A 72,089-nucleotide genomic window follows, 5' to 3' on the forward strand; every position below is an offset into this window, starting at 1 on the left:
CATGGAATACTATGCAGCCATAATAAATGATGAGTTCATGTCATTTGTAGGAACATGGATGAAGCTGGAAATCATCATTCTCAGCAAACTATCTCAAGGACGAAAAACCAAACACCGCATGTTCTCATTCATAGGCGGGAATTGAACAATGAGAACACATGGACACAGGAAGGGGAACATCACACACTGGGGCCTGTTGTGGGGTGGGGAGAGGGGGGAGGGATAGAATTAGGAGATATACCTAATGCTAAATGACGAGTTAATGGGTGCAGCACACCCACATGGCACATGTATACATATGTAACTAACCTGCACATTGTGCACATGTATCCTAAAACTTAAAGTATAATAAAAATAAATAAAGTAATAGAGACACACACACACGAAAAATAAAAATAAATAAATGGCTTGATGCTATTCATCTCCCCAGCGAATTCCCACAGTCAGTCTGAAAATGAGATTTATACTTCCACAAAATCTATTATACAGTTGCTCTAAACTTTTTCATTGTCCCTTGACCTAACGTTCTCACTTCCCTCCATACTCAGTTTCAAGTGTTTGAGCAATTGTTACACTGTCTCTTCTGTTTATGTATATCTCAGATATCTTGTCCCCCTTCTTCTCTCTATCTATCTCGGTTTGATAAATTGCTCTAGCTAAAGTCAAGTTCCAGTTAAGTCAGCAACCTACATCAAACCTGCATCCCTCTAGCTGAACATAGCTGCAAAAAGTCACAACCATGCTGAACGTCCCCATTTTAAATTCATGATCACAAAATGAAGAGGGTCTTTAAAATTGTCTGGCAATAGTACCACATGTTCCTAGTCCAGTTGTTTCCCCACACATGGATGAGTATTAGAATGATATTCAGATCTTTTAGCAATACAAATGCCCTGGATCTACCTCCAATTGATCTATGTAGGTGCCCACATATCCCAAATTGTTAACAACTTTCTAGATGACTCTAATATGAAGGTGGAGTTATGATCCAACTCTCAAGTCAATTCATTTTCCCACACTTTAGGATGATTGTTTCCTACCTTTTTCTTTCTCACATTTCCATCATCTTCTCTCTCATCCTTTTTCACAGCTAATAACGTTGTTATTTATGTCATTAATCACATGGAAACAATTAGGGGAGAACTTCCATAAGCTTTTACTGTAACTACTTGCCACTTCGTCTACTGAATCTGTGTCAGTAATACTTTGAATTTCCTTTTGATTTTGAATTAACTCTTAAGGCCCCTATTTGGAAACATTTCAGTTCATACATGCACTAGATCTAATTCACAACTAACAATTATCCAAGGAAATTTCTCCGGAAATTTTCCCTTGTTTCTCTTACATTATCAATTTTCCTTCTTTTTTCTCTATTACTCTCATTACTAAACAGACACGCTGTAATTTCTCCCACTTTCCCCTCTAGCTACAACATCACTTTCTCTCCTCCTCTTTATGGCCAATATATCTCAAAGACTTGTCTATATTCACAGTTTCCACATCCCCAAATCCAAATCCCTGTGGCTTCTGAAACAGTAGCATCAGCATCACCTGGGAACTTGTTAGAAATTTGAATTTGATGCTTTCATCACAAAGCCTCTGGATCGGAAACTCTAAAACACAGAAATTTAAGTTTTAACATAACCCCCTAAGTGTTATTAATGTATGCAAAATTAGATAATCTTTTATTATATCTCTAATTCTCGGTTGATATCTGAAACAAGACAATTATCTACTGGTTTTCGACTGTGAAATCTGAAAATTTAGTGCCTTTATACTTCTTATATTTAGCCATATTCCACCCTCTCTTTAAATATTTTTGGTTGTTATCCTCTCAGACCAGGGTACATCTGCCATTTTGGTATAATTATTTCTACAACAGCTCCTTCTCTCCTCAATTCCAGTCACATCATATTACTGAATGCTTAACTTTCCTAATATTATTAATATTGCAGGGATAAATATCTGTGTTTTAATATTGACCAAGATCATAGCCTTCATGTGTAGGTTAAATTTGCCTGGCTAGTGTATATGGTTTACTCTTCTTAGCATTTCAGCCAGCTCACCTGGTTGAATTCCATGTTTGTGACACTATGGACTAATCAAAAGTAGTGATTGTGGGCCTGTGATTATGTTTGTGGAAGAATCTGGTCTTGCTTTCTAAAGGAATTCTCTGTTTCTTTCAGCCTCTTTACTGGGATTCTCTTATCTGGTAGTCTTCTCTAAATATAGAGTTTACCCAAATACTAAGCTTAGAAATTTACATGCATGCAGAAAAGCATACCTGATCTAACTTTACCGACAGTTTTGGATGCTGTGATTTTGATTCTCAGGAGGGGAGCTCATGACATTGTGTAAGTTTCTATGAGTATACACATTTCGACAATTAGAACATTGGGGAAAGCATTATAATGAACATATTCATCAGCTAGAACCTATAAGCTCTTTTCCCAAATAAAATCACTGCAAATATATTAATGCAGTTCATTCGCTAAACACACACACACATATACACACACATTGTTCCTCCAGTTTATGTATACCTCAGATGTCTATATATATATATATATATATCTCAAATCTTCTGTATCCAATCTGCCATTAATGAACACATAAGTTGTGTCCCTGACTATGTATGCTATTGTAAATAGTACAGAGATAAACATATGAATGCATGTGTCTTTTTTAATATAATGATTGCGTTTCCATTGTGTGGACAGCCAGCAGTGGAATTTCTGGGTCAAATAGTAGTTCTATTTTTTGACTTTTGAGATACCACCATACTGTTTTTCATTGAGCTAATTGGCATTCCCATCGACAGTTGTTTTTTGTCTTTTTAATAGTAGCCAATCTGACTCTTGTAAGGTTATATCTCATTGTGATTTTAACTTGCAAATATTTTCTTCTATAGGTTTTGTGTTTGTTCTGTTGATTATTTCTCCTGCTGTGATGAAGATTTTTCATTTAATTAAGGCCCGTTTCTCTATTTCTGTTATTGTTGCATTTGATTTTGTGCTCTTTGTAATACTTTTTTTGCTTAGCTCAATGTCCAGAAGAGTTCTTAGATATTATTCCAGAACTTTTCTACTTTCAGGTCTTGTGTTTAGGATTTTATCTTGAGTTAATTTTTGTATAAGGTGAGAGATGAGAAACCAGGTTCATTCTTGCACATTTGGCTAGTCAGTTTTCCTAGCATCATTTATTGAATAGGGCGTTTTGTTGTTGTTGTTGCTGTGGTTTTGTATGAACTTTGGGATATTTTTTCAAATTCTATGAAAAATAATTGTGGTAATTTGATAGAAATTGCATTGAATTGTAGACCACTTTGGGCAATATGGTCATTTTGATGATATTGATTCTTTCACTCTGTGAGCATGGGATGTTTTTCCATTTGTTTGTGTCATCAGTGTTTTGTAGTTTCCTCACAAAATTTTTTCACCTCATTGGTTAAATGTATTCCTATGTATTTTATTTTTTTGTATGTGCCTCTTATTAATAGGATTGAGTTGATAATTTGGTTCTCAGTTTGAAATTTCATTGTATTGGAAAACCCCTAACTTTCATACGTTGATTTTGTATTTTGAAACTTTACTGAAATTGCTTATCAAGTTTGGAACTCTTCTAGGGGAGTTTTTAGGGTGTTCTAGGTATATAATCATGTGGTTAGTGAATAGAGATAATTTTTCTTCCTCTTTTCTAATTTGTTTGCCTTTTATTTTTTACTCTTGCCCAATTTCTCTGGTCTGAACTGTCAGTATGAATTTGAATAGGAGTGATGACAGTGGGCATCTTTGGAATTACTAGAAAAAATACATTGAACTTTTTTCCATTCAGTGTGATGTTGGCTGTAGAAATGTCATATATGGCTTTTCTTATTTAGAGGTATATTCTGTCTTTGCCTAGTTTGTTCAGGATTTTTTTCATGAAAAGGTGTTAGATTTTATCAAATGCTTTTTATGGATCTGTGGAGATTATTATATGGTTTATATACTTTATTCTGTTTATGTGATAAATCACATTTATAGGTTTGCATATGTTGAACCATCCTTGGTTCACTATCATCCCTGGAAAAAAACCCAACTTGATTATAATAAATTATACTTTAATGTGCTATTGGATTTTGTTTGCTAATATTTTGTTGAGAAATTTTGCATTTATGTTTATCGTGGATATTGGCCTATATTTCCTTGTTTTGTACTTGCCTGATTTTGGTATCGAGGTGATACTGTATTTATAAAATGAGTTAGTGAGAGATCACTCCTCCTCAATTTCTGGGGATAGTTTTAGTAAGATTAGTATAAGCTCATCTTCATACATCTGGTAAACTTTTAGCTGTACATCTGTCTGGCCCTAAGCTTATTTTTTGGAAGATTTTAAAATATTGATTCACTTTCATTACTTTTATTGGTCTTTTCAGTGTCACTAATTCTTTCTGGTTCAATTTTGGGAGATAAGCTGGGTGTCGTGGCTCACACCTGTAATCTTGGCAGTTCGAGAGGACTAAGCAAGAGGATTGTTGGAAGCCAGGAGTTCAAGACAAGTCTGGTCAATGTAGCCAAACTCTGTCTCTGAAATAAAGTAAAATAAAATAAAATAAAATAAAATAAAATAAAATAAAATAATTTTGGAAGTTGTGTGTTTCAAGGAATTTACCCTTTTTTCTCTGTTTTCTAGTGTGTGTGTGTAGAAGTGTTCACAGTATTCTCTTAGGTCCTTTTGTATTTCTCTGTTACCCAGTGTAATATCATCTTTATTATTCCTGATTGTGCTTATTTAAATATTATCTCTTTTTTCTTTGTTAGCCTAGCTAGTGCTCTGTCAATTTTGTTTATACTTTTAAATAATAAATTTCTATTTCATGGATTCTTCGTAATTTTCCTTTTTTTGGTCTCAAGCTAACATAGTTCTGCTATGACCATTGTTATTTCTTCTGTTAGCTTTGGATTTGACTTGTTCTTGTTTTTCCAGTTTTTTGAGGGGTGATATTATGTTGCTTATTTGAAATCTATCTCTTTGATGTAAAAATGTAACGCTATAAATTGCCCTCTTACTACTGCTTTTGTTTTCCAGAGTTATTGGTGTGTTGTGTCTCTATTTTTATTTGCTTCCAAAGATATTTAAATTTTGACCTTATTTTCATTGTTTACTTAAGAGTTGTTCCATGAGCAGTGGTTTGTAGCTCTCCTTGAAGAGGTCCTTCACATCCCTTGTAAGTTGGATTCCTAGGTATTTCATTCTCTTCGAAGCAGTTGTGAATGGGAGTTCACTCATAATTTGGCTCTCAGTCTGTTATTGGTGTATAAGATTGCTTGTGATTTTTGTACATTGATTTTGTATCCTGAGACTTTGCTGAAGTTGCTTATCAGCTTAAGGAGATTTGCGGCTCAGACCATGGGGTTTTCTAGATATACAATCATGTCCTCTGCAAACAGAGACAATTTGACTTCCTCTTTTCCTAATTGAATACCCTTTATTTATTTCTCCTGCCTGATTGCCCTGGCCAGAACTTCCAACACTATGCTGAATAGGAGTGGTGAAAGAGGGCATCCCTGTCTTGTGCCGGTTTTCAAAGAGAATGCTTCCAGTTTTTGCCCATTCAGTATGATATTGGCTGTGGGTTTGTCATAGATAGCACTTATTATTTTTACAAATGTCCCATCAATACCTAATTTATTGAGAGTTTTTAGCATGAAGGGCTGTTGAATTTTTTCAAAGGCCTTTTCTGCATCTATTGAGATAATCATGTGGTTTTTGTCTTTGGTTCTGTTTATATGCAGGATTACGTTTATTGATTTGCATATGTTGAACCAACCTTGCATCCCAGGGATGAAGCCCACTTGATCATGGTGTATAAGCTTTTTGATGTGCTGCTGGATTCGGTTTGCCAGTATTTTACTGAGGATTTTTGCATCAATCTTCATCAGGGATATTGGTCTAAAATTCTCTTTTTTTGTTGTTGTGTCTCTGCCAGGCTTTGGTATCAGGATGATGCTGGCCTCATAAAATGAGTTAGGGAGGATTCCCTCTTTTTCTATTGATTGGAATAGTTGCAGAAGGAATGGTACCAGTTTCTGCTTGTACCTCTGGTAGGATTCGGCTGTGAATCCATCTGGTCCTGGACTTTTTTTGGTTGGTAAGTTATTAATTATTGCCTCAATTTCAGAGCCTGTTATTGGTCTGTTCAGAGATTCAAATTCTTCCTGGTTTAGTCTTGGGAGGGTGTACGTGTTGAGCAATTTATCCATTTCTTCTAGGTTTTCTAGTTTATTTTTGTAGAGGTGTACATAGTATTATCTGATGGTAGTTTATATTTCTGTGGGATTGGTGGTGATAGCCCCTTTATCATTTTTTATTGCATCTATTTGATTCTTCTCTCTTTTCTTCTTTATTAGTCTTGCTAGCGGTCTATCAGTTATGTTGATCTTTTCAAAAAACCAGCTCCTGGATTCATTGATTTTTTGAAGGGTTTTTTTGTGCCTCTACTTCCTTCAGTTCTGTTCTGATCTCAGTTATTTCTTGCCTTCTGCTAGCTTTTGAATGTGTTTGCTCTTGGTTCTCTAGTTCTTTTAATTGTGATGTTAGGGTGTTGATTTTAAATCTTTCCTGCTTTCTCTTGTGGGCATTTAGTGCTATAAATTTCCCTCTACACACTGCTTTGAATGTGTCCCAGAGATTCTGGCATGTCGTGTTTTTTTTCTCATTGGTTTCAAAGAACATCTTTATTTCTGCCTTCATTTCCTTATGTACCCAGTAGTCATTCAGGAGCAGGTTGTTCAGTTTCCATGTAGTTGAGCGGTTTTGAGTGAGTTTCTTCAACCTGAGTTCTAGTTTGATTGCACTGTGGTCTGAGAGACAGTTTGTTATAATTTCTGTTCTTTTACATTTGCTGAGGAGTGCTTTACTTCCAACTATGTGGGAGTCTAAGTCTCTTACTAGGTCTCTAAGGACTTGCTTTATGAATCTGGCTGCTCCTGTATTGGGTCCATATATATTTAGGATAGTTAGCTCTTCTTGTTCAATTGATCCCTTTACCATTATTAATGGCCTTCTTTGTCTGTTTTGATCTTCGTTGGTTTAAAGTCTGTTTTATCAGAGACTAGGATTGCAATCCCTGCCTTTTTTGTTTTCCATTTGCTTGGTAGATCTTCCTTCTTCCCTTTATTTTGAGGCTATGTGTGTCTCTGCATGTGAGATGGGTTTCCTGAATACAGCACACTGATGGGTCTTGACTCTTTATCCAATTTGCCAGTCTGTGACTTTTAATTGGAGCCTTAAGCCCATTCACATTTAAGGTTAATATTGTTATGTGTGAATTTGATCCTGTCATTATGATGTTAGCTGGTTATTTTGCTCGTTAGTTGATGCAGTTTCTTCCTAGCCTCGATGGTCTTTATAATTTGGCATGTTTTTGCAGTGACTGATACCTGTTTTTCCTTTCCATGTTTAGTGTTTCCTTCAGGGTCTCTTTTGGGGCAGGCCTGGTGGTGACAAAATCTCTCAGCATTTGCTTGTCTGTGAAGGATTTTATTTTCCTTCACTTATGAAGCTTTGTTTGGCTGGATATGAAATTCTGGTTTGAAAATTCTTTTCTTTAAGAATGTTGAATATTGGCCCCCACTCTCTTCTGGCTTCTAGAGTTTCTGCCGAGAGATCAGCTGATAGTCTAATGGGCTTCCCTTTGTGGGTAACCTGACCTTTCTCTCTGGTTGCCTTTAACATTTTTTCCTTCATTTCAACTTTGGTGAATCTGACAATTATGTGTCTTGGAGTTGCTCTTCTCGACAAGTATCTTTGTGGCATTCTCTGTATTTCCTGAATTTGAATGTTTGCCTGCCTTGTTAGGTTGGGGAAGTTCTCCTGGATAATATCCTGCAGAGTGTTTTCCAACTTGGTTCCATTCTCCCCATCACTTTCAGATATACCAGTCAGACGTAGATTTGGTCTTTTCACATAGTCCTATATTTCTTGGAGGCTTTATTCATTTCTTTTTACTCTTTTTTCTGTAAACTTCTCTTCTTGCTTCATTTCATTCATTTCGTCTTCCATCCCTGAAACCCTTTCTTCCAGTTGATTGAATCAGCTACTGAGGCTTGTGCATTCATGCAATAGATCTTGTGCCATGGTTTTCAGCTCCATCAGGTCATTTAAGGACTTATCTGCATTGGCTATTCTAGTTAGCCATTCTTCTAATCTTTTTTCAAGGTTTTTAACTTCTTTGCCATGGTTTCGAACTTCCTACTTTAGCTTGGAGAAGTTTGATCGTCTGAAGCCTTCTTCTCTCAACTCATCAAAGCCATTCTGCATCCAGCTTTGTTCTGTTGCTGGTGATAAACTGTGTTCCTTTGGAGGAGAAGAAGTGCTGTGATTTTTAGAGTTTCCAGTTTTTCTGCTCTGTTTTTTCCCCATCTTTGTGGTTTTATCTACTTTTGGTCTTTGATGATGGTGACATACAGATGGGGTTTTGGTGTGGATGTCCTTTCTGTTTGTTAGTTTTCCTTCTAACAGTCAGGACCCTCAGCTGCAGGTCTGTTGGAGTTTGTTGGAGGTCCACTCCAGACCCTGTTTGCCTGGGTATCAGCAGCAGAGGCTGCAGAACAGCAGATATTGGTAATCCGCAATTGTTGCTGCCTGATTGTTCCTCTGGAAGTTTTGTCCCAGAGGAGTACCTGGCCGTGTGAGGTGTCAGCCTGCCCCTACTGGGGTGTGCCTCCCAGTTAGACTACTCGGGGGTCAGTGACCCACTTGAGGAGGCATTCTGTCTGTTCTCAGATCTCCAGCTGCATGCTGGAAGAACCACTACTCTCTTCCAAGCTGTCAGACAGGTACATTTAAGTCTGCAGAGGATTCTGCTGCCTTTTGTTTGGCTATGCCCTGCCCCCAGAGGTGGAGTCTACAGAAGCAGGCAGGCCTCCTTGAACTGCAGTGGGCTCCACCCAGTTCGAGCTTCCTAGCCACTTTGTTTACCTACTCAAGCCTCGGCAATGGCAGGCGCCCCTCCCCCAGCCTTGCTGCCACCTTGCAGTTTGATCTCAGACTGCTGTGCTAGCAATAAGCGAGGCTCCATGGGCATAGGACCCTCCAAGCCATATGCGGGATATAATCTCCTGGTGTGCCATTTGCTAAGAACTTTGGAAAAGCACAGTGTTAGGGTGTGAGTGACCCGATTTTCCAGGTGCCATCTGTCACCCCTTTCTTTGACTAGGAAAGGGAATTCCCTGACTCCTTGTGCTTCCCAGGTGAGGCGGTGCCTCACCCTGCTTCATCTCATGCTCAGTGCACTGCAACCACTGTCCTGCACCCACTTTCTGACACCCCCGGTGAGATGAACCTGGTACCTCAGTTGGAAGTGCAGAAATCACCTGTCTTCTGCATCACTGATGCTGGGAGCTGTAGACTGGAGGTGTTGATATTTGGCCATCTTGGTTCCACCCCACATCAAGCCATTTGTAAAGGTTCTATCCCATAGCCCAAACACTTTCCAAAACTTCCCGCTTACAACATTGCAGATCAAATTTCAAGATGAGATTTGGAGGGGACAAATATTCAGCCTACACAATAGGGTTACATCAACTGCAAAGCTTTTGTACAGGAAATGAAATAACACAGTGAAAAATACAACCTATAGAAGGGACAAAAATATTTGCAAACTATTCACCTGACAGGGAATTCATATCCAGAATATATAAGAAACTCAACACTTGACAGCAAAAAACACAAACAAACAAATAATCTAATTAAAAGTGTAAAAAAGACCTGAATAGATGTATCTTAAAAGAAGATATACAAAAAGCAAAGAAATACATGAAAAAAATGTAGAACATTACTGATCATCATGAAAAAGCAACTTGAAATTACAAATATATATATATATATATATATATATATATATATATATATATATATAATCTCTCCCCAGTTAGAATGGCTACTACTAATACCAAGAAGACAAAACGTAACAAATGCTGTTGAGGATACCAAGAAAAAAAAAATCTAACATTCTCTTGGTAGGAATGTAAACCAGGACTGCTATTATGGAGAATAGTATGGAAGGGCTTCAAAAAACTAGAAATACTAGAAATACATCTACCTTATGATTCAGAAATTCTACTATTGGGCATATATCCAAAGAAAATGATATCAGTATATCAGGGAGATACAGCTCTGTATTTATTGCAGCATTATTTACCATAGCTGAGATGCGGAATCAACTTAAATGTTTCTCAGTGGATGAATTGATAGAGAAAATATACTTAATGAGATTCTATTCATCCATAAAAAAATGAAATTCTGTCATTTGCAGCAACATGGATGAGCCTAGAGAACATTATGTGATGTGAAACAAGCCAATAACAGAAAGATTAATACTGCATATTCCTTCTAATATGTGGAGGCTAAGAAGTTGATCTCATAGAAGTAGAAAGCAGAATAGTAGTTACAAAAATGTGGGAAAAGTCGGAGAGAAAAAAAGCAGGGAGAGATTGGTTCAAGGATTCAAAATTAAAGATTGATAGGAGGAATAATTTCTAATGTTCCATAGCACTTCAGGGTGACTATAGTTAATAATTTATTATGTATTTTCAAATAGCTAAAAGAGAATGTTTCAAAGGTTTTCAACCAGAACAATAATAAACATCAGAGGTGATGAATATGCTAATTTCCCTGATTGATCATTATATATTGTGTTTATCGAAGTATCAGTATTTATTCAATTAATATTAATGTACAATTATTATGTGTCAATTAAAATAATAGTAACTGCTAGTACAAAGGACGTATGTTGCTACATCACAAACATTTTTTATTAATTTGTGTGCTGGCCATGAGACTGCAGCTCACAGACCTCCAATTACAGGATATTATTGAAAGAGAATGCCAGGTGCTGTGTTGACATTCATGCTGTGTTTGCCAGGCCATCTCACAAGAGACTCCTAGTAGCCAATGACTAAGCAATGCAAAGATACGAAGACTGCCTCATTCCTGAGAATCAGGGCACTCCTCTGACAGGCAACTTTGACTTGAGGCCTCTCAGGGGCCTTGGTAACCTTTCTTTAGGCTGCTTAGTAGTAGGAGCTTCTACTCAACCAACCTTTCCTCCTTCCTTCCTTCTTTCCTTCCTTCCTTCCTTTTTCCTATCTTGCATTAAAGTCTGACACTTTTCCCAGCCTCACCCAGCTCCTTCACCATTTGCTCCCACTGGCCAAACTCTGGCATGTTTAATTTTTTCTTGACACCTGTTTCTTGGAGAACCCAGACTTACACACTTTGGTAACTGTTTTACAATATAACTGCTTTCTTTTATAATCAAACATACTTTATTTTATTTTTGTTAAATCACTATTTTCACAAGAACATACTTATCTCCAAATGCATTAAGTTGTATGCATTAAATATTTACAGCTTTTTGTATGTCAACTGTATCTTGATAAGTGGTTTAACATTATTTATTTATTTTGTTTAATTGACAAATAAAAATTATATATGTTTGTTGTCCACAACAAGGTGTTTTAAATTATTCATACTCTGTGGAATGTCTAAATTTAGCTACTTAACGTATGCATTATATCACATAAATATTATCATTTGGGATAAAAACACAATTTACTCTCTCAGTAATTTTCAAGAATACAGTATGTTGTTATTAATTATAGTCACTGTGTTGTACAATAGAGCTTTTGATCATATTGCTCTTACCTAACTGAAATTTTGTATATTTTGGTAAACATCTTTTAAACACCCCTGCACCACACACACCTACCCACCCCTGGTAACCATCATTCTACTCGCTAGTTCTAGGATATCCACATTTTTAGATTCCACATATAAGAACATGTGGTATTTGTCTTTATGTGCCTGGCTTACTTAACTTATCATCATTATCTCTTGGTTTATCCATGTCACAAATCACAAATTTTTCTGACATGGAAAATTGCTGAGAGTCTTGAAAAGAGGTACAACCATGTTGGACTTGCCAAATTTGATTCCAATGAAAATTCTGAATTATCCCAGAATCTCAATTTTAGCCCTTCAAACCCCTTCTGGCTTTGGATTTGGAGCAGTCTTATCCAGCTAGAATACTGACTGAAGATGTACTTATTTGAGCTTTTGTTGCAAATTGGCCAAACTCCATCTACCAGTGGATTTTCAAATAGCCAATAATGTCAGTCCTGACCCCTCCTGCCTGTAGACTGAGTTCTTTCTACCTGAGGTCCCAGGTGAATGCATGTCCATCAGTGCCTATTCAGGCTGATGGGTTGACTTAAGTCACATTGTGGATCTCAAAATGGCCCTATAAATTAGTTCCAGCCCTTTTTGACTATAGTATGAAAAAGGCCTTCTTGCCCAGAAATTCACTGGGAGACAACTGTCCATGACTATAGAGAAAACTGTCCATGACTATGGAGAAGACCTGAATTTTGGTTATGGACCTGAAAAATAAATGTTGCCTGAGATCTAGCTCATTAGGGCTGCAGATGTGAATAGTTCAGCCATAACAGGGACCCATTTAGTGATCCAATGGGAGTTTTTCCAGTGACATAAAGGAAGTCACACTAGTCAGCACATCTAGTAAAAGCTTTCTGTTTGAGAATATTAAAGCAAGCCTGCCCAACCCCGTACTAGTTGCTCATGGGACTCCAACCTGGGCTATATAAACCATGGCAAACCTGGACTTAGGGTGCCCTCTAGCACTGCAATGGTTGCAGTGATCATGGGTTAGGGGGACACAACAGTTTTCTCAGAATTTCTGAACAGGCATACTGTAGAAGTGCTATCATAGACAATGACAAACTCCCAAGACTGGAATAAATACCCATGTCTTCAATGTGCAGAAATCAACATACATGCACAAAGATCACAATGATCAGGGAAATACGAGGTCTCAAAACAAACCAAATACAGTGCCAGTTACCAAACCTAAACAAATGAAGATGTATGACTGACCTAACAAAGAATAAAAATCACTCTTTTAAGGAAGCTCAATAAAATTCAATAAAATACAGAAAAATAATTCAAAAAATTGGAAGACAAATTTAAGAGTTTGAAATAATTAAACATAATCAAACAGAAATCCTAGAGTGAGAAAATACAATGAAAAAAATAAAAAGTTCAACAGACTGCATCAACAGCAGAATTAAGCTGAAGAAAAAATTAGTGAGCTCAAAGTCAGATTAGTAAAAAATATGCAGAGAATAAAAAAATTAAAAAATTAATAAATAAAAAACATTATGAAATAATATCAGAAGAGAAAATTTGTGGGTTCATAAAGTTCAAAAGAGACTAGAGAAACACAAGGTAATAGTAAATTACTTAAATAAATAATACAAGAAAACTTTCCAAGCATAAGGAATAATATAAATACCCAGATACAGGAAGCTTAAAAGCGATCACTCACAATCAATCTAAATAGGACCATATGAAGACATGTTATAATCAAACTATCCAATTTCAAAGACAGAGAGAGTATTAAAACAAAAAGAGAAAAGAAGTAAAAAACATGTAAGAGAATTTCAATATGCCTGGCAGCAGACTTCTCAGCATAAATCTTACAAATTCAGGAGGGAATGAGGTAATATATATGAGCTGCTGAAGGACAATAAAAAGGGCAAACCAAAAAATACTGGATATGACTAGCTAGATGGTTTTAGATGTGTGGTTTTATTTCTGAGTTCCCTATTCTGTTCCATTGGTCTATGTGCCTGTTTCTGTACCAGTACTATGCTGTTTTTGTTATTGTAGCTTTATAGTATAGTTTCAAGGAAGGTAGTGTGAAGCCTCCAGCTTTGTTCTTTTTGCTTAGGATTGTCCTGCCTCTACACGCTCTTTTTTGGTTCCACATAAATTTTAAAATAGTTTTTTTTTTTAATTCTGTAAAGATGTCAATGGTAGTTTATTAAAAACATCATCGAATTTATACATTTCTTTGGGCAGTATAACCATTTTTATAGAATTGATTCTTCCTATCCAAGAGCATGGAACGTTTTTGCATCTGTTAGTGTACTCTCTGACTTTTTTGAGCAGTGGTTTGTAGTTCCCCTTGAAGAGGTCCTTCATCTCCCTTTTTAGCTCTATTCCTAGGTATTTTATTCTCTTTGTGGCAATTGTGAATGGGAATTCATTAATAATTTGGCTCTCTGCTTGTCTATTGTTGGTGTGATTATTAGGAAAATGCAAGTCAAAACCTCAGTGAGATATCAACTCACACCAGTCAGAATGGTGATTATTAAAAAGTCAAAAAAAAAAAGATGTTGGCAAGGTTGCACAGGAATAGGAACACTTTTACACTTTTGGTGGGAATGTAAATTAGTTTGACCATTGTGGAAGACAGTGTGGTGATTCCTGAAATTCTTAGAACCAGAAATACCATTCAATCCACCAATTCAATTACTGGGTATACAACACCCAAATGCAAATCATTCTATTCTAAAGAACGTGTACATGTGTGTTTATTGCAGCACTATTCACAATAGTAAAGACATGGAATCAACTCAAATGACCATCAGTGATAGACTGGGTAAGGAAAATGTGGTACATATACACCATGGAATACCATGCAGCCATAAAAAAGAATGAGATCATTTCCTTTGCAGGGACATGGATGAAACTAGAAGCCATTATCCTCAGCAAACTAATGCAGCAACAGAAAATCAAACCACATTTTCTCACGTATAAGTGGGAGCTGGACAATGAGAACACATGGACACAGGGAGGGAACAACGCACACTGGGGCCTGCTGGGTTAGGACAAGAGGAGGAGAGCATTAGGAAAAACAGCTAATGCATGCCAGGCTTAATACCTACGTAGTGGGTTGATAGGTGCATAAAACCACCATAGATCACATTTACCTGTGTAACAAGCATGCACATCCTGCACACGTACCCCAGGACTTAGAAACAAAAGACTACTAGTTCAATATATATTGTTGAAATGTCAAGATATTGTTTTTATGGCTGAATAGTACTCCATCATGTCTATATATATTTTGTTAATAGATTCACCTAATGATGAACACTTAGATTGCTTCCAAATCTTGGCTTTTTGAATAGTGCTGCAACAAACATGGGGGTGCAGAGATCTCTTTGATATACTGATTTTCTTTCTTTTGGTTGTATACTTAGAAGTTGAATTGCTGGATCATATGGTAGCTCTATTTTTAATATTTTGAGAAACTTTCAAACAGTTCTCCATTTTGGAGATTTACATTCCCAAATGTAATTTGTCTGTAGGAAAACAATGTACAAAAGTTCCTTTTCTCCATATCTTCATTATTATTTGTTATTTCCTGCCTTTTGGATAAAACCATTTTAACTGGAGTGAGATGATATCTCATCATAGTTTTGATTTGCATTTCTCTGATGATTAGTTATATTGAGCACCTTTTCAGATACTTATTTACCATGTTCATGTCTTTTGAGAAATATCTGTTCAGATCGTTTGCCCATGCTTTAATTATATTATTAGATATTTTCCTAAAAATGAGTGAAATAAGTTTCTAATTTTATTATTTATTTATTTATTTTGCATGTGAATTTACAGTTTTCCCAGCAGCATTTATTGAGAGACTCTCCTTTCCCTAATGTATCTTTTTGGCACCTTTGTTGAAAATGCATTCACCATAAATATATGGATTTGTTTCTAGCTTCTCTATTCTGTTCAACTGGTTTATTGGTGACTGTTTTTATGCCAGTAGTATGCTTTTTGTTTTTTGTTCAGAATAGCTTTGGCTATTCTGAGTGCTTTGTGATTCAATATGTTTCAGTATTGTTTTTTCTATTTTTGTTGAGAATGTAATTGGTATTTTATGTAAATTCCATTGAATATGCAGATTGCTTTTAACAGTATGAACATTTTAAAAGTATTGATTCTTCTAGTCCATGAACATTGAATATATTTTCATATTTTTGTACTCAAATTTCTTTCATCAATGTTTTATAGTTATTATAAAGAATTTTCACTTCTTTGTTAATCAATTTTAATTTACTGATGTTTTCTGAAATTGTTTGCTGCTTGCATATAGAGATGCTACTGATCTTTGTCTGTTGACTTTGCATCCAGCAACTTTACTAAATTTGTTTATCAGTTCTAATAGTTTTTGGTGGAGTCTTTAGGTTTTTCCAAATGTAAGATCATATCATTTGCAGACAATAATACTTTGACTTCTTCCTTTTCAATTTCGGTACCTTTTATTTCTTTCTTTTGTCTTATTGCTGTAGCTAGGAATTCCAGTACTATGTTGAATAACAGTGGTGGAGGTGAGCATTCTTTTTATGTTCTAAATCTCAGAGAAACGGTTTTCAGTTTTCCCCATTTATTATGATATTAGCTTTATGTCTTTCATATATGGCTTTTATTATGCTGCAGTTTCACATTACAAGAAAGTACTGTTGTAAAATACTAAGAAAGGGTAAGAAATATAATCTGTAACAAACTTACAACTACTGCCTAAAAGCAAGCAAAACTTTCAAATAAAAAATCAAAATACACAGAGTGAAATGATGCACAAATTCTGCATCAAATATATGAAAAATTTAATAAGAGAGTTCACTAGTTAATAAAAGATACAAAAATGGGAGGAGTGGTTACAGAAACCAAAAAATTAAGTCAGCAAACCACCATGGCACATGTATATCTGTGTAACAAACCTGTACATTCTGCACATGTGGCCCAGAACTTAAAGTAAAATAAAAAACAATAATAATTTGAACAAAGTTGAACCACTGTTTGCCTCCTAGTCAGAGCACACAATTCATTTTGTTTTTCCGTTCATATAACACCTAACTGTATATATTTTATGTGTCATAAAAAAACTTGGTCATTTCATGAAATTCTTTAAATTCTTGATGATTGTTTTCAAGTACACATTTTTATGAATGAAAAACAGCCAACAATGGGCATCTGTTGTTTTTAACACTGATGCTTTAATGAAACTCTTTACAAGTTATCATAATCTTTTTTGATTTTTTTTCCCCCCTCAGCTTCAAATTTATCAAATCTATCACTATCTCTTCTACGTTTCCTATTGTGGATGTTAACATTTTTGCTCATTTGGGGTAATGGATCCATGCCTAAATCTTCGTGGATCTGGAGGAATACAAGGAGGCTCAATGCAAACTGCACTGGATGTGATGTTCTCTCACTACTGGTCTGTCATTGTTGCCAAGGCATCCATGTAATTCTTTTTACAAGGTTCCAGAAGTCCAGGACTACTTCTAATAATAACCACTGATTAAATGTACTTGAAAACTCTTCTCACTGCATCTGCGCAGGGATCCAAGGATTAGCTGATTGCTTTCTCTGCTAATAACTCCATAGCTCAGCTTGGAAAATTAGACCAAGTTGGAATTCCTGCTTACAGAATTCTTGAAGAATACGTATGATAATCACAGAGTACTGCAGACTATTCGTTCTAACTTGGAATCACTTAGCATGGCATAGAGCAACCAGAGCATAAAGGCATTTTTACCTGTCCAAGACATCGGGTAGGTCTTTCACCATACGTGAAGTTAGATCTCTTTTCTCCATGCTATCTTCTTGAATAATTGGAGATGATAGGAGTGACAGTGGCTTGCATTTTGGGTTCCACGCATGAATTCAAAATTATTACCACTTCAGATACAGCACATCTTATTTCATACTTCTCAATGTTTAAAACAGCAAGCTGTTTGGATAGGTTTTCTTTTTTTTATGAAGTTTATTTTATTTTATTTTATTATTATTATACTTTAAGTTTTAGGGTACATGTGCATAATGTGCAGGTTAGTTACATATGTATACATGGGCCATGCTGGTGTGCTGCACCCATTAACTCGTCATTTAGCATTAGGTATATCTCCTAAAGCTATCTCTCCCACCTCCCCCCACCCCCCAACAGTCCCCAGAGTGTGATGTCCCCCTTCCTGTGTCCATGTGTTCCCATTGTTCAATTCCCACCTATGAGTGAGAATATGTGGAGTTTGGTTTTTTGTTCTTGCGATCGTTTACTGAGAATGATGATTTCCAGTTTCATCCATGTCCCTACAAAGGACACGAACTCATCATTTTAAATGGCTCCATAGAATTCCATGGTGTATATGTGCCACATTTTCTTAATCCAGTCTATCATTGTTGGACATTTGGGTTAGTTCCAAGTCTTTGCTATTGTGAATAATGCCGCAATAAACATACGTGTGCATGTGTCTTTATAGCAGCATGATTTTTAGTCCTTCGGGTATATATCCAGTAATGGGATGGCTCGGTCAAATGGTATTTCTAGTTCTAGATCCCTGAGGAATCGCCACACTGCCTTCCACAATGGTTGAACTAGTTTACAGTCCCACCAACAGTGTAAAAGTGTTCCTATTTCTCCACATCCTCTCCAGCACCTGTTGTTTCCTGACTTTTTAATGATTGCCATTCTAACTGGTGTGAGATGGTATCTCATTGTGGTTTTGATTTGCATTTCTCTGATGGCCAGTGATGATGAGCATTTTTTCATGTGTCTTTTGGCTGCATAAATGTCTTCTTTTGAGAAGTGTCTGTTCATATCCTTTGCCCACTTTTTGATGGGGTTGTTTGTTTTTTTCTTGTAAATTTGTTTGAGTTCATTGTAGATTCTGGATATCAGCCCTTTGTCAGATGAGTAGATTGCAAAAATTTTCTCCCATTTTGTAGGTTGCCTGTTCACTCTGATGGCAGTTTCTTTTGCTGTGCAGAAGCTCTTTAGTTCAATTAGTTCCCATTTGTCAATTTTGGCTTTTGTTGCCATTGCTCTTGGTGTTTTAGACATGAAGTCGTTGCCCATGCCTATGTCCTGAATGTCAATGCCTAGGTTTTCTTCCAGGGTTTTTTATGGTTTTAGGTCTAACGTTTAAGTCTTTAATCCACCTTGAATTAATTTTTGTATAAGGTGTAAGGAAGGGATCTAGTTTCAGCTTTCTATATATGGCTAGCCAGTTTTCCCAGCACCATTTATTAAATAGGGAATCCTTTCCCCATTGCTTGTTTTTCTGAGGTTTGTCAAAGATCAGATAGTTGTAGATATGCGGCATTATTTCTGAGGGCTCTGTTCTGTTCCATTGATCTATATCTCTGTTTTGGTAACAGTACCATGCTGTTTTGGTTACTGTAGCCTTGTAGTATAGTTTGAAGTCAGGTAGCGTGATGCCTCCAACTTTGTTCTTTTTGCTTAGGATTGACTTGGTGATGTGGGCTCTTTTTTGGTTCCATATGAACTTTAAAGTAGTTTTTTCCAATTCTGTGAAGAAAGTCATTGGTAGCTTGATGGGGATGGTATTGAATCTATAAATTACCTCAGGCAGTATGGCCATTTTCACGATATTGATTCTTCCTATCCATGAGCATGGAATGTTCTTCCGTTTGTTTGTATCCTCTGAAATAACTAAAATCAGAGCAGAACTGAAGGAAATAGAGACACAAAAAACCCTTCAAAAAATTAATGAATCCAGGAGCTGTGTTTTTGAAAGGGTCAACAAAATTGATGGACGGCTAGCAAGACTAATAAAGAAGAAAAGAGAGAACAATCAAATAGACGCAATAAAAAATGATAAAGGGGATATCACCACTAATCCCACAGAAATACAAACTACCATCAGAGAATACTACAAACACGTCTATGCAAATAAACTAGACAACCTAGAAGAAATGGATAAATTCCTTGACACATACACCCACACGACTAAACCAGGAAGAAGTTGACTCTCTGAATAGACGAATAACAGGCTCTGAAATTGTCACAATAATCAATAGCTTACCAACCAAAAAGAGTCCAGGACCAGATGGATTCACAGCCGAATCCTACCAGAGGTACAAGCAGAAACTGGTACCATTCCTTCTGCAACTATTCCAATCAATAGAAAAAGAGGGAATCCTCCCTAACTCATTTTATGAGGTCAGCATCATCCTGATACCAAAGCCGGGCAGAGACACAACTAAAAAAGAGAATTTTAGACCAATATCCTTGACGAACATTGATGCAAAAATCCTCAGTAAAATACTGGCAAACCGAATCCAGCAGCACATCAAAAAGCTTATCCACCATGATCAAGTGGGCTTCATCCCTGGGATGCAAGGCTGGTTCAATATACACAAATCAATAAATGTAATCCAGCATATAAACAGAACCAAAGACAATAACCACATGATTATCTCAATAGATACAGAAAAGGCCTTTGACAAAATTCAACAACCCTTTATGCTAAAAACTCTCAATAAATTAGGTATTGATGGGACGTATCTCAAAATAATAAGAGCTATCTATGACAAACCCACAGCCAATATCATACTGAATGGGCAAAAACTGGAAGCATTCCCTTTGAAAACTGGCACAAGACAGGGATGCCCTCTCTCACCACTCCTATTCAACATAGTGTTGGAAATTCTGGCCAGGGCAATTAAGCAGGAGAAGGAAATAAAAGGTATTCAATTAGGGAAAGAGGAAGTCAAATTGTCCCTGTTTGCAGATGACATGATTGTATATCTAGAAAACCCCATCATCTCAGCCCAAAATCTCCTTAAGCTGATAAGCAACTTCAGCAAAGTCTCAGGATACAAAATCAATGTACAAAAATCACAAGCATCCCTATACACCAATAACAGACAAACAGAGAGCCAAATCATGAGTGAACTCCCATTCACAATTCCTTCAAAGAGAATGAAATACCTAGGAATCCAACTTACAAGGGACGTGAAGGACCTCTTCAAGGAGAACTACAAACCACTGCTCAGTTAAATAAAAGTGGATAGGTTTTCTGCAATATGTCTTAATAATATCTTTGAAGGTTTCCCTGAATGCAGAAAAACAATGTTGTCCTTGGAGAAGTAACTCTCTTGTCAAAACTTCCACTTGCATAACTTCTTTTAAAACTCTCTTTACCTCCCTCTTTCTTATGACCTTCTTCTTTGCTCTTGCTCTTCTCATGTTCAGAGAAAGTGCCTGAAATAAATTTTAAAGTACATTCAGTAATAGAAACAATTTTCTGAACTTCCTGTTACTTCTTTTCAACTAGATAAATCATTGCATATTTTCTCATTACATAGAAGTCATCAGATGAGTCAGGATATTGTAAGCGTGCAGGCCCCTGTAGCTGAGGAGTAATGCCTGGTCGCACTCCCAGGAGTCTGGGACCAGAGATCATGAGGATATTCTCCAACAGACATTTGGTGGTTATCATCTCAATGATGCTGTTCTTCCTCCAGAACATGCACTTTTCATAACATTGCATTACCATACTCCAGCGTTGCTCCTCTTGCCTTCATCAGTAGTCCTTCTGCATTTGCTTTTGCATTTTCTCTTATTCAAACTTTCTTTCAAAAATACTAGGCTTTACTTCTACTTGCAAATCTAAATTTTTCTTTTTTCTATTTTGAAGTATGTGTCTTCACCCTTTTAAGTGAATCTCCTTAACATTGGGATTATTAAAGCTTCACTTGCATGATTTACAGTGGAAGTGAACTACCTTTCCGTCTTCATTTTAAACCTCCTCCAGGTAATCATGACCCACTGGCTGCGCATCATTCTGGAAAGCAGCAAAATATACAGGTTTGATTTTTTTTCTCACACTGTCTCTTGATTTACTTCAGGAATCTGCACAATAGAAATAAAAAGAATACTTTTAACAGATGCAGTTCCTTCTAAGTACTGTGTTTTATTTCATGATGATTGTGGCTTATTATTACCAATGAAATTGATTTTGGGGTAGATATTTTTTGGCAGCCATATTTGTGGGCACTGCTGACACTTTAGTCTTCTATGTGCTATTAAGAGACGAATTTCCTGTAGTCACAAGACTCTTCGCTGAAGAAGTTGCAATTGATGAAGTATTCACAGTACATTTGCTTAAAGGAGAGGTAGTTGATTTTGAAGCAGACACAGCTGTTGGAAAAGTAGCTTGGCTAGTAACATTTGCTTCTGTTGCATCTGCTCCAGTACAAGACATATTGAGGAGCTTACAGTGTAGCTGATTTTGAGTCCCATGAGTAGAGTTGTTGCTTCTGCTGATATTTTGTGAGGGTTTCTTTGCAGCCTCACAAAACACCAGCAGAAGCAACAACTTGTAATTGTTTCTGTCCTTCTGACTGTGGCTTACAAGTCTGTGGTATGGCACAGGTGATGTTACAAACGTCAAGATTGTGAATCTTTGGTGGCTTGGGAGGCTGTTTTAGCTTCAGTTGTTTATTTTGTATTTTTGAATTGTGCTTCTTTAGTAAAGATAGTTCCTGTTCAAGCAGCTGTTAATTGTAGAAAGATGCAGCTGAATACACTGCTGCTTCATAAACTGAATAAAATTTACCAGGATAAATAACTGCTGTGGTACTGTAAGTAGCACTCTGAGTATAGGATGGCACAACAGCAGCTGCAGCTGCTACTGGATGTACAGTGGAGGATATAGGATAAATAAAGTTGCGACAGCTGAACTTGCTGTGACTTATTTTATAGCTGTCACTTGTCGAGTTTGCTGGGCTTGAGTATACTGAGTTGTGCCTGGGATTTAAGAGCAGTCTGATAGTAAGCTTCAGCTACAGAAGGCCAAGGTTAGTGATTGGCAGCTATACCAGCAGCAGTTTCTGTTAGTTGTTGGTGGTAGTGCTTACTATCATAAGCTATCAGGAGTTGTGGATCTCACATATGAGTATGAGTCCTGGTAGTTTTGTGTAGTAGCGGCAGGTGGGTGGTTCTTCTTGTTGCCCCTGAGTATAACCATGATCACTTGAAGTGTGTGCAGTGGGGTAGCTTTCATAAGCAGCAGTTGGTGCAGCAGCAGCAACAGCTACTGGAGCAGGCCTGGTAACTGCAACTGTGGCAAATGCTGGTGCATAGGCAATAGTAACTGAGAAGCTACTGGAGCCTGATGGACTGTGTAGCTACCAACTGTAGTTGGATGAAAATAGGCTATGCTTGAATCTGGCTGCTGCCTACACTAAGCCACAATGACTCCTGCTGCCACCCAACTGTGAGTGAATCAAAAGCAGTTGCCAGTCACCATTTTGGTATCTTGCCCTAGCCAGCTGGGCACATAGGTGAAAGAAACGACAGAGCATATGGGAATCATGTTTTCCAGGTGATGCTTCTGAATTCTGACTAATCTGCTGCCTCATTTATCTGCCCTGCTCCTTTTTTCTTTTCTTTTTTTAAACCTTGTCGGGGTACATGGTTACATTGTTTATTAGAAATCTTTCTTCATTTTTAATCTGTCCACTCATTGCCATGAACTTTCTTCTCAGAACTTCTTTTACTGTGTCCTATTGGCTTTCCATGTATGTGTAAGTTATCCAAAATTATTATTGTTGTACGTTTCTAGTTTTTTACCATTGTAAGTCTGAAATGATAGTTGATTAATCTCTATCTCCTCAATTACACTTGATTAGTCTCTGTCCTCAAATTTATCAACACCCATTTGGTGGGCTAACATATTAGCTACCCCAGAGCAGTTGAGAAGAATGTATATTCTGCACCTGTTGCATGAAACGTTCACACGTCTGTTAGGTACATTTGGTCTATTACATAGTTTATGTCTTATGTTTCTGTGTTGATTTTCTGTCTAGATGATCTATATATTGTTGAAAGTGGGGTGTTGACATATCTTGGTATTATTGTATTGCAGTCTATCACTCTGTTTAAATTCCATAATATTGTATTAATATACTTGAGTACTGTAATGTTGGGTTCATATATATTTATGGTTGCTATATCCTCTTGCTGAATTAATCACCTTATCATTATAAAATTACCTACATTGTCGCTTTTAAAAGTATTTGATATAAAGTATATTTTATCTGATATAAGAACGGTTACTCCTGATCACTTTTGGTTTCCATTCGCATAAATTTTTTTTCATCACTTCGCTTTTAGTCTGTTTGTGTTTAATGGTAAGGTGGCTCATGCTTGTAATCCCAGCACTTTGGGAGGCTGAGGCGGTGGATCACCTGAGGTCACCAGTTTGAGAACAGCCTGGTCAACATGGTGAAATCCCATCTCTACTAAAAATACAAAGATCAGCCATGTGCAGTGGTGGGTGCCTGTAATCCCAGGTACATGGGAGGCTGAGGCACAAGAATCGCTAGAACCCGTGAGGCAGAGGTTGCAGTGAGCTGAGACTGTGCCACTGCACTCCAGCCTGGATGACAGAGTAAGACTCTGTCTCAAAAAAAAAAGCAAAACTAAACAGAAAACAACAAAAACAAACAACAGAAAGCAATGAGGTGACTCCCTGTAGTCAGCAGATACTTGGGTCTTTTTTTATCTATTCACAGAATCTATACTTTTAATTAAAAAATCTAATCCAGTTACATTCAAGGTTATTATTGCTATTTATGGACTCACTCCAGCCATTTGTTTCTTTCTTCTTATTTTGTTGTTTACTTCTGTGGCTCAGTGTTTTTCTGTGATGCTAAAGTTTGTTCCCTTTCTCCTTATCTGCCATAATTACTTTCTTTGTGATTAAAATTGGGCTACCATATAAAATCTTATAAAAGACTATGTTAGGCCAGGCGTGGTGGCTCAAGCCTGTAATTCCAGCACTTTGGGAGGCTGAGGCGGGCAGATCACGAGGTCAGGAGATTGAGACAACGGTGTAACTCCGTCTCTACTAAAAATACAAAATATTAGCTGGGTGCGGTGGTGGGCGCCTGTAGTCCCAGCTACTCAGGAGGCTGAGGCAGGAGAATGGCATGAATCCGGGAGGCAGAGCTTGCAGTGAGCCAAGATTGTGCCACTGCACTCCAGCCTGGGCGACAGAGCAAGACTACGTCTCAAAAAAAAAGGACTCTGTTAAGCTGATAACAACTTAAGTTTGGTTACATATAAGGACTCTAGGATACTTTTTTCTTTCCCCTACAATGTGGGTTTTGATTGCCTTAATTTATATGTATTTTTGTGTGGTTTTCTGAAGCACACATTATAGCTGTTGATATTTTTTTTATTTTTGGCTTTAGACCTTTATGCTAGAGGATTGAAAGATTTCTGTGACACCATTACAGCACTAGGGTATTCTGAGAATGATTATGAACTTACTCATACTGGTGAGTTTTACACTTTTGCATGTTTTCATCAGAGTGAACATTATGCATTTTTTTTTCCAAATTTTGCACTTCCTTAAACATTTCTCATAAGTTTGGTATAGTTGTGTTGAATTTCTTCAGTTTTTCTCATCTGGGAAGTTCCTTATTTTGCCTTCATTTCTGAAGGTTAGCTTTGCTAAATATAGGATTCTTGACTGTAAGGTTGTTGTTTTTTTTTTTTTTTTTTTCCCCAGCACATTCAATATATCGTTTCATTCTTCTGGTCTACAAGGTTTCTGTGGAGAATTTTGCTCATAGTCTAATGGAGATTCCCTTATATGTGACTCAATGTTTTTCTCTTGAAGATTTTTAATGTTTTAATAATTTCAACTTTTATTTTAGATTCAGGAGGTACATGTGCAAATTTGTTAGATGGGAATATTGTGTGACACTGAAGTTTGAAATATGAATGATCATGTCATTAAGATAGTAAGTATAGCAATGAATAAACAGTTTCCTTCCCTTTTCTTCCTCCCTCTCTCCCCACTCTCTTGAGTGTCTACTGTTCTCAATTGTATGCCCATGTGTACCCAATGTTTATCTCCCAATTGTAAGTTCGAACAAACGTTTGGTATTTGGGGGGGTTTCCCTGCATTAATTTGCTTGGGATAATAGCCTCCAGATGCAAAACACAATATATGGTATTTTTCAATGGCTATTGTAACTTTTAAAATTCTCAGTTTGTTTTTGAGTTTTGACATTTTAATTATGATGTCCCTTAGAAAAAACTCTTTGGGTTGAACTTGGGAATTTTTGAGCTTCCTGAATCTGTATATGTATCTCTCTCCCAAAACTTGGGGAGACTTCAGCTGTTATTTTTAAGTAAGTTTTCTGTGATTTTTCTCTATTTCTTCTCCTCTGGCACTAAAAAAATTTAAATGTGGGAGGCTACTGGCAAGATGATTGAATAGGAATAGCTCTGGTCTGCAGCTCCCAGCAAGACCAACACAGAAGGCAGGTGATTTCTGCATTTCCCACTGAGGTACCCTGTTCATCTCATAGGGACTGGTTAGGCAGTGGGTGCAGGCCACAGAGGGTGAGCAGAAGCAGGGTGGGGTTCTGCCTCACCTGGGAAGTGCAAGAAGTGGGGAGTCTCCCTTTCCCAGCCAAGGTAAGCCATGAGGGACTGTGCTATTCAGCCCAGATCCTGCACTTTTCCCCTGGTTTTTGTAATCTGCAGACCAGGAGATTGCCTCATGTGCCTACACCACCAAGACCCTGGGTTTTGAAGCACAAAACTGGGTGGCTGTTTTGGCAGACACCGAGCTAGCTGCAGGATTATTTTTCATACACCAATGGTACCTGGAACCCCAGCGAGATGGAACCATTCACTGCCCCGTAAAGGGGGCTGAAGCCAGAGAGCCAAATGGTGTTGCTCAGCAGGTGCCACTCCCACAGGGCCCAGCAAGTTAAAAACCACTGGCTTGAAATTCTTCCTGTCAGCACAGCAGTCTGAAGTCAACCTGAGATGATCCAGCTTCGTGGGGGGAGGGCCATCCACCATTACTGATGCTTGAGTAGGTGGTTTTCCCCTGACAGCACTATAAAGGCCTGAAAGTTCGGACTGGGTAGAACTCAACACAGCACGGAGAAGCGGCTGTGGCCAGACTGCCTCTTTAAGTTCCTCTTCACTGGTTAGGGCATCTCTGAAAAAAAGGCAGCAGCCCCAGTCAGGGGATTATAGCTAAAACTCCCATCTCACCAGGACAGAGCACCTGGGGAAAGGGGCAGCTGTGGGGGTAGCTTCAGTGTACTTAAATGTTCCTGCCTGCCAGCTCTAAAGAGAGCAGCAGATGATGACAAGGAGGGTTCTACCAGCACAGTGCTTGAGCTCTGCTAAAGGACAGACTGCCTGGTCAAGTGGGTCCCTGACCCCCATACCTCCTGACTGGGGATTGACAGACAACTCATACCGGAGAGCTCTGGCTGGCATCAGGCCAGTGACCCTCTGGGATGAAGCTTCCAGAGGATGAAGCAGGCAGCAATTTTTGCTTTTCTGCAGCCTCTGCTGGTGATACCCAGGCAAATAGGGTCTGGAGTGCACCGCCAGCAAACTGCAGCAGATCTGCAGAAGAGGGGCCTGACTATTAGAAGAAAAACTAACAATCATAAAACAATAAATCAACATACACAAAAAGAAACCCCACAGAGAAACCCTATCCAAAGGTCATTAACCTCAAAGATCAAAGGTAAATAAATTCACGAAGATGAGGAAAAAACAGTGCAAAAGTGCTGAAAATTCCAAAAACTAGAATGCCTCTTCCTCTCCAAATGATTGCAACTCCTCTCCAGCAAGAGCACAAAACAGGACAGAGAATGAGTTTGATGAATTGACAGAAGTAGGCTTCAGAAGTTTGGTAATAACAAACTCCTCTATGCTAAAAGAGCATGTTCTAACCCAATGCAAGGAAGCTAAGAATCTTGACAAAAGGTTGCAGGAACTGCTGACTAGGATAACCAGTTTAGAGAAGAACATAAATGACCCAATGGAGCTGAAAAACACAGTACAAGAACCTCGTGAAGAATACACAAGTATCAACAGCCAAATCGATCAAGCAGAAGACAAGATATCAGAGATTGAAGATCAACTTACTGAAATAAGGTGTGAAGACAAGATTAGAGAAGAAAGATTGAAAAGGAATGAACAAAGCCTCCAAGAAATATGAGACTATGTGAAAAGACCAAACCTACAATTGATTGAGCTCCCTGAAAGTGATGGGGAGAATGGAACAAAGTTGGAAAACACAGTTTGGGATATTATCCAGGAGAACTTCCCCAACCTAGAAAGACAGGCCAACATTCAACTTCAGAAAATGCAGAAAACATCACTAAGTTACCGCTAGACAGTAACAACCCCAAGACACATAATTGCCAGATTCTCCAAGGTTGAAATGAAGGAAAAAGTGTTAAGTAAAGCCAGAGAGATAGGTCAGGCTACCCACAAAGAGAAGCCCATCAGACGAACAGAGGACCTCTCTGCAGAAACCCTACAGGCCAAAAGAGGGTGGGGGCCAAAATTCAACAATCTTAAAGAAAACAATTTTCAATCCAGAATTTCATATCCAGCCAAACTATGTTTCATAAGTGAAAAAAGAAATAAAATACTTTCCAGACAAGCAAATGCTGAGGGATATTGTCACCACCAGGCCTGATTTACAAAAGCTCCTGAAGGGAGCACTAAATTTAAAAAGATCAACCAATACCAGCCACTTCAAAAACACACCAAAATATAAAGACCAACAACATTATGAAGAAACTGCATCAACTAATGTGCAAAATAACCAGCCAGCATCATGATGACAGGAACAAATTCACACATAACAATATTAACTTTAAATGTAAATGGGGTAAATGCCCCAGTTAAAAAACACAGACTGGCAAATTGGATAAAGAGTCAAGACCCATCAGTGTGCTGTATTCAGGAGACTGATCTCATGTGCAAAGACATACATAGGCTCAAAATAAAGGGATGGAGGAATATTTACCAAGCAAATGAAAAGCAAAAAAAAAAAAAAAAAAAAAAAAGTGGGGTTTGCAATCCTAGTCTTCAATAAAACAGACTTTAAACCAACAAAGATCAAAAAAGACAAAGAAGAGACTTACATAATGGTAAAGAGATCAATGCAACAAGAAGAGCTGTCTATCCTAAATATATATGCACCCAATACAGGAACATCCAATTCATTAAAAACAAGTTCTTAGAGACTACAAAGAGACATAGACTCCCACACAATAAAAGAGAGAGACTTTAACACCCCACTGTCAATATTAGACAGATCAACGAGACAGCAAAGTAACAAGGATATTCAGGACTTGACCTCAGCTCTAGACCAAACAGACATAATAGATATCTACAGAACTCTCCACCCCAAATCAACAGAATATACATTCTTCTCAGTACCATTTGCACATACTCTAGAAACGACCACCTGATTGCAAGTAAAACACTCCTGAGCAAATGCAAAGAATGGAAATCATAACAAACAGTCTCTCTGACCACAGTGCAATCAAATTAGAACTCAGGATTAAGGAACTCACTCAAAACCTCACGACTACATGGAAACTGAACAACCTGCTACTGAATGACTATTGGGTAAATAACAAAATTAAGGAAGAAATAAAGAAGTTTCTTGAAGCCAATGAGAAATAGACAACGTACCAGAATCTCTGGGACACAGCTAAAGCAGTGCTTAGAGGGAAATCTATATCACTAAATGCCCACATCAGAAAAAGGGAAAAATCTAAAATCAACACCCTAACATCACAATTAAAAGAGCTAGAGAAGCAAGAGCAAACAAATTCAAAAGCTAGAAAAACCGAAGAAATAACAAATATCAGAGCAGAACCAAGAGATAGAGACATGAAAAAGTCTTCAAAAAATCAGTGAATCCAGTAGCTGTTTATTTGAAAAGACTAACGAAATAGATATACTGCTGGACAGACTAATAAAGAAGAAAAAAGAAAGATATCAAATAGAATACATTAAAAATGATAAAGGGTATATCACCACTGATCCTACAGAAATACAAACTAACGTCAGAGAATACTAAAATCACCTCTACACAAGCAAGAAATCTAAATTCGTAAATTCATAGACACATACACCCTCCCAAGACTAAACCAGGAAGAACTCAAATCCCTGAATAGACCAATAACAAGTTCTGAAAATGAGGCAGTAGTCAATAGTCTACAAACCAAAAAAAGGCCAGGACCAGACTGATTCACAGCTGAATTCTACCAGAGATACAAGGAGGGGCTGGTACTATTCCTTCTGAAACTATTCGAAACAATAGAAAAAGAGAGACTCCTCCATAACTCATTTTATGAGGCCAGCATCATCCTGATACCAAAATCTTGCATAGACACAACTAAAAAAGAAAATTTCAGGCGAATATCCCTGATGAACATTGATATGAAAATCCTCAATAAAATACTGGCAAACGGAATCCAGCAGCACATCAAAAAGCTTATCCACCATGATCAAGTCACCTTCATCCCTGAGATGCAAGGGTGGTTCAACATACACAAATAAATAAAAATAATTCATCACATAAACAGAACCAATGAACAGTGAACCACATGATCATCTCAATAGATACTGAAAAGGCCTTTGATAAAATTTAACAACGCTTCATGCTAAAAACTCTCAATAAACTAGGTATTGATGGAACATATATCAAAATAATAAGAGCTATTTATGACACACCCATAGCCAATATCATATTGAATGTGCAAAAGCTGGTAGCATTCCCTTTGATAACTGGCACAAGACAAGGATGCCCTCTCTAACCACTCCTATTAAACAAAGTATTGGAAGTTCTGGCCAGAGCAATGAGGCAAGAGAAAGAAATAAAGGGTATTCAAATAGGAAGAGAGGAAGTCAACTTGTCTCTGTTTGCAGACAACATGATTGAATATTTAGAAAACCCCATCGTCTCAGGCCAAAACCTCCTTAAGCTGATAACCAACTTCAGCAAAATGTCAGGATACAAAACCAATGTGCAAATATCACAAGCATTCCAATACACCAATAATAGACAAACAGAGCCAAATCTTGAGTGAACTCCCATTCACAATTGCTACAGAGAAAATAAAATACCTAGGATTAAAACTTACAAGGAACATGAAGGACCTTTTCAAGGAGAACTGCAAACCACTGCTCAAGGAAATAAGAGAGGAAAAAAACAAATGGAAAAAAAATTCCATGCTCATGGAGAGGAAGAATTAATATTGTGGAAATGGCCAAACTGCCCAAAGTAATATACAGATTCAATGCTATTTTCACCAAGCTACCATAGACTTATTTCACAGAACTAGAAAAAACTACTTTAAATTTTGTATGCAACCAAAAAAGAGCCCATATAGCCAGGACGATCCTAATCAAAAAGAACAGAGCTAGAGGCATCATTCCACTGGACTTCAAACTACATTACAAGGCTACAGTAACCAATATAGCATGGTACTGGTACCAAAACAGATATATAGACCAATGGAACAGAGGCCTCAGTAGTAACACCACACATCTACAACCATCTAATCTTCAACAAACCTGACAAAAACAAGCAATGGGGAAAGGAATTCCTAGTTAATAAATAGTGTTGGGAAAACTGACTAGCCATATGCAGAAACCTGAAATTAGATCCCTTCCTTACACCTTATACAGTAATTAACTCAAGATGGATTAGAGACTTATATATAAAACCTAAAACTATACAAACCCTAGGATAAAACCTAGGCAATACTATTCAGGACATAGTCATAGGCAAAGACTTCATGAATAAAACACCAAAAGCAATTGCAACGAAAGACAAAATTGACAAATGAGATTTAATTAAACTAAAGAGTTTCTGCTCAGGGAAAGAAACTAACATCAGAGTGAACTGGCAACCTACAGAATGGGAGAAAAGTTTTGCAATCTATCTGACAAAGGGCTAATATCCAGAATCTACAAGAAACTTAAACAAATTTACAAGAAAAAAAACCTATTCAAAAAGTGGGTGAAGGACATGAACAGAAACTTTTCAAAAGAAGACATTTATGCAGCCAATAAACATTTTTTAAAAAGCTCATAATCACTGGTCATTAGAGAAATGCAAATCAAAACCACAATAAGATACCATCTCATGCCAGTTAGAATGGCAATCATTGAAAAGTCTGGAAACAACAGATGCTGGCAAGGATGTGGAGAAATAGGAATGTTTTTACACTGTTGCTAGGAGTGTAAATTAGTTCATCTATTGTGGGAGACAGTGTGGCTTTTCCTCAGGGATCTAGAACCGGAAATATCATTTGACCCATCAGTGCCATTACTGGGTATATATCCAAAAGATTATACATAATTCTATTATAAAGACACATGCACATGTATGTTTATTGCAGCACTATTTAAAATAGCAAAGGCTTGGAACCAACCCAAATGCCCATCAATGATAGACTGGATAAAGAAAATATGGCACATATACAGTATGGAATACTATGCAGCCATAAAAAATGATGAGTTCATGTCCTTTACAGGGACATGGATGAAACTGGAAACTACCATTCTCAGCAAACTAACACAGGAACAGAAAACCAAACACCATATGTTGTCACTCGTAAGTGGCAGTTGAACAGTGAGAACACATGGACACAGGGAGGGGAACATCACACACTGGGGCCTGTCACTGGGTGGGGGGCAATGGGAGGGAGAGCATTAGGACAAATATCTAATGCATGCAGAGCTGAAAACCTAGATGACAGGTTGATAGGTGCAGCAGACCACCGTGGCACATGTATACCTATGTAACAAACCTGCATGTTCAGCACATGTATCCTAGAACTTAAAGTAAAAAAAAAAAAAAAGTAAATGTATATTCATTTAATGATGCTCCAAAAGTCCTATAGGCTTTCTTTGCCATTTGCTATTCTTGTTTTTCTTTATTCCTGTGATTGCGTTATACCAAAATACCTTTTTCTGTGTACAGAAATTCTGTATTTGCTTAATCTTGTCTGTTGTTAAAGGTCTCAACTGATTTTTTATTTTATTTATTGCATACTTCAGTTTACAGATTTTTTAAAAGTTATCTTTTACTTTAAGTTTGGGGCTACATGAGCAAATCTGTTATATAGGTAAATTTAAGTTATGTTATTTTTTCACCCAGGTAATAGAGCCTAGTACGCATTACCTATTTTTTCTGATCCTCTCTTTCCTCCCACTCTTTATCCTCCAATAGGTCCCAGTGACTGTTGGTCCTCCCTATGAGTCCATGTGTTCTCATTACTTGTTCCAACTTATAAGTGAGAACTTGCAGTATTTGGTTTTCAGTTTCTGCATTAATTTGATACAGATAATGGCTTCCAACTCCAGCCATGTTTTGGCAGAAGACATGATCTCATTATTTTTATGGTTGCAAAGTATTTCATAGTGTATATGTACCACGTTTTATTTACCCAGACTACCACTGATGAGAATTTAGGTTGATTCTATGTATTTGCTATTGTGCATAGTGCTGCAATGAACATATGCATGCCTGTGTCTTTATAATAGAATAATTTATATTCCTTTGTATATATACCCAGTAATGTGATTGCTGGGTCAAATGGCATTTCTATTTTTTAGCCTTTGAGGAATCAACACACTGTCTTCTACAATGGTTGAACTAATTTACACTCCCATCAACAGTATATGAGCATTTCTTTTTCTCTGCAACCTCACCAGCATATATTATGTTTTTACTTTTGAAAAATACCCATTCTGACTGGTGGGAGATGGTGTTCTCATTGTGGTTTTGATATCCATTTCTCTAATGATAAGTGAGGTTAAGCTTTTTTTCATGATTCTTGGCCATGTGTATGTCTTCTTTTGAAAAGGGTCTGTTCCTGTCCTTTGCCCAATTTAAATGAGGTTTTTGATGTCTTATAACTTTGTTTAAGATACTTATGGATGCTGGATATCAGACTGTTGTCAGATGTATAGTTTGCAAAAATTTTCTTTCATTCTGCAGGTTTTCTGTTCACTATGTTGATAGTTGTTGTTGTTGTTGTTGTTGTTTTGCTGTGCAAGAGTTCTATTGTCAACTTTGTTATAAAATCTTTGCCTGTTCCTATGTGCAGGATTATATTGCTTAGGTTGTCTTTCAGGGTCTTTATAGTTTTGGGTTTTCCATTTAAGTCTTTTATTCATCTTGAGTTAATTTTTGTATGTGGTGTAAGGAAAGGGTCAGGTTTCAATCTTTTGCATATGTCTAGCCAGTTATTCTTGCACAGTTTAGTGAATAGGGAGTCATTTCCACATTGTTTGTTTTAATCATGTTTGTGGAAGATTAAATAGTTGCAGGTGTGTGTCCTTATTTCTGAGTTCTCTATTCTGTTTCATTGGTCTATGTGTGTTTTAGTACCAGTAGCACGCTATTTTGATTACTGTAGCCCCTGTAGTTTAAAGTCGGGTAGCATGATGCCTCCAGCTTTGTCCTTTTTGCTTAGGATTGCCTTGGCTATTTGGGATTTTTTTGTTCCATATGTATTTTAAGATTGTTTTTTCTAGTTTTGTGAAGAATGTAATTTGTACATAATAGCAATTGCAGTAAACTTGTAAATAGCTTTGGGCAGTATAGCTATTTTAACAATGTTGATTCTTTCTGTTTATGAACATGAAATGTATTATTATCTGTTTGAATCATCTCTGATTTCTTTGAGCTGTGTTTTGTAATTGTCCTTGTAGAGATATTTTACCTCCCTAGTTAGCTGCATTCTCAGACTTTTTTTGTGGTAATTGTGAATGGGATTGCATTCCTGATTTGGCTCTCAGCTTTTCTGTTGTTGGTGTATAGGAATGCCAGTGACTTTTGCACATTTATATTGTACCCTGAGACTTTGCTGAAGTTATTATTAGCTTAAAAAGTTTTGGGGCTGATACTGTGGGGTTTGGTTTTTTTATTTTATGTCCATTACTTTGTAAAATTTCTTATTTAGATCATTCATATTTTTCTTATTTTAATGGATTGTTTATATTCTCTTGTATTTTTCTGAGTTTAGAATAATATTTATTTCACATTTCTTTTTAAGTATTTATTAAATATTCAGTTCTGTCTGGTCTGTTACTTGAGACTTACTGTGTAACTTTTGGTGAGTTTTTTTTTTTGAATTTTCATGTTTTTTAACGTTAATATCTGTGTATCTATACGAACAGGTACTTTTCCCATTTTTTTCAAATAGTTTTTTATAGGAAGAGATATTCTTCTTATGTATGGTTTCTAGCTTGTTGGTTTGGAATGGTATATTAGCTCTAGTTCTCATTGGACTCAATAGTGTGGCCTTTGTATAGATTTTCAGCTGTAAATTTTGCCTGCAATTTCTGTAATTATCTTTGTAATCTAGGCATGTGGGAGTATGTAATGGCAATTTCAATATTTTGGCAGTGTTGTGGCACCAGATTGGTTGTCAGTTGGGTATACGTGTACATGGTGGGTTATAAGACTGTTTAGCAAGTTCTCTTGGAGGGTAGAGCCACCACTAGGCTTACTGTTTAGTCAGACATGGGCACGGTGTTTCAAGGAGCTTTGCAAGGCCCTCTCACTTTGTCAAGGAATCAGTGTTGCATGCACCCGAGGAATCATAGTAAAAATTATGGTGGATCTTCAGAGATAAAGGTGCTTGGTAGTTACTGGCTCCCAGGACAAAATACATGCCAGCTATGGGCCACGTTTCAAGATGGAATTATGCCATAACCACTCAGCTCATGAGAGTTAGGTTGCAAAGACTGTTTCTGCTATGGAGCAATGCAAACACACAAAAACCTGGTAACTGGGCACATTAGATTCCAAACTTATGGGCAGTAGGGGATACTACTGTAGCAATGACTGTTGGCATCTCTGGTGGAGATGGGGAATGATGAGGGCCAGCGTACCTTTCTTCTTTCAGAAGTTCCCACTTGGTCCCCACACTATGGTGCTATCCTGTGCTTTTATATTTCATAGAAATTTTCTTGCTTCCCTTGTGCTCTCCAGCATATTTTTTAAGCTACTCTAGTCAAAATATATATTCTTTTGTTATTTTGTTTACTTTTTATTGGTGAGGAAGCATGCCAGGCAACTCTGGTAAGTAAACTTGATTATATCACTTCACTGTATTATTAAATTTTAAACATATGTTCAAATTTTAGACCTATAGTTTCTTTAAAATAAATCAACATATAACAAAAATTAATTTTGTAGTTCACCAAACCTTTGCATGTTATAAAACTTTCTACTATATTCACTTGTCAATAAGAGACACGATTATTAATTAGAAAGCAGTATGTTCATTTATTTTTGTAATTTTTATTGATACATAGTAGGTGTATATAATTGTAGGGTACATGTGATACTTTGATACAGGAAGACAATACATAGTAATTATACCAGGGTAAATGAGGTATCAATCAATACAAGTGTTTATTTTTTGTATTACAAACAATCTAAGTTCACTTTTTTCTCAATAAATTGTTGTTTGTTGTGTTGTGTTATTTTTTCACCCAGGTATTGAGCCTAATACCCATTACTTATTTTTTCTGATCCTGATTTATTGGAACAATAAATAGTTTCAATGAACTGTTATGCTGATTTGCAATCAAATAGATCTATTTTCATTATATCTACATTTTTCTATCTATTAGCCATTTCCACTGCCCCCCTTCATACTATCTCCCAGCCTCTGGTACCCATCATTATAATCTTTATCTTCATGAGCTCAAATATTTTTAATTTTTAAATCCCAAAAGTAAGTGAAAACATGCAGAATTTGTCTTTCTGTGCCTGGATTATTTCATTCAATATAATGATCTCCAGTTCCATCTGTGTTGTTGCAAATGACAGGATCCCTTTCTTTTTTAAAGCTGAATAGTATTTCAACGCGTATATGTAGTACATTTTCTTTATACATCAGTCTGTTGATGGACATATAGGTGGCCTCAAAATCTTGGCTATTAGAAATACTGCTGCAGTAAAAATGAGAGTGCACGTCTTTAAAATATACCAATCTTCTTTTTGGAGTGCGTGTACCCAGCAATGTGATTGCTGGATTATATGGTAGCTCTCGTTTTAGTTTTCTGAGGAAAGTTCAAACTGTTCTCCATAGTGGATGTACTAACTTATGTTCACACCAACAGTTTATGAGGTTGCCATTTTATAACATTTTCACCATTATTTACTATTGCCTGCCTTTTGAATAAAAGCTATTTTAACTGGGTTGATATAATATCTACTTGTAGTTTTGATTTGCATTTGTCTGATGTTCGAAGATGTTGAGCACCTTTTCATGTACCTATTTGCCATTTGTATATCTTCTTTTGAGAAATGTCTATACTGATCTGTTGCCAATTTTAAAAATCATATTCAAATTTTTCCTATAGAGATGTTTGAATTCCTTATATATTCCAGTTATTAATAGCGTATCAGATGGGTAGCTTGCAAATATTTTCTTCTATTCTGTGGGTTGTCTCTTCACTTTGTTGATTGTCGCCTTTGACTTGCAGAATCTTTTTAACTTGATGTGATTCCATTTATTTATTTTTGCTTTGATTGCCTGTTCTTGTGGGGTGTTACTCAAAAAAATCTTGCCCACTCCAATTACCTAGAAAGTATTCCCAATTTATTTTAGTACTTTCATTGTTTGAGGACTTAGATTTAAGCCTTTAATCTATTTAGATTTTATTTTTGTTTATTGCCAGAGATAGGATTCTACTTTCATTTTTTTGCAGATGTATATCCAGGTTTTCCAGCACCATTTATTGAAGAGACTGTCTTTTCACCAATATGTGTTTGCATCTTTGTTAAAAATGAGTACACTGCAGATGTATGGATTCATTTCTCGGTTTTCTATTCTGTTCCACTGGTCTATGAGTCTTTACTAAAATACCAGGATGTTGTTGTTACTAGAGCTCTGTAGTATAATTTGAAGCCAGATAATGTAATTCCTTCCGTTTCATTCTTTTTGCTCAAAATACCTTTGGCTGTTCTGTTATTTGTAATTCTTTATAGATTTTAGAATTTTTAAAGTTTTCATTTCTGTAAAGAATGTTGTTGACATTTTGACACAGATTGTATTGAATCTACAGATTGCTTTTAGTAATATAGACATTTTAACAATAGTGATTCTTCTAATCAATGAATATGGAATATCTTTCCACATTTATGAAACCTCATAAAATACTTTCATCAATGTTTTATAGCTTTCATTTAGATTTATATCACTTTTTTGCTTAAATTAATTCCTAGGTATTTTATTTTATTTGTAGCATTGTAAATGAGATAAGGTTCTTGAATTTTTTTCAGATTGCCCACTGTTTACACATAGAAATGCAACTGGGTTTGTACGTTGATTTTGCATCTGCAACTTTACTAAATTTTTGTATCAATGTTCATTAGAAATATTGACCCTCGGTTTTCTTTTTATATTTTTGATGTGTCTTTTGGTTTGGTATCAAGGTAATACTGAATTCATATAATGAGTTTGGAAGTATTTTCTTCTTCGCTGTTTTTTAGAATCATTTAAGTAGGATCAGTATTAGTTCTTGTTAAAATTTGAAAAAAAATAAACAGCAAAGCCGTTGGGTCCCAGGTTTTCCTTTGCTGAGAGACTTTTAATTACAGCTTCTATATCATTAGTTGTTATTTGACTGATATGGTTAGGCTTTTTTCCCCACCTAAATCTCATCTTGAATTATAATATCCATAATTCCCATAATCCCCATTTGTTAAGGGAGAGACCAGGTGGACGTAATTGGATCATGGGTGTGGTTTCCCCCATGCTGTTCTCATGATAGTGAGTGAGTTGTCATGAGATCTGATGGTTTTATAAGTGTTTGGTAGTTCCTTTTGTGTTCATTTTTCTTCCTGCTGCCCTGTGAAGATTTCTTGCTTCCCGTTCACATTCCTCCATGTTTGTAAGTATTCTGAGGCCTCCCCAGCCATGCAGAACTGTGAGTCAAGTAAACATCTTTTCTTTATAAATTAGCCAGCCTCAGGCAGTTCTTTACAGCAGTATGAAAACAGATTAATACTTGATCTATTCAGGTTTTGGATTTCTTCTTGGTTCAGTCTTGGCAGGCTATATGTGTCTATGAATTTATTCATTTCTTCTAAATTTTCCAATTTATTGGCAAATATTGCTCAGAGTAGCCTCTAATAGTCCTTTGAATTACTGTGGTATCAGTTGTAATGTCTCCTTTTCATTTATGGTTTTACTTACAAGAGTTTTCTCTTATTTCTTAGTCTAGTTAAAGATTTGTAGATGTTAGTTACCTTTTACAATTTTTTTTCAACATGAAGCATTTTTCTTTTTATTATTATAAGCTTTAGGGTACATGTGCACAATGTGCAGGTTTGTTACATATGTATACATGTGCCATGTTGGTGTGCTGCACCCATTAACTCGTCATTTAACATTAGGTATATCACCTAATGCTATCCCTCCCCCCACCCCCCACCCCACAACAGGCCCCGGTGTGTGATGCTCCCCTTCCTGTGTCCATGTGTTCTCATTGTTCAATTCCCAACTATGAGTGAGAACATGTGCTGTTTGGTTTTTTTGTCCTTGCGATAGTTTGCTGAGAATGATGTTATTTCATTGACTTTTGTATTGTTTTCTTTATTTCAATATTTTTTTTTCTCAGATCTTTATTATTCCTTTTATTCTACTACCTTTTGGTTTGGTTTGCCTTTGCTTTTCTTCTTCTTTAAGCTGTATCATTAGGTTGTTTATTTGAAGTTTTACTACTTTTTAAAATAAAGTCACTATTAGCCATAAACTTTTCTCTTAGTACATTGTTTACTGTAGTTCATAGAATTTGGTATGTTGTGATTTTTTTAAATTTTATTTTTATTTACTTATTTATTTATTTTTATTATACTTTAAATTTTAGGGTACATGTGCACAAAGTGAAGGTTTCTTACATATGTACACATGTGCCATGTGGGTGTGCTGCACCCATTAACTCATCATTTAACATTAGGTATATCTCTTAATGATATCCCTCCCCCCTCCCCACCTCACAACAGACCCTGGTGTGTGATGCTCCCCTTCCTGTGTCCGTGTGTTCTCATTGTTCAATTCCCACCTATGAGTGAGAACACGTGGTGTCTGGTTTTTTGTCCCTGCGATAGTTTGCTGAGAATGATGGTTTCCAGCTTCATCCATGTCCCTATAAAGGACAAGAACTCAACATTTTTTATGGTTGTATAGCATTCCATGTCATATATGTGCCAAATTTTCTTAATCCAGTCTATCATTGTTGGACATTTGGGTTGGTTCCAAGTCTTTGCTATTGTGAATAGGGCCGCAATAAACATACGTGTGCATATGTCTTTATAGCAGCATGATTTATAATCCTTTGGGTATATACCCAGTAATGGGATGGCTGGGTGAAATGGTATTTCTAGTTCTAGATCCCTGAGGAATCACCACACTGACTTCCACAATGGTTGAACTAGTTTATGGTCCCACCCACAGTGCAAAAGTGTTCCTGTTTCTCCACATCCTCTCCTGCACCTGTTGTTTCCTGACTTTTTAATGATCGCCATTCTAACTGTTGTGAGATGGTATCTCATTGTGGTTTGATTTGCATTTCTCTGATGGCCAGTGATGATGAGCATTTTTTCATGTGTCTTTCGGCTGCATAAATGTCTTCTTTTGACAAGTGTCTGTTCATATCCTTCACCCACTTTTTGATGGGGTTGTTTGTTTTTTTCTTGTAAATTTGTTTGAGTTCACTGTAGATTCTGGATACTAGCCCTTTGTCAGATGAGTAGGTTGCAAAAATTTTCTCCCATTTTGTAGGTTGCCTGTTCATCTGATGGTAGTTTCTTTTGCTGTGCAGAAGCTCTTTAGTTTAATTAGATCCCATTTGTCAATTTTGGCTTGTGTTGCCATTGCTTTTGGTGTCTTAGACATGAAGTCCTTGCCCATACCTATGTCCTGAATGGTATGGCCTAGGATTTCTTCTAGGGTTTTTATGGTTTTAGGTCTAACATTTAAGTCTTTAATCCATCTTGAATTAATTTTTGTATCAGTTGTAAGGAAGGAATCCAGTTTCAGCTTTCTACATATGGCTAGCCAGTTTTCCCAGCACCATTTATTAAATACAGAATCCTTACCCCATTTCTTCTTTTTGTCAGGTTTGTCAAAGATCAGAGAGTTGTAGATATGCTGCATTATTTCTGAGGGCTCTATTCAGTTCCATTGGTCTATATCTCTGTTTTCATACCAGTACCATGCTGTTTTGGTTACTGTAGCCTTGTAGTATAGTTTGAAGTCAGGTAGTGTGATGCCTCTAGCTTTGTTCTTTTTGCTTAGGATTGACTTGGCAATGCGTGCTCTTTTTTGGTTCCATATGAACTTTAAAGTAGTTTCCTCCAATTCTGTGAAGAAAGTCATTGGTAGCTTGATGGGGATGGCATTGAATCTATAAATTACCTTGGGCAGTATGGCCATTTTCATGGTATTGATTCTTCCCACCCATGAGCATGGAATGTTCTTCCATTTGTTTGTATCCTCTTTTATTTCATTGAGCAGTGGTTTGTAGACTTGTCGGCTCTCTGTTTGTCTGTTATTGTTGTATAAGAATGCTTGTGATGTTTGCACATTGATTTTGTATCCGGAGACTTTGCTGAAGTTGCTTATCAGCTTAAGGAGATTTTGGGCTGAGATGATGGGGTTTTCTAGATATACAATCATGTCGTCTGCAAACAGGGACAATTTGACTTCCTCTCTTCCTAATTCAATACGCTTTATTTCCTTCTCCTGCCTGATTGCCCTGGCCAGAACTTCCAACACTATGTTGAATAGGAGTGGTGAGAGAGGGCATCACTGTCTTGTGCCAGTTTTCAAAGGGAATACTTCCAGTTTTTGCCCATTCAGTATGATATTGGCTGTGGGTTTGTCATAGATAGCTCTTATTATTTTGAGATACGTCCCATCAATAACTAAATTATTGAGAGTTTTTAGCATGAAGGGTTGTTGAATTTTGTTAAAGGCCTTTTCTGCATCTATTGAGATAATCATGTGGTTTTTGTCTTTGGTTCTGTTTATATGCTGGATTAGGTTTATTGATTTTCGTATGTTGAACGAGCCTTGCATCCCAGGGATGAAGCCCACTTGATCATGGTGGATAAGCTTTTTGATGTGCTGCTGGATTCGCTTTGCCAGTATTTTATTGAGGATTTTTGCATCGATCTTCATCAGGGATATTGGTCTATAATTCTCTTTTTTTGTTGTGTCTCTGCCAGGCTTTGGTATCAGGATGATGCTGGCCTCATAAAATGAGTTAGGGAGGATTCCCTCTTTTTCTATTGATTGGAATAGTTGCAGAAGGAATGGTACCAGTTCCTCCTGGTACCTCTGGTAGAATTTGACTGTGAATCCATCTGGTGCTGGACTTTTTTTGGTTGGTAAGCTATTAATTATTGCCTCAATTTCAACTCCTGTTATTGGTCTTTTCAGAGATTCAACTTCTTCCTGTTTTGGTCTTGGGAGTGTGTATGTGTCAAGCAATTTATCCATTTCTTCTACATCTTCTAGTTTATTTGTGTAGAGGTGTTTATGGTATTCTCTGATGGTATTTTGTATTTCTGTGGGATGGGTGGTGATATCCCTTTGTCATTTTTTGTTGCATCTATTTGATTCTTCTCTCTTCTTTATTAATCTTGCTAGCGGTCTATCAATTTTGTTGATCTTTTCAGGAAACCAGCTCCTGGATTCATTGATTTTTTGAAGGGTTTTTTGTATCTCTATTTCCTTCAGTTCTGCTCTGATCTTAATTATTTCTTGCCTTCTACTAGCTTTTGAATGTGTTTGCTCTTGCTTCTCTAGTTCTTTTAATTGTGATGTTAGGGTGTTGATTTTAGATCTTTCTTTCTTTCTCTTGTGCTCATTTAGTGCTATAAATTTCCCTCTACACACTGCTTTGAATGTGTCCCAGAGATTCTGATATGTTGTGTCTTCGTTCTCGTTGGTTTCAAAGAACATCTTTATTTCTGCCTTCATTTCATTATGTACCCAGTAGTCATTCAGGAGCAGGTTGTTCAGTTTCCATGTAGTTGAGAGGTTTTGAGTGAGTTTCTTAATCCTGAGTACTAGTTTGATTGCACTGTAGTCTGAGAGACATTTTGTTACAATTTCTGTTCTTTTACATTTGCTGAGGAGTGCTTTACTTCCAACTATGTGGTCAATTTTGGAATAGGTGTGGTGTGGTGCTGTAAAGAATGTATATTCTGTTGATTTGGGGTGGAGAGTTCTGTAGATGTCTATTAGGTCCGCTTGGTGCAGAGCTGAGTTCAATTCCTGGATATCCTTTTTAACTTTCTGTCTCGTTGGTCTGTCTAATGTTGACAGTGGGGTGTTAAAGTCTCCCATTATTATTGTGTGGGAGTCTAAGTCTCTTTGTAGGTCTCTAAGGACTTGCTTTATGAATCTGGATGCTCCTGTATTGGGTGCATATATATTTAGGATAGTTAGCTCTTCTTGCTGAATTGATCCCTTTACCATTATGTAATGCTGTCTTTGTTTCTTTTGATCTTTGTTGGCTTAAAGCCTGTTTTATAAGAGACTAGGATTGCGACCCCTGCCTTTTTTTGTTTTCCATTTACTTTGTAGATCTTCCTCCATCCCTTTATTTTGAGCCTGTGTGTGTCCTGCACATGAGATGGGTTTCCTGAATACAGGTTAGTATTGTTATGTGTGAATTTGATCCTGTCATTATGATGTTAGCTGGTTATTTTTTTCGTTAGTTGATGCAGTTTCTTCCTAGCCTCGATGGTGTTTACAATTTGTCATATTTTTGCAGTGGCTGGTACTGGTTGTTCCTTTCCATGTTTAGTGCTTCCTTCAGGAGCTCTTTTGGGGCAGGCCTGGTGGTGACAAAATCTCTCAGCATTTGCTTGTCTGTAAAGAATTTTATTTCTCCTTCACTTATGAAGCTCAGTTTGGCTGGATATGAAATTCTGGGTTGAAAATTCTTTTCTTTAAGAATGTTGAATATTGGCCCCCACTGTCTTCTGGCTTGTAGAGTTTCTGTCAAGAGACCAGCTGTTAGTCTGATGGGCTTCCCTTTGTGGGTAACCCGACCTTTCTCTCTGTCTGCCCTTAACATTTTTTCCTTCATTTCAACTTTGGTGAATCTGACAATTATGTGTCTTGGAGTTGCTCTTCTCAACGAGTATCTTTGTGGCATTCTCTGTATTTCCTGAATTTCAGTGTTGTCCTGCCCTGCTTGGTTGGGGAAGTTCTCCTGGATAATATCCTGCAAAGTGTTTTCCAACTTGGTTCCATTCTCCCTGTCACTTTCAGGTACACCAATCAGATGTAGATTTGGTCTTTTCACATAGTCCCATATTTCTTGGAGGCTTTGTTCATTTCTTTTTATTCTTTTTCCTCTAAACTTCTTTTCTTGCTTCATTTCATTCATTTCATCTTCCATCACTGATACCCTTGATCATCTGAAGCCTTCTTCTCTCAACTCGTCAAAGTCATTCTCCATCCAGCTTTGTTCATTTGCTGGTGAGGAGGTGCTTTCCTTTGGAGGAGGAGAGGTGCTCAGATTTTTAGAGTTTCCAGTTTTTCTGCTCTGTTTTTTCCCCATCTTTGTGGTTTTATCAATGTTTTGTCTTTGATTATGGTGACGTATAGATGGGTTCTGGTGTGTATGTCCTTTCTGTTTGTTAGTTTTCTTTCTAACAATCAGGACCCTCAGCTGCAGATCTGTTGGAGTTTGCTGGAGGCCCACTCCAGACCCTGTTTACTTTGGTATCAGCAACAGAGGCTGCAGAACAGCAAATATTGCTGAACAGCAAGTGCTGCTGCCTGATCATTCCTCTGGAAGATTTTTCTCGGCGTAGTACCCGGCCGTGTGAGATATCAGTCTGCCCCTACCGGGGGGTGCCTCCCAGTTGGGATACTCGGGGGTCAGGGACCCACTTGAAGAGGCAATCTGTCCATTCCCAGTTGCATGCTGGGAGAACCACTACTCTCTTCAAAGCTGTCAGACAGGGACTGTTAAGTCTGCAGAGGTTTCTGCTGCCTTTTGTTTGACTATGCCCTGCCCCCAGAGGTGGAGTCTATGGAGGCAGGCAGGCCTCCTTGAGCTGCAGTGGGATCCACCCAGTTTGAGCTTCCTGGCTGTTTTGTTTACCTACTCAAGCCTCAGCAATGGTGGAGGCCCCTCCCCCAGCCTGGCTGCTGCCTTGCAGTTTGATCTCAGACTGCTGTGCTAGCAATGAGTGAGGCTCCGTGGGTGTAGGACCCCCGAGCCAGGCACAGGATATAATCTCCTGGTGTGCCAATTGCTAAGACCATTGGGAAAGTGCAGTATTAGGGTGGGAGTGACCTGATTTTCCGGGTGCCATCTGTCACCTCTTTCTTTGACTAGGAAAGGGAATTCCCTGACCCCTTGGGCTTCCCAGGTGAGGTGATGCCTCACCCTGCTTTGGCTCATGCTTGGTGCACTGCACCCACTATCCTGCACCCTCTGTCTGACACTCCCCAGTGAGATGAAGGCAGTACTCAGTTGGAAATGCAGACATCACCCGTCTTCTGCGTCGCTCATGCTGGGAGCTGTAGACTGGAGCTGTTCCTATTCATCCATCTTGGCTCCACTGTTGTGATTTTTATCATTTGTTTAAACAGATATTTCAATTCATATTTTAATTTCTTCATTAACTCATTCATCATTTAGAGACATAGAGTTTAATTTCCACATCATTTTATAGATTTTTAAAATTCTTCTTCATATTGTTTTCTAGTTATAGTCCACTGTGTTCATAGAAGATAGTCGATATTATTTAATTTTTTTCTTTAAGACCTGTTTTGTGACCTAACATATTGTCTGTATTTGACAATGATTCATATACTGAGGAGAAGAATGTGTATTCTGCAATCATTAGATAAAATGTTCTGTAAATATCTATTAGGTCCATTTGTTCTATTGTGAAGATTAAATTTGATATTTCTTTGTTTATTTTCTCTCTGAAAGATCTGTCCAATTTTGAAAATGGCATATTGAAATCTCCAGCTATGATTGTATTGGGGCTTATCCTTTTTATTAGCGCTAATACATTTTTTCCATATGTGGATGTGGCAGTGCTTTATATATATATATAAATATATATATATATACACATTTATATGCACACACACACAATTGTTATGTTCTTTTGCTGAAATATTTCCTTTATTAGTATATAATAGCATTCTTTGTCTGTTTTTAAAGGTTTTGCATTGAAATCTACTTTGTCTGATATAAGCATGAGGACTCCTGCTCTGCTTTGGTTTCCATTGACATCATATATCTTTTTCCATCATATATATAATATAATAATATATATTACATATAAATATATAATATAAATATATATATGACATATAAATATATAATATAATAATATATGACATATAAATATATAATATAATAATATATATGACATATAAATATATAATATAATAATATATATGACATATAAATATATAATATAATAATATATATGACATATAAATATATAATATAATAATATATATGACATATAAATATATAATATAATAATATGTGACATATAAATATATAATATAATAATATATATTACATATAAATATATAATATAATAATATATATTACATATAAATATATAATATAATAATATATATTACATATAAATGTATAATATATATTATATATATAATTATTTTTTGTTTGTTTACACAGTCAGTATTAAGTGGTCATCAGTTAAAAGCAATGGGTTGAAGATATTATTTTCATGATTTATTGTAGCCTTGAATCAAAAATATACAACAGAATTAAAATGGAAATAAAAAGTAAGATATTAACATATATTTTTATATATATATAATGTCTTTATAGGTGAATTTTGGGTTTTTGTAGGAAACAGATAATTGGGTCTTATTTTGTAATCCATTCAGCCATTCTGTGCCTTTAAATTGGTGAGTTTAGTCAATTTACATTCAATGTTATTATTGATAAGAAGGGAATTACCCCTGCCACTATGATATTTGTTTTCTGGTTGTCTGGTGATCTTCTATTTTTTTTTTTTTTTACTTTTTTTGTCTTCATTTTAGTAAAGGTAATTTTCCTTGTTGGTATGTCCTAATATCTTGCTTTTTATTTCCATTTTAATTATCTTGGATATTTTTGATTCAAGGCTACAATAAGTCATACAAATAATATCTTGTAACCCATTATTTTTTAACTGATTACAGCTTAATACTGACTGCATAAACAAACAAACAAGCAAACAAAAACTAATAAAAACTCTACTCTTTAACTTCATCTGTACAATTCTTCACTTTTTGTTATTTTTATTTATATGTTATTGTATTTTTTGTATCTTGAAATGTTGTTGGAATTATTTTTATTGGATTCTTTTTAAAACTTTCTATTAAAATTATGAGTGGTTTACAGACCACAATTAAAGTGTAATATTATTCTTTGTCTTTCTGTGTATTTACTCCTAGCAGTAAATTCTGTAGGCTTTATTAATTTTTTTATGTCTCATTAAAGTCTTTTTTATTCAGACTGAAGAACTCCCTTTAATATTTTGTGTAGGAAAGACCTGGTATTGATAAAATCTCATAGATATTGTTTTTCTTGAAAAGTCTTTTTTATTCTTTATTTGTGAGGGATGTTTTCACTGGATATATTTTTCTAGGATTTAAGGCGTATTTTTAAATCAGCACTTTAAATATGACAAGCCACTTTCTTTGGCTTGTAAGATTTACACTGAAAAATCTGATGCCTGATGTGTTGGAATTTGATTGGATTTTATTTCTTACCGCTTTTAGGATACCTTCTTTCTTCCTGAATTTTGGAAATTTGATTATTAAATGTCTTGAGGTGGTCTTATTTGGTTTTAATCTACTTAGTGTTTCATTACCTTATTTTACTCAAATATTGCTATATTTCTCTACTTTTTGGAAGTTCTCTGTTATCATCTTTTTGAATAAACTGTCTATTTCTAGATCTCTTGTTATCTCCTCTTTAAAGCCAATAGTTATTTTTATTAAGGTATACATTTATGCAATTTCCACATATTAAGAGGCCGAGGTGGGTAGATCAATTAAGCCCAGGAGTTCAAGACAACCCTGGGCAGGCAAGATGGTGAAACCCTATCTCTACACCCCCAAAATACAAAACTTAACCAGGCTTGGTGACATGCAACTGTATTTCTAGCTAATCAGAAGGCTGAGGAGGTAGGGTCACTTGAACCCTGGAGGTGGGGGTTGCAGTGAGCCGGGATCACAACAGCTCACTCCAGCTTGGGTGACAGAGTAAGAACTTGTCTCAAAAAAATATCAGATATTATTTTAGATACAATAGGTACATGTGCAAAATAGTTACATGGTTATATTGGACCTAGGTATTGAGAACAGCACCCAAAAGGTAGTTTGTCAATTTATTTCCTACTTCCTGTCTACCCCTTCTAGTAGTCCACTATTGATATTTTTCCAAGTTTATGTCTATGTGTATTCAATGTTGAGCTCCCAATTATAAGTGAGAATATGTAATATTTAATTTTTTTTCTGCTTTTAGTTTGCTTAGGACTATGGCCCCCAGCTCCATCCATGTTACTTCAAAGGACATAATTCAATTTCTTTATGACTGTGTAGTTTTCTGTGATGTATACATAACAGTTTCTTTATATAATCCACCATCGATGGGCCCCTAAGTTGACTGCATGATTTTTGTATTATTTTTACTTTTAACTTCTCTATGTATTTTTAAGTAGCCTATCTTCAAGCTAACAAATTGTTGCTTCTGATTGATCAATTCTGGTATTAAAAGACTGATGCATTGTTTAGGATGTCAATTGTATTTTTCAACTCCAGAATTTCTGCTTGATTCTTCTTAATTATTTCAATTTTTGTCAAATTTATCTATAGAATTCTAAATTATTTCTCTGTTATTTTAAATGCCATTCAGTTGTTTCAAAACAGATATTTTGAATTCTGTCTAAAATATCTTCTATCTCTGTCTCTCCATGATTATTCAATGTTGCCTTATTTGGTTAGTTTTGTGAGGTCATATTTTCCTGAATAGTCTTCGTACTTGCAGATGTTTGTTGGTGTCTGAGTGTTAGATATATATTGTATTCCTCTAAGTCTGGGCTTGTTTATACCCGTTTTTGGGGGGGATGGAGAGGCTTACTAGTTACGTGAAGGGACTTGGGTGTTGTGATCTACATTTTTGGTAACTGCAGCCATATCTGCATTAGGGAGCATCCCAAGCTCAGTAACACTGTGGCTCCTGCAGACTTTTAGAGGTACCACCTTGTTGGTCTTAGATAAGATTTGGAATAATTATCTGGATTAACAGACACTTTTTAAATCTTTTCTTACTTTCTTTCCCACAAGAATGGAGTCTCTCTATATTTCCTGTGCTACCTGGTGCTGTGACAATGGTGACACAAGCACCCTTATGTCCACAACCACTGATACTGCACTGGTCAGACCTGAAGCCAGTGCAGCATTGGGTCTGACTCAATGCCCATAGTAATTATTGAGTGACTATGGCTTATGTTTTCTCCAGACCTTAAGGCTCTACAATCATCAGGTGCTAAAGTCAATCAAGCTTGTGTCCTTTCCTTAAGAGTAGTTAGCTCTTTCTGGCCCCAGGAGGGTCCAGAGGTGCTATCTGGGAGTCAAGGCCTCAAGTGGGGGATTTCAAGAATCTACCTGGTGCTCTGTTCTACTGTGGCTGAGCCACAAGACAAAGTCCTTTACACAAGCACAAAAGCCTCTCCCTGTGGCCACCACCACCCCAGGCCCACAGTGAATACTGCTTATCTACCGTCAATGTTTATTCAAGGCCCAAGTGTTCTTTAGTTACCTTGTGGTGAATACTGCCAGGCCTGGAACTCTCTTTTCAGGGAAGTGGGCTCACCTCTGGGTTGGTAAAGACTTAGAAATGCTGACCAAGAGCCAAGGCCGGTAATAAGGGGCTCTAAGAGCCTGCTTGGGAGAACTCAGTAGTGGGGAGAACACACTACTGTGGCCAAGCTGGTATCTAAACTGGAAGACGAAGTCCTTTTTATTCTTTTGTTTTATTTTTTCAAGCAGGCGTCTGTTCACATAGTCACCACAGTTGGGAATGTGCTACATCACACCTGAAGCGAACACATCTCTGATACATACCCAAGGATCATGGTGATGACTTCCTGGCTACCTCTGCTGTTTATTCAGGGACCAAGTGTTCTTTAGTCAGCAGGTAGTGAATTCTGCCTGGACTGGGTCCTTTCCTTCAAGGAAGCAGGTTTCCTTCCAGAATAAGGTGTGTCTAGAAATGTTTGTCAGGATCTAGGGCCTGGAATGGGGCCTTCAGACTTTGCCTGGTAACCTACTCTACTGTGACTAATATGGTATACAAATTGCAAGATAAAGTCATCTTTAATCTTTTCTCTCCTTTCCTGGAGTGAAAGTAAGAAGTTTCTCTAAGAGCTGCAAGCTTCACTGCCTGGAATTCGAGAGGGGTGGCACAACCACTACCTTGGCCATCCCAGCTGGTGTCTCACTACTTAAAGTGCTCTCCAAATCTACTGGCTCCGAGCCCAGCACAGCACTATGTCTTGCCCATAATTTGCAGTCTTTGTGGGCTAGGCTGCCTTTTAAGGTTTTTTTTAGGACCCCTGATCTCTTTTGCCAGTGGTGGCAAGGCTTGCCAGAACTTGTGTTCTGACTGCTGGGATGGATGACTCCCCTCTGGCTAGAAGTGGTCCAAATAATCCCATCCATCAGTGCTGGTTGAGTTCTCCCCACTGTTGGCTTTCTTCTGTGGCAGGGCAGGACTGAGTTCTAATGTAAATTCCCACAATCACTGTCTTTTACATGTAACATGGCCACTGTTATGGTTGGAAAGGGGTGGCATTGGCAACTCAAGACTGTCTTTCCTACCCTCTTTAGTGCCCCCTTTAGTGACATAAAGTTAAAACCAGGTAGTACAATTGCTCACCTAATTTTTGGTTCTTATAAGGAGAAGTTTTTGCGTACATAGTTGCTCAATTTGGTGTTTCTGCAGAGAGGAAGATTGGTGAAGGCTTCTATTCAGCTATTTATCACTGCCTCCCAGATAAAAAAGTAAAAGGTTTAAATTTGCCTCAAATATTACTCTGGCAATTAAAAAAGAGTAATACATTATATGTTAGCTATCATTGCATGCTCCGAACTTCTTAGCAACTATTAACTACCCCTTACCTCTTCAATATCATATGAGTCTTGCCTATTTTAAAAAATTCAAAGATTATACCTGGACTTTTCCCCAATTTTTAAACCAATATTTGTGCTTTGACCCCAGTCTAGATGCAGGCTGTCTCCAAGTTATAGCTCAACTTTATTTTTTTGACATTATGGAGGTTTTATCAATATATAACTTCATAATAAGTGTGGAGTATGCTTATATATGTCAGATACCATGCACAAAATCACTGAACTCTGACAAAGATATTTAATAGCTAGCTATGTAAAACATGTTATGGAAGCAGAAAGCCTTGAAACAAAATGCCTGACTGATTATTACAACTTAAAGGGGTTTTGCTACAGAATTCTATTTGGTTAATCTTTCTAAACTAGTAGAGAAACTAATTTCACACTAGAGCTCCACTAGAATATTATTAACCATTTAGTATTATATTTCTGCTCATAAAGTACTCTGAATTAATGATAAAAGTCAAAAATATTAGAGAGAGTAATAATCAAATGAATAAAGATTTGCAGCCATTATTCTCAATATCCCAATGGCAGCTATAACTCCCAAAATTAAAAACTTTTTTGTTTGGCAATTGGAAGCTTATGCTTATATAAAAGGTGTGTTAAATGATTGTTTTCAAGTATGCAAAATATAATAATAACACATTGTGTCACATTTTTCAGGTTCAGTTTTGAAAAATGAAAGAATAATATGCTAAAATACTTATTTCAGAGAGGCAATTTCAGATTCACATGTAGTTTTAAGAAATTATGTAGAAAAGTGACATTAGCAAGATATTAGACTAAAAAACTTCAGGCAAATGTTTTCACATGAAAATACAAAATGAGCAAAGAAGTAAACATAACAGGATACCTAGATACTAAAATAAGTTTACAGGAGTTCTTGAAAACATTCAAAGGTCTATAGCAACCAATAAAATGCCCTATCATAAAAATCAACATTGAAAATTACAGAAAGTGTTCTGAAATTACTCAGATTTACCTCAACTTCTTTTCCAGTGAAGTTCAACAAGGTCTGAAGAAGTCAGCATTTCAGTTCTCAATTATCTTCTTTAAATTAGCAGGAGCAAAATAGATTATATTTGTAATTGTATAACTTTTCAGGGGACTTTATGAGCAATGGGTTTCATGATTAAGAGTTTATGAAGGGAAAAGCAACATAGTTCACGTCTTGGGCTAGCAAATGCTATATAATAGGAAGGCACTACTCGTGAAAGTTGGACAGAGATTATAGACTGGCATTCACCTAAGGGCAAGAGATCTGATGCGTCCAAATTCAACAGAACATCAAATCCCTGACAGGAAGGTGGAGTAAGATATTTTTATAAATTAAAAAAATTAAAAACAGCTAGGTGTATGAAAGAATCAAAACAAGCATACACACAGGCTCAGACAAGATGTGTGCCAAAAAAAATGTGTAATAGTCTTAAGCATCCAACCAGGCATTCCAAGGTCAAAACATGTTCTACTAATTAGTGAATGTATTTCACAATGCATTGTTACCCTTCAAAGACTGGGAAATGTAGCTGCTTTGTTAAATGTTTAATTTCCAACAAAGCATCATGAGCTATTTAAACAAAATAAAATTGCACACTCAAAGAAAGAAAATAAAGATGTCAAAACTAGCCCTAAAGAATCACAGGCACTAGACATATTGGAAAAAAAAAAAACTACAACGCTTTTTTAAGCATTCTTAAAGAATAAAAGTAAAACATAGAATTAGAAATAAAGGAAATCAGGAAAATAATCCATGACTGAAATATAATGATATGGTTTGGCTGTGTTTCCATCTAAATCTCATCTTGAATTGTAGTCCTCATAATCCCCATGTATCGTGGGAGATACCAAGTGGGACTTAATTTAATAATGAGAACAGTTATCCTCCTGTTGCTCTCATGATAATGAGTAAGTTCTCATTAGATCTGATGGTTTTAAAGGGACTTTTTTCCCCTTTGGCTCTGCACTTCTCCTTGATGCCATCATGTGAAAAGGACATGTTTGCTTCCCCTTCTGCCATAATTATAAGTTTCCTGAGACTTTCCCAGCCATGCTGAACTGTTAGCCAATTAAACCTCTTTATTTTATAAATCACCCAGTCTCTAGTATGTCTTTATTAGCAGCATGAGAATGGACTAATACCAAGATATTAGCAGAAGGACAGAAATAATCAAAAGAACCAAAACATTTTGAAGGTGGGAAATACAAAAAAAAACATTAATAAAGTTATTTACCAGCAGGAGAAATAATAGGCAATGTTGAAGAGAGTGCATTTGAAGATAATGAGTCTAAAGAGAAAAAAAAAAGTGAATAGAGCTTAAGAGGTTTATGGGGCACCATTATTGAGATCTGCTTACATATTATTAGAGTTCCAAAATAGAAGAAAGAGAGAAAGGCACAGAGAGATTATTGAAAACAAATAATAGGTGAAAACTTTCCAAACTTAAGAAAACCATATGAAGCAAAAATGCAAGAAGGCAAAAAGCCTCAAATAGAATAATCCCAAAGATACCAAGAAAAAGGCACATTATACTCAAACTGCTGAAAGAAAAAGACAATATCTAAAAAACATCAAGAGAATAGCATCTCATTATGTACAAAGAATACTAAGATTTTTAGAAAATATATCAGCAAAAACCTTGAAAGAAAAAAGACAATGGGATAAAATATTTAAAGAGCTGAGTGACAAGAAAAGTCAACCAGTATAATATAGCCACAGAACTGTCTTTCAAAAGTGACAGAGGGACAAAAGCAAGGTGGTGGAATAGGAGATCCCAGGCTTCCCTCATAATAGAAAAATCAACTAGCAACTATTTACAGAGAAGAACACCTTGGGGAAAAAATCTCCCAAAGGAGAAAATAAGTCTGAGTCACCTTCATGTTTTATAAATCTGAATAAAAATCTGCATTAAAAAGATAATAAAAGGTCTTGTTTTGACCACATCACCTCTCTCCCCACATGCAATTTATCACAGGGCTACACAGAGATAATTCTCTAAAACCCATAATATCTATATTTGGAAAACAGAGCCAAGAAGGTGCACATTCAGTTTCTTTAGAATTGTGAGACAATTTCCGGGGGATCCTCTATATTCTCAATTCAACAGAATAAGAAGCAGCAGAAAATGAAATGGTTAGATCACCAGGGGTCAAGTAGAAACAAAGCAAGGAGGCTTAGCCCAAATAAACCAGTGCACAGATTAGAGTGAAATCTCAATGTAATAAATAGCAGTGGTGCTTAACCGGAGGTGCAAACCAGCTAACAGCATAGCTCACCTGAAAAGAACTGGTCTCCTCTAGAAAAGGTGCAAAGTGCTACCTGACTTTGATTCCCTAGAAAGATAGCATTGAGGCCCAGCAACAGAACCAACACTACATCCCTGACCAGGGAAGAATATTTTTATAATAAATTTTCAGAACAAGCAGGTACTAGTTCTGCCACATGCATGAGTTTAACAGCACTCCCTGTAGCCTCAAACCCCAACCCTAGGTCCCTCTAAGAGAAAAAGGCAAATCTCAACTACACATTTTCTAGTCAGCATAACAGTTTATCTTCCCTGGTTCACATAAACTTGAGGCCCTGCCTACAACTCTGTCAAACTTCTGAAATCAAATACCGGTATCTTCTGATGAGAGAACACAGCCTGTGGCCCTGCCATATCAAAGGCGATTCCGGTGCTCATACAATGGCTCAGCCTAATAACAGAGCTCATCAGTGGTCTCACTAAATAGCATAGCCTAGCCAGCTGCACAACCCAAATTCAGAGCAAAGGCAGCAGCTCAACAATCTAAGGACCCAGAAAGCAAACTCTTTCTGCCCAGGGTTATTACCAGCTGGCCCATTCAGAATCATAGGCTTGACTGACTAGTGAAGGTTTATCCCTGACAAAGAACTCTTAAAAAACCCAAAAGTCTCCATCCATGTGTGAAAACTAAGGTGAGAAAACAGTGATTACTAAGACTCAGTAAATTATGACATCTCCATAACAAACTAACAAAGCTCTAACAATGGACCTTAAAGATAGGGACATCCAAAAAATGACAGAAAATGAATTAAAAATAATCCATTTATAAAAGTTCAGTAAAGTTCGGAAATATTTGGATAAAAGATAACATTTGGAAAATGATACATGAAAACACAAGTATTTAGGAAAGAAAGAGAAACAATTTAAATTGCAAATAGAAATCCTAGAGATTAAGAATACAATAACCGAACTAAAAATGTGATCAAAAGCTGCAAGAACTGGCTCAATTCATCTGAAGGAAGGATCAGTGCACTTGAAGATACACCATTTAAAATTATCTACTGAGAGGAACACATTTTTTTAAATGAACAAAGCTTACAGAAACTGTGGGACACCATCAAGAGACCTTACCTACATCTAACAGGCATTTTAGAAGAAGAAAAAGAAAAGGGGCCAGAAAGCATATTTTTTAAAAGTAATTTAAAAAGTATTTTTAATATGAGAAAAGAAGCCAACATCCAACAGGAAGCACAAAGGTCTCCAATTAAATTCAACCCAAAGAGTTTACCAATACATAATACAATCATCAAGCTATCAAAAGCAAAGATATTGCGACAGCATCTTATATATTGGTAAGAACTATATCAGATACCAAGGCTTTTTAATATGACTATGAGTGAACTTAGCATAAACCCTGAATTCCGAGAGAAAGATGATATGTTGAAAGTGGGGAAGAGAAAAAAAGAAACTTCCAGCCAACTATACACAGCAAAGTCTTCTTTCAGAAATGAGAGAGAAATAAAACTTTCCCATAGATATAAATGTTAATCAAGTTTATCACCACTGTGCCTGCCATACAGAAATTGCTAAAAGAGTTTTTAAAACTGAAATACAATCCCGTTAGTGAAAAAAAAATGAAACTTATGAAACACAAAACCTAGTGCCACACGTAGTATACAGCAATATTCAGAATATTCTAAGACTGTAATGGTGGTGAATAAAGTAATTTTATTTCCAGTATGAGAGTTAAAAGACAAAGTTATTAATAACAACTACAGCTAAAATAATTGTCAAGGAAAACGTATCACAAAATGATGTAAATTCAGACATCAAAAACATAAAATGTGGGAGAAAAAGTGTAGAGTTGCATTGTACTTAATCAAAGGTAAACACTTATCAGCTTGAAACACCTGAAACAGACTATTACAAGTGTAAGATATTCTATGTAGTCCTAATGGTAATCAAACAGCAAAAATTTATGGAAGGCACACACACAATATTAAATACTTCAAAAACTACCACTATAGATAACCACCTATCTAAAGGCATCTCTTCCTTTAATTTGGTTTTTGAAAGCACAAACAAAATCGACAAACCTTTAGATATACTAAGCAAGCAAAAAGACTCATATAAATAAATAACAAAATTAAAAGGTGAGATTACAACTGACTCCACAGTAACAAAAACAAACAAAAGAGAAGATTATGAGCGACTATATGCCAAATATTGAGCAACCTAGAAAGAAAATGGATAAATACCTGGACACATAAAACCTATTCATATGGTTTGGCTTTCTATCCTCACTCAAATCGCACTTTGAATTGTGATAACCCCACATGGCAAGGGCAGGACCAGGTGGAAGTAATTGGATCATGGGGAGAGTTTTCCCCCTGCTGTTCTCATAATAATGGGTGAGTCTCACAAGATCCGATGGTTTTAAAAGTGCCTGGCATTTCCCCTCCTGTCACTCATTCTCTCTCCTGCCCTGTGAAGAGGTGTGTTCTGCCATGATGGTAAGTTTCCTGAGGACTCCAGAGCCCTGTGGAACTGTGAATCAAATAAACCTCTTCTTTTTATAAATTACCCAGTCTCAGCTGGGTGCAGTGGCTCACACCTGTAATCCCAGTACTTTGGGAGGCCAAGGTGGGCAGATCACTTGAGCTCAGGAGTTTGAGACCAGCCTGGGCAACATGGAGAGACCCCATCTCCACAAAAATACAAAAATTAGCCAGGCATGGTAGTGTGCACCTATAATCCAAGCTATTCTGAAGGTTGAGGCAGGAGAATAGCTTGAACCTGAGAGGTGGGGGTTGCAGTGAGCCGAGATTGTGCCACTGCACTCCAGCCTGGGCAACAAAGCAAGACTCTCTCTCTCAAAAAAAAATTATCCAGTTTTGGGTATCTTTTTCATAGCAGCGTGAGAACAGACTAATACACCTATTCAGACTAAATAATGAAGAAATAAAATCTGAACAACCCAATAATTATGGAAGAGAATGAATTATTATACAACATCTTTCACCAACTAAAAGCTTTCTGCTTTTAGTTTCTGTTTTCGAAAGAAATTGAAGAGGAGAAAATACTTTTTAAAATTATTTTTTATGAGACAAGGATTACCCTCATACCAAAGCCAGACAAGGACATTACAAAAAGACAAAATTATAGGTCAGTACCATTGATTAGCATAGATGCAAACATACCCAAGAGAATACTAGCAAACTGAATTCTACAACGTATTAAAAGAATCATATAACAAGGTCCTGTGGAATTTATCTCCATGATGCAAGGATGATTAACATTAGCAAATACATATACAAAATATGTCATATTAACAGAATAAAGAATTAAATTTTTATGGCCATCTCATTAGATGCAAAAAAGCATTTTACAACATTGAGCATTCTTTTATAATAAAAACATTAAAAAATTAGAGAAGAAATGTATTTCAACAAACTAAAAGTGATATATAATAAGCCCATAGCTAGCATTATATTTAATAGTGAAAATTAAAACTCTTTGCTCTATGATTCATAATGAGACAGAGATGCTCACTCTTTCCACTTCTATTAAACATCATTTTGTAAGTACTTGCCACAACAATAAAGCAAAAGAAAGAAATAAAGTGCATTTAAATAGTAAAGGTAATAGTGAAACTGTCACTGTTTGCTGACAACATAAATATATAAATATCCTGAATAATCCACCAAAAAAGTTTAAATTAATAAATTTTGTACAGTTGCAAGATACAATATCAGCATGCAAAAATCAAAGGCATGTTTCTACACTAACAACAAACTTTCCAAAAAAAAAAATCAAGGGAAAATGTTATTTACAATAGCTACGATAAATGAAAGAATATACTTAAGAATAACTTTAACCAAGGAGTAGAAATACTGGCATGACAAAAATTATGAAACATTAATAAAACAATTTGAAGAAGACAAATAAATTTACAAATCTTTGTTCAAAAATTGGAAGGCTTAATATTGTTATAATTTCCATACTGCCAAAAGCAATTTCCAATGTCAGTTTTAAAGATACAGAAAAAATAATTCTAAAAACATGGGTAACTACAAAAGAAAAGCCAAATAACCAACGCAATAATGAGCAAAAAGAGCAAAGCTGATGGCATCATGCTACCTGATTTTAAATTATACTACAAAGCAATGGTAATTAAAAAAGCATAATACTCACATTAAAAAAACAGGAACATTTAAAAATTGAACAGAATAAAGAACACAGATATTAACCCACACGTGTAACATCAATTTATTTTTATAAAAGATTTCAAGAATATCTTGTGGAAAAAGTACAGTTTGTTCAATAAATGATGATGTGAAAACTGAATTTTCATGCAAAATAATAAAATTGATCCTTTATCTCACACCACATACAAAAAATAACTCAAAATAGATTAAAAACTTAAACAAAAATCCTGAATTCATAAAAGTACTGGAAGAAAATATATGGACCAAAGTACACAGCACTGCTCTGGGCATTAAAAAAAAAAAAAAAGACCTCCAAAGCAGAGGGAAAAAAACTAAAGTGGACAAAGGGGATTACATCAAAATAAAAAGCTTCTTTACAAAAAAATAAATACTCAACAAAGTAAAGAATCAGCCTACAGGCTTAGGTAATATATTTGTAAACTACACATTTGATAAGTGATTAATATTTAAAATTTACAAAAACTCAAGCAACTCTGTAGAAAGAAAATAAACACTCTGATAAGACATGGGCAAAGGACCTGAACAGACATTTCTCCAAAGAAGACATATGAGCAGCTAACAGATACATTAAAACTGCTAAATACTATTAATCATTAGGAAGATACAAATTAAAAATCACAATAGATAATCAATTCACATCTGTTAGAATGACTATTGTCTTATAAAATTAACAAGTGTTGGTGAGGATGTGAAGAGTAGAGAAACTTTGTAAACATTGTGTGTGTGTGTGTGTGTGTGTGAATGTAAATTAATAATCATTTTTGCAAACAGTATTGAAGTTACAAAAAAATACCTAAAAATTGAGTTATCATATCATCTAGCTATCCCGCTTCTGGATATTTACCCAAAAGATTTGAAATCAGAATGTGAGAGAGATGGGCGCTTTCCCATTTTTGTTGCAGCACTATTTATGAAATTAAATTGAGCATTCATCAAGAGATAATTACATAAAGAATATGTGGTATATATACACAATAAAATAGTATTCAGCCTTGAAGAAAATAATACTTTCTATAATTTTATCCAAAGTGGATTAAATTGGAGAATATTATGTTAAGGGAAATAAGCCAAACACAGAAAGACAAATACTCCATGTACTCACATATATGTATAATTTTAAACAATTGAATAAATAAAAGCAGAGCATAGAAGAATAGTTACCAGAGGCTTGTAGGTTTGAGCGAGGTGATAATCAAAGGGTGGAAAGCCTCAATTAGATAGAAGTATGTTTAATGTTTTCAACATGGTGAAAATAGCTAAGAATTTTATACTGTACATTTTAATATAACCAAAAGTAAATCTCAAATGTTTTCATCACAAAAATGTCAAATATTTGAGGTAATGAATAGTCTAGTTCACTTGATTTAATCATTTGACATTGTATTAAGAAATATAAAATTGTCCGGGCTTGGTGGCTCACGCCTGTAATCTCAGCACTTTGGGAGGCCGAGTCGAGTGGATCACGAGGTCAGGTGGTAAAGATCATCCTGTCTAACATGGTGAAACCCTGTCTCTACTAAAAACACAAAAAATTTAACCAGGCTTGGTGGTGGGCACCTGTAGTCCCAGCTATCCTGGAGGCTGAGGCAGGAGAATGGGGTGAACCCAGGAGGTGCAGCTTGCAGTGAGCTGAGATCACGCCACTGCACTCCAGCCTGGGTGACAAAGCTAGACTCTGTCTCAAAAAAAAAAAAAAAAAAGAATTATAAAATCAAGGAGCAGGCGGGCAGCCAAGATGGCCGAATAGAAACGGCTCTTCTCTGTGGCTTCTGCCGAGAAGGATGAAAACAGCAAGTGAATCCTGCATCTTCAATTGAGGTACCAGTGTTCTCTCATTTGAACTGACTAAGTGGTTGGTGCAACCTACAGAAAGCAAGGGAAAGCTTGGTGAAGGGAGGGCCCACCCGGGAGCTGCATTAGGCAAAGATAACTCCCTCTCCCAGCCAAGGGAGGCAGTGAGGAATTGTGGTACCCCTATCTGAAAATCATGCTTTTCCCATGGATCTTTGCAACCCAAGGATCAGGAGGTCCCCTGTGAACCCAAGCCACCAGGGCCTTGGGTACCAAGTACAGAGCTATGGAAACTCGCGGCAGCTGCTCAGGTGAGCATCCGGTCGAACAGGCACTGAAACACAGGAGAATTCACATGCTCCAGCTCTGGAAACTCCCATGAGGTGGAAGATCCATCCACTCCCATGGGAAGGGTGCTGAAACCAGAGTCAAGTGGCCTTGTTCCCAAAGAATTTCACAAGCTAAAACCCACTGGCTTGAAATCGTTGCTGGCCAGCACAGCAGGCTGGAGACTGCCTAAGAGATGAACTTCCCAGGATGGAGGGGCGGCCACCATCACTGCAGCTCCAGTCAGCCATTTTCCTCTGCTGCCAGTGTCAGTTAGACTGGGTGGTAAGGACCAGAAGTGATTCCCCACAGTGCAGCACAGCGACTGGGTCAAATCGTGGCCAGACTGCTTTTTTTAAGCGAGACCCCAGTACACTCCTCCTCACTGGATGGGGCCTCCCTGTGGGAATTTCAGCATCCCAGCCAGGTGTTTTTGGACAGAACTCTGATATCCCTGAGAGGGGCCCCTAGGAGGAGGGTTGGCAGCAGTATCATCGGTCAGTAGTCTTAGTTTTTTCTGCCTGCTGGCTCTGGAGTGTCAGGACAGCCTTGTTGAGGGGGGATTCCCCCTAGTGCATCACACCTGCTCTGCCAATGGGCAGCCAGACAGCTTATTTAAGCGGGTCCCTGATCCCTCTCCACCTGACTGGGTGAGACCTTACAACAGGAGTCTCCAGACACCTCATGCAGGAGTGTTTCTGCTGGCATCAGGTTGGTGCCCTTCTAGGACAGAGTTCCTAGAGGAAAAAGCAGGCTGTCATTTTTGCTGGTCTGCAGCCTCCTCTGTTGATACCTCCAGGGGTGGGAGGGACACAGGCAAATAGGGTCTGTAGTGGACCCCCAGCAATCTGCAGCAGCCTTATGGAAAAGGGGCCTGACTGTTAAGATAAAAACAAAGGGAAAACAACAACATCAATGAAAAAGGCCCCACAAAACCCCATTTAAAGGTCAGCAGCCTCAAAGATCAAGTGTAGATAAACCTATGAAAATGAGAAAAAATCAACACAAAAGTGCTGAAAACTCAAAGAGCCAGAGTGCCTCTTCTCCTCCAAATGATAGCAACATGTCTCCAGCAAGGGCATAGAACTGAGCTGAGGATGAGATGGATGAATTGATTTCTTAAGTAGGGTTCAGAAGGTGGATAATAACAAACTTCACTGAGCTAAAGGATTATTTTCTAATTCATTGTAAAGAAGCTAAGAACCATGATAAAACATTACAGGAGATGTTAACCAGAATAACCAGTTTAGAGAAGAACAAAAATGAACTGATGCAGCTGAAAAGCACTTTACAATGTAAACACAAGTATCAGTAGCTGAATAGTCCAAGTGGAAGAAAGGATATCAGAACTTGCAAAGCAGGCCTGGTGATGATAAATTTCTTAAACATTTTTTTATCTGAAAAAGATTTTATTTCTCATTTGCTTACGAAGCTTAGTTTGGCCAGATATGAAATTCTAGGTTAGAAATTCTTTAAGAATATTGAATATTGGCCTCCCATTTCTTCTGGCTTGTAGGGTTTCTGCTGAGAAGTCTGCTGTTAGTCTGATGGGCTTCCCTTTATAGGTGACCTGGCCTTTCTCTCCGGCTTCCCTTAACATTTTTTCCTTTATTGCAATTTTGGAGAATCTGATGATTATGTGTCTTGGGGTTAATCTTTGCATGGAATATCTTACTGGAGTTGTCTGGAGTTCCTGAATTTTAATGTTGGCCTGTTTTGTGAGGTTGGGGAATGATATGGTTTGACTGTGGCCCCACCCAAATCTCAACTTGAATTGTATCTCCCAGAATTCTCACCTATTGTGGCAGGGACCCGGGGGGGTGGTAATTGAATCATGGGGCTGGTCTTTCCTGTGCTATTCTAGTGATAGTTAATAAGTCTCACGAGATCTGATGGGTTTATCAGGGGTTTCTACTTTTGCTTCTTCCTCATTTTTCTCTTGCTGTCACAATGTAAGAAGTGTCCTTTGCCTCCCGCCATGATTTGGATGTCTCCCCAGCTATGTGGAACTGTAAGTCTAATTAAACCTCTTTTTGTTTTCAGTTTTGGGGATTTCTTTATCAGAAGCATGAAAAAGAACTAATACAGTGAATTGGTACCAGTAGAGTGGGGTTACCAGCTACTACAAAACACAATGAAGTACAGAGATCAGTGACACTATGAAGCAACTACATTAATAAGTCTGCAAAATAACCAACTAGTATCATGATGACAGGATCAAACTCACATATAACTATATTAACCTTAAATGTAACTGGGCTAAATGCCCCAATTAAAAGATACAGAATGGAAAGCTGGATAAAGATTCAAGATCAACCAGTGTGCTTTATTAAAGACACCCATCTCACATGGAAAGACACACATAGACTCAAAACAAAAGAATGGAGGAAAATGTCTGAAGAAAAATGAAAAACAGAAAAAAGCAGGGGTTGCAATTCTAGTTTCTGACAAAACAGACTTTAAACCAAAAGAATGGCATTACATAATGGTAAAGGGGTCAATTCAACAAGAAGAGTAACTATCCTTAATATATATGCACCCAATACAGGAGCATCCAGATTCATAAAACAAGTTCTTAGAGACATACAAGGAGACTTAGATGTCCACACAATAACAGTGAGAGATTTCAATACCACACTGTCAGTATTATATAATTGAGACAGAAAATTAACACAGACAATTCAGGACTTGAACTCAACTCTGTATCAAGTGGGCCTGATCGATATCTACAGAATGCTTTACTCCCAAAATCATAAAATCTCTTTGTACTTCATAAATATATACAACTGCAATTTGTCAATATATAACAAAAAATTTAAAAGAAGGATCAATTAAGACATTCCTAGATAAAAGCTGAGTGAGCTAATTGCCATTAGACATGCCCTATGAGAAATGCTAAAACAATTCCTTCAAGTTAAAATCCAAAAATACTAAAGAGTAACCTAAAGTCATCAAAAATATAAAATTATCTGGTGTCAGCAATTACAAAAAGAAATATAGAAATATTTATAATTGTAATTTTGAGTTGTAACTCTACTGTTTATTTATTTATAACATAGAACAGGAGTCCTACACATTGAAATGAAAGAACCTCATAGAGAAACTCATAGCCTATGGAAATATAAAGACATCTGGTAAAGGTAATACATGAACAAATGTAAAACTACTAGTTTAGTAATTTGGGTTTCTCCCTTTACTTCTCTCATATATAGTACTTAAAAGACAAATTTATAAAATAATTATAAATCTGGTTTAATGAGCATACAATGTATAAAAATGTACTTTGTTATATTGAAAACATAGAGTGGGAGGGTGGAACTGTAAAAAACTAGAGATTCTGTAGGTGGTTGAAGTTATGTTGGTACCAATTTAAAGTAGTTACAATTTTAGGATATTATATACAGTATCCATGGTAACCACAAAGAAATTACCTATAGAATATATGCAAAATAAAATAAAGTCATTTAAATGTTTCAGTAAAATATCAACTAAAAAAAAGAAAGACTTTGATGGAGTAAATAAGGTACAATAAACACAATAAACTGTATGGAAAATTAATAACACAATGGCAAAATTAGATTCTTTATATTACTAGTTACTTTCAACGTAAATAGATTAAACCACAATTAAAAACATGGATTGGTAGAATAAATTTTAAAAATTATTCAACTGTATTCTGTTTACAAAAATAATTCTGACAAAAACTCTATCATTTACCAAGCTATATTCAGGCTCATCTTGTTTTTGTTGTTGTTGTTGTTGTCTTTGACTAGTTTTCATTCATATTCTGCTTTTAGTAAGAATCCTAAGTCTATTTAGCAAGAATCCCCCCATCCTTAAAATATGTTAAAGTTGCTCATCCCCACCCTTGATATCTAAGCCCTAGGCCTGCCTTTAGTAAGAATGCTGTTACATTTAGCAGTAATCCTTTTACCATTCATATCTAATTAAGTTGCTCTAAGGAAATTTCCATCCACCTTTCTCTGTAATCATTGGCTACAAATCCCTAGTTGTCTTTGCTTTATTCAGAGTTGAGTTCAATCTATCTTCCCTATTTCAATAATCTTGAATTAAGTTTTTCTTCCCATTATTGACAAGCATCCAGTGAATACTTTTTACATTTCTGGTGTCATGGCATAAATTGGTTAATATTAATTACTGGGCCCCAGAATTTCTTACTTCGTATCTTAGCTGTATGCTTTTGAAACCTTTTCTTTTATTTTTTACTGGTTCATTGGGAATGCATTGGTAAGTCTGACTTATCATCTAACACCCTAAATTTTACATTGAAGCACAGTAAAGGCAGATTTTGATTCTTACGATTTTGGGTATATTCTTGAGAGGCTTGGTTTCAGACCCAGACTTGTTTTTTTATTTGAAAAATACCACTGGTTTAGAACATTAAAAAAGACTCATTATCCTTGGGATGAACTTTCTTCTTTAGTGTTTAGCATATTTTTTTCTGTGTAGAGATCTTGTTTATATATTGTTTTTGTTTCAAATACTTTGGTGCCTCCCCTTCCCACAGAAAATTTTTCCCTTTTCTGATTAACCTTCTCTTAGAATTTCTGCTAACCATATGTTCTACCACCACAGAACTAATATTATATACATTCTTCTTGGCATAATTTAGCTATGAATAACTTGGTAATATACTGGCTTCCTTGGGAAACAAAACTTTCCCAAAGTGACCCAATTAATATCTTTCCATTCACTTCCCCTCTGCTTCTACTTTCTTCATTTACCATCTGCAGGTTTTCCTTCTGCTTCCTACAGTCCTTTAATGTTTCCCTTCCAACTGCTACCTCCCACATTCCTTATTTTATTCCTGTCAGCATTTTTTTTTCCATTCCAGCTTCTCAATTTGAGCTATTCACTTTAACTTTATGCCCCTGCCTATATCAGGGGCTGACAAGAAACTCACAGAACAAAAAAATCAACAAATTGAGTCTTGAAAGGCTGATTGGAAATAATGGGCTACATATTTTATACATTTATCTATGCTTTGAAGACATCCATACAGCTGCTTGGTGCTTCATCAATCATTCACCTACAATTTATTTCACAACTTCTACAACATTTTATATCAGGACAAAAAAAAATTTAAAAATTCCCTCACAAATATTGACAGAAATATATAGTTCTTATATTAATCAGGTAATCTCAATTGGTCCAATCTTTTAAAAATAAAATTTGGAAAAACATATCAAGTGAGAAGAAATGAGAGGCAACTATTTTATATAAACCAATGAAATTTATATCCTCCTTTCTGCCTAAATATGACTAAAATTTTAGAATAAAAGTTATAAGATCTCTATTGGCACATTTCTCTATAAATATGTATGGATGTGTGTACTTAAATTTTTGTGTGTGTGTATATATGTATGTTATGTACATGTGATATTTTATTACCTCAGGATATTATAAGTTAATTAATTTATAAAATTATTTCAAGGAAATCTATGTAATTATAAGGGCTTATATAAATTAAATATTCCAAAATCTCTCTGAAATAAACAAATTTATTTTCAATTTTTTTAGTTTGAGTAAATATTTGGCAAACAAGAACTGTTTAATTTTTTTTCTTAATAAAACAGATATATTTCTTAGGTATTTTTATTAAGTATGATATTCGTTTGGTGCAAAAGTTATCACAGTTTTCACCATTACTTGTAGGGGCAAAAAATGTGATAACTTTCATGCCAACATAATAGATGCATATATTTTTATTTTACTTAATTATATTTGTCAAAAAAGCTAGTATTTTTGTCTAAAAGTTGTTTAAGATTATTGAAATTATAAAATTTATTTTAATGAAGTTAGTGTATTATTCTGACAAACTTTATTTCAGGAAAAATTATGTGCCATAACATGGCTACTTAAGGGTATTTTCCAAAATCTTTTTAGTAAAATGCTACATAAGGCCTATGCTGAACTAAATAATAGATGTTCATTATATATGTAATCAGTTTTAAGTAAGATAAACTACTAAAATATTTATTACTGATTCAGAATGTTTCATTATCATTTTGGCCAGCTGGAGCCAACCAGTTGGCAGTGCCCTTGCCCTGCCTCAGCCTGTGGCTTTGGGGCTGGCCCAGCCCTGCCACCTGTCATGTGAGGTGGCTGCCCACCACTGGTGGATGGCAGAGGGACATAATGTTACAGCCTACTCTGTACCCATGTTCAACAGGCCCGAGCATTTGTCCTACATCCAAGAAGAGAGAGGATATGCTGACAATCGAAGAGGAGAGTGAAGAATAATTTTATTAAGTGATGAAACAGCTCTTGGCAGTGATGGCATGTGAGAGTAGCCAACAACACAGAGTCAGGTGGTTTTTCCTCCCAGTGTGTCTGAGTCTGCTGCTTTTATTGGCTCAGTATAGGGGATTGCATGCTGATCAGTTTGTGAGTATGCAAATAAATTTAAACAAAGGTGCCACTCAAAGGTGGGCATGACAATGTAAAAACCAATTAGGGAAGGGTAGCTATATGTAAAATAAGTGAAGGGTGGGAATCAATCAGATGAAAGCACACCAAACAAGAAGACAGGTTCTTAATCTGGTCGATGGATTTGACTTGTAGCTTGGCTTTCAGGCTTTAAATTGTCTTTGGCTTGAAGGTGTATCTTCAATGGGGACCTATCCCTATCTGCTTAGGTATTTCTCTGCCTCTTGCCTCTATCATATCCTCCTCTGAAGAGCTACATCTAACTACTATTAGGATAAGAACAATGACCAATCTTAACTTCTTCCTGCTGACAGGGGGCACTGTTTTGGGAAGAAAAAAGTCAGATTTCTCTCACAGGCCTATCTAAAGTTCCCCAGAAAAAGGGAGACATTGTTCAAGGCTCTGGTTGCATGAGGATTTGGGGCTTGATGACCTGAAGGTGATAAGAGACAAACTGATTTATTAGAAGACATGGATTGAAATGGAACAAGATGGTAAAGACAGCCAAAAAATCCTGAGCCTGCTGACATGACAAGGCAAATAGTGGCTATAGTTATGCCTGCTAAGATTTGGGCATCCAGGGTTTGGCTTTGGTCAGCTCCCTTGGTCTTATTGTCCCAAACTGATACCTCCAGATAATACACACCCCATTTACCCTTATCACTGGGCAGGATTTGCAGGATAATTACCCAGAATTAGAATATTGGTCCAGATTTTTACATTACTCATCCCTATTTTGTCTTGTGACCTGCAGCCAGACATGACTGGGGTGTTTACAGAAATAAGCATGGTTATTCTAAAATGCAGACAAAAACTTATAAACAACTAATGAAACTAGAGTTTAATAACAAGTATATGATAAGGTTTGAATCATAATTTTTCTCTCTCCAGTCCTCTTTTTTGTTAAAGACAAATCATAATAGGACTGAATAGCTTTCAAAATAAAATTTAGTCTTATACTTGACCCGGTTATTTGCATGAAGTACAGTAAAAAACAATTATTTTCACATAGGCTTTTTAAATTGGCTCTGATGGCACACTGTTCTGTAGGGAATCTCAGATAAGACTTTTTAAAGCCAAGCCCAGCCATGGCTTCTACCTATGAGTTGGGTAAATTCCTCTCTTGTTGAGGTTCCAATATAATTTGGAGCTCCTGAGTCTGTTAGAAAGTGGCATTCTTTACTCAACACAGGTTGGGAACCTTCTACAGGGACTGCCTAGACAAGCTATGAGGCCAGTTTTCCAAAGGGATTTATTGGCTCTCCAAATCAAGCTTGATTCCTTAAAGGAAATCATGCTTCCAGTCAAAGCCTCGCTAAAACAACCAGTTTCTCCAATTGCATCCTCTTGCAAAAGAAAGTGGGCTCTTATTGCACTTATGCAAATAATTATATTGTCACAAATTAATAATACTCACAAATAGTTTCCAAATGTTGGAAAAATCAAGTAGAGAGAAACAAATATGCTCCAAATTTTGTTCACAGAGAGTATATTTCACTAAATTTTTAAAAGATGTAAATAGCTCAAAAAACAGTTTTCTTGACTCCAAAAAACAAAGAATCATCAATGTTTTAAACAAAAAGGTCAAAAAGATTATTTCAGACTTTTATTAGTTCAGTCCATGCAGTTAACTTAGGCTCTGCTTGATATTCATGAATGTTTCAGCTCCTTAAGAGTCCTGAAATGTTTTCCTTTATTCCAATGTCATAATCTCCAAAGTTATAAGAAACCTGAATTTAAGGGCACCTGTTAAAGTTATATAGCTGACTATAAACAATCTATCTTTTGAAGAGAATCAAAACATGAAAACAACTGTCTGTGAATGACAAAATGTCCACCATAGTTGTAGTCAAAAATGCGATTGACAAACAAATTTGGTTATTTCTGTGGTTTATAACAACTTAACATAATAACCATAATTATGATTGATAGCATATACTCAGATATTTGAGTTTTAAGAATCCCATATAATTTTGAAACATATATTAATATTATCCAGTAAAATATAACCTGGAAAAGATTAAACATCATTTTTATTTTGCCAATCCCATGCAACTAAACATGCCAAATAATCCTGTTACCTCTCTTTTGGATGCCTTGGGGGTCTCTGTAGCATCCAAAAGTTAGGGGTCAGAGAAGATAATTTTGAACTTGAAATTTGATTTGTGGAAACATATCAAACATGTTAATGGTTTAAAACACTTTGATATTATCAAATAGAATTTTAGGTTACCATAAGTTGTTTAATTGGCCAAAAGGATGACTAACTTTTTTAAAGGCAAAAACCTCCACTCATTAATAAAGAAGACTTAGCCTTCCAAACCATTTTTCTCTTGTGTTTTCCTTCTTTTCTTTGGTAGTTTTTTTGCAAGGCAAGCAAAAATCTCTCATTATCCTTGAATGTTACATGAAAATCCTATTCAAGAGAGAGAAAGCTAAATTTTACCCTTGCATTAGTTTACTATTAATATCAATCTCAATTTTAAAAATCAAATTTAATGGACAAATCTGTCAAATTATAATCAGTTTGACCATCAGATGAGATTCTTATAAACCTTTTATACCCTTTAAAATTTTTTGATAAAGAGAAGCACCTTAAGAAAACTTTCTTATGCTTTTATTTCAATACTCAATTTCTGGAAAAAAACAAAACCATTTTGAATTTAGTTAATGTGTTCACACACAGAATTAATTTTACAATATTACTTTTATAAACCTTCCACAACTTGTTTAAACCTTAGCTTTACCTTATCTAATTTAGAAAAATTCTTTAATCCTCTAACTTAGGCAAACATTTACACTCCCCTGTAGTCTTAAAATCTTTCTTTAAAATCACATTTTACTTTTCTTAGACACCTTGCATGTACATCTTATTTCAGTAGTCTCAATTACATGTTATAATGGTAACTCTTAACAATTTTTAATTTTTATGTAAAACCTGGTAAGTTATTTTAGTTTGTACTAGGCACAGATAAGGTCTGACTCTTTTTACGATAGAGATGTGGTCAACTTGATATGTCCCCAGGCCTTACCAAACTGTAAAGCAGGCAAGTCAAACAATTTTTAAAATCTCAAAGAGCGGTATATGACCTTAAAGCATTTAAACACAATATATGACCTGCATAATTTAGACCGTATGTTTAGATTTTGATGACATTTTTATTTTATTAATGATTTTAAAGCTTTTTTTATTTTTTAAAGATTAAAGTAATATGAACTAAAAGAAATTATTGCTTTTATTTTTCTAAAATTATTTGATCTAAGCACCCATTTTTAAGATGATTACTTAGAGCTCTTTTGTATAAACATCACACACATAAAATATATATAACTATACAGACAGAAGAATCACTAGTTGTAAGATTTTTTTTCAATATTCTAATTGGATTATTGGCCTCAGGGTGGAGCCGTTCATGAAACAGGGCTAGGAAAGCATGTGATTTAACAGAGCCTTAGATTTTGATAGGGATCCATCTGCTTTTAATTCCTGGGGTTCCATGAAGAAAACAGAGATTTTTCTAATAACAGGGTCTGTGGCACCTCATCTGTTTTCCCCAAGCAGTCCCAGGCTATAAGAAGTTATTTTAGGGCCTCTTGTGTGTGCATTAAGAATGGCAAAGCAAAATAAAGAAAAATAATTTGTTGACTGAGAAGAAGAAAAATAAACTTTTTTCCAGAAAAACAAGATCTAAGGAAAGAGAAAAAGATATAAAGGCCTTTTAAATATATATCTACAGCTCAGATATTCACTTTGAATTCAACTGTGTTTCAATCATAGCACTCCTTAAAAAAATCTTTTCAAATTTCTTTTTGTAGTTGTTGTTTTTTGTTTTTGAGATGGAGACTCACTCTGTCACCAGGCTGGAGGGCAGTGGCACAATCTCAGCTCACTGCAACCTCCACCTCCCAGGTTCAAGCAATTATCCTGCCTCAGCTTCCTGAGCAGCTGGGACTACAGGTGCACTCCACCATGCTCAGCTAATTTTTGTATTTTTAGTAGAGATGGGGTTTCACCATGTCGGACAGAATGGTCTCAATCTCTTGACCTTGTGGTTCATCCACCTCAGTCTCCCAAAGTGCTGGGATTACAGGCATGAGCCACCGTGCCTGGCCTCAAATTTCTTATTACTCAACTTTAGCTATTCCAAACAGTCAATATTTCTGGGTTTTAAACTTTACCAAAAGTAACATCACAGGTGAAACCAACATGCTTTAACAACTAAGGTTATGACTTAACCACGAGTGTATGAGGTATTTTCAAACAGGTGGTAGGCAGTTTTTACAAAATCTAGATTATTTAAAAGTAGCTCAGAAAATGGAAGATTTAAGAAGGGAAGATAGAAGCTGTTCATGGAGAGAAAGAGAATCAGCAAATGGTAAAAGTCACAGAGATATTTACCAGAAAGTACTCATCCCCTAAGCCAGGATTAAACCTGAGCCACCATTATAAAAAGGCAGAGACCAAAAGAAAGTACTGCCATCTGATTACAAGGTCAAGCTCCCAAAAAAGTAAAACAAGATGGAGACATCACCATCCATTTTTTTTCTCCTCAGAGACATGTGGCAAAGTTTATAACTGACTGGTTTTCTCAGTCAGTTTCTCAGTCTGGCTTGAAGAACAGACTTATGTGGTTCTAAGCCTGTGTTTTTTTCTAAGATATTTCTTCTTATAACAGAATGATACAGAAAAACACAGAAACCACACCAGATTGGCTACAGCTTAAGACTAGCCTTATAAATCTTTTTTTCAATTAATTAAAAATGCAGAGAATATAAACAGTGGTTTGTATTATTCACTCAACTGGTTTGCGCAGAGAGAGAGAGAGAGAGACCAGAAGTCTGACTGGTTAAAACTTATACCCTTTAGTTGTCAAGTCAGGCTTCTGGGTTCCCTTCCCCTGAGCTATAGAGCCCTATCTACCCTTAAGTCCTGTGAAGGGGAAATAGACAAAGAGGGTATTTTCATACTGTAAAAGTTGTCCTTCCTCAGGAGATTGCTAAGTTAGAATTGTAATTTCCTTTGTAATTTCTTCCCAGTTTATTTTTTAAGCCAAGCAGTTTAAGGTTTGGGAAAATTAAACTTTTTCTAATTTGGGAAATGCATATGAGGGAAGTGTCCTGTGATACAAAAATAGCTGAAGATGGTCAGTTACCCATCTGGACAGAGGCAAAAAAAAGGTATAATTTAGATATTTTCCTTCCCAGCAAACATCCAGGGCATGTGAGAGAGAGAGAAAAAAAGACATACCTTTTCTTTCTTCCATCTTTTTTATTTCTGAGCACC

At 36.3% G+C, this 72,089-nt stretch overlaps 1 pseudogene; it reads right to left on the reverse strand.

Moving 5' to 3' along the window:
* Positions 1 to 1,434: 1,434 nt before the first annotated feature.
* On the reverse strand, positions 1,435 to 23,541 carry LOC117977573 (zinc finger RNA-binding protein-like; annotated as a pseudogene).
* Between the last annotated feature and the right edge of the window lie 48,548 nt (positions 23,542 to 72,089).

Source organism: Pan paniscus, chromosome X (assembly GCF_029289425.2).
Source record: "Pan paniscus chromosome X, NHGRI_mPanPan1-v2.0_pri, whole genome shotgun sequence".
NCBI classification, from domain to species: domain Eukaryota; kingdom Metazoa; phylum Chordata; class Mammalia; order Primates; family Hominidae; genus Pan; species Pan paniscus.